The sequence below is a fragment of the Conger conger genome, chromosome 2 (genome assembly GCF_963514075.1).
Source record: "Conger conger chromosome 2, fConCon1.1, whole genome shotgun sequence".
Taxonomy (NCBI): Eukaryota; Metazoa; Chordata; class Actinopteri; order Anguilliformes; family Congridae; genus Conger; species Conger conger.
The window spans coordinates 13,686,435-13,747,382 of record NC_083761.1 but is presented as its reverse complement, the minus strand read 5'-3'; the positions used below and the strand labels follow the sequence as shown (position 1 = coordinate 13,747,382).

General features: G+C 41.6%; 4 protein-coding genes across 10 annotated transcripts; 2 read left to right on the top strand and 2 right to left on the bottom strand.

The window, feature by feature from the left end:
* Positions 1-202: 202 nt before the first annotated feature.
* On the bottom strand, positions 203-7,113 carry ankrd22 (ankyrin repeat domain 22). The gene is made up of 6 exons (XM_061227560.1): positions 6,734-7,113; positions 2,754-2,945; positions 1,826-1,933; positions 1,395-1,472; positions 917-1,015; positions 203-782 (listed from the first exon to the last, which is right to left on the bottom strand). The coding sequence occupies exons 1-6, from the start codon at positions 6,752-6,754 to the stop codon at positions 705-707; spliced, it is 576 nt and encodes a 191-aa protein (XP_061083544.1). The 5' UTR covers positions 6,755-7,113; the 3' UTR covers positions 203-704.
* Positions 7,011-23,762, top strand: stambpl1 (STAM binding protein-like 1). Of its 6 annotated transcripts, none has more exons than XM_061227462.1 (12): positions 7,011-7,101; positions 10,220-10,285; positions 12,977-13,080; positions 14,629-14,846; positions 15,231-15,306; positions 16,022-16,117; positions 16,690-16,990; positions 17,856-17,980; positions 18,447-18,584; positions 20,009-20,121; positions 20,830-20,929; positions 21,118-23,762. In XM_061227462.1, exons 3-12 carry the CDS (start codon positions 13,000-13,002, stop codon positions 21,172-21,174), a joined length of 1,305 nt encoding a protein of 434 aa, XP_061083446.1. In that variant the 5' UTR covers positions 7,011-7,101; positions 10,220-10,285; positions 12,977-12,999; the 3' UTR covers positions 21,175-23,762. The 6 variants fall into 6 exon arrangements, with proteins under 6 accessions (XP_061083446.1, XP_061083421.1, XP_061083415.1 ...); XM_061227437.1 differs by having other exon boundaries at positions 7,013-7,101; positions 12,974-13,080; XM_061227431.1 differs by lacking the exon at positions 7,011-7,101 and adding an exon at positions 9,033-9,222 and having other exon boundaries at positions 12,974-13,080.
* A 1,011-nt stretch (positions 23,763-24,773) lies between these two features.
* On the bottom strand, positions 24,774-30,407 carry acta2 (actin alpha 2, smooth muscle). The gene is made up of 9 exons (XM_061223132.1): positions 30,308-30,407; positions 28,622-28,793; positions 28,074-28,202; positions 27,195-27,305; positions 26,808-26,892; positions 26,554-26,715; positions 25,721-25,912; positions 25,363-25,544; positions 24,774-25,083 (listed from the first exon to the last, which is right to left on the bottom strand). Exons 2-9 carry the CDS (start codon positions 28,748-28,750, stop codon positions 24,940-24,942), a joined length of 1,134 nt encoding a protein of 377 aa, XP_061079116.1. The 5' UTR covers positions 28,751-28,793; positions 30,308-30,407; the 3' UTR covers positions 24,774-24,939.
* Positions 30,408-47,001: 16,594 nt separating this feature from the next.
* On the top strand, positions 47,002-53,045 carry LOC133117969 (tumor necrosis factor receptor superfamily member 6-like). 2 transcript variants are annotated; one of them, XM_061227537.1, is made up of 9 exons: positions 47,002-47,784; positions 48,175-48,292; positions 48,739-48,867; positions 49,009-49,120; positions 49,575-49,636; positions 49,886-49,984; positions 50,143-50,177; positions 51,413-51,443; positions 51,808-53,045. In XM_061227537.1, the coding sequence occupies exons 1-9, from the start codon at positions 47,749-47,751 to the stop codon at positions 52,086-52,088; spliced, it is 903 nt and encodes a 300-aa protein (XP_061083521.1). In that variant the 5' UTR covers positions 47,002-47,748; the 3' UTR covers positions 52,089-53,045. The 2 variants fall into 2 exon arrangements, with proteins under 2 accessions (XP_061083521.1, XP_061083531.1); XM_061227547.1 differs by having other exon boundaries at positions 47,003-47,784; positions 50,146-50,177.
* The last annotated feature ends 7,903 nt before the right edge of the window (positions 53,046-60,948 follow it).

The following is a 60,948-nucleotide window of genomic DNA, read 5'->3' as shown; positions in this document are numbered from 1 at the left end:
GGGAAGGGAATGGTAGGGAATAGTGTTTTTAAGATGTTTGTTTGGATCACTGTGATGCCATGCCTGCCTCATATTGGAATATCTTACAATTTCGCTATAGAAAAGGCACAAAGTAGATGGCATATCCTTCAGAATCCTACCTCCAGATAATAAGATCATAGGTTTCTTCTTCTATTTGTCACCAGTACAGCGGTGTACTTACTGGTGTGTCAATATAATTTATTAAAGCTGTATATTCACTACCATATAAAAATATGATGGCAGCACAAAATATAAAACCGCATGGCAAAATAAAAGAATATAGTCACACTTGAGTCATTTCTGTAGCTATTAATAGTACAATGAAATGTAAACAAATATAGAACTCAATGTTTTATGCAAACAATTTCATTAAAAACAAAATGGTGGTAACAATTGCTTAATGTGTGGTAGAACAATACTAATGTTTAAAAGTACCTTGGTGCAAATGCCAACTTAACCATTTCGCAAATGGCTTTGCCCAGATGTATTCTGGGAAACCAAAATTCAATTGAATAACAACTATTGCTACTGTTAGTGCAGGGACCTCGAAGGCAGGTTTTCTAGCAAGGCACTTTCTGTAACCAATAATCATGCAGTCAGTCTGTAGTTCAAAGGCGTCCTGATGGCAGGGTGTTGCCATGGTGAAAACATTCCCCCTCATCTCCAGTTTTCCATTTCTTCTTTCAGTCCGCTTTTCTCAGCATTGTCAGAATCTTGTTGAACTTTAGCCTCCGTGCAATATCCAGGGGAGTTTCATCATTCTAAATGGAATTAGACAGAATGAATAAAAAATTTTCCTGAACTCACGTTGCTAATTATTACCACTGAAAAAACAACGGGGAGTAAAAAGCCAGGAGTAAAACCAGGAGTAATGTATGAGAAATTAAAAACCTGCCTTGTTTTTTATGGAAATATCTGCATTTCTCTCCAGGAACAAAGGGACAAGCCTGTGACTCCTCCTCTGACAGACATAATGGAGTCCAGTGTTCCCTTTCTGTAAAGGACAAACCACACAATGGAGTCAATGGAGGAATACTGGATCAGTGCTCATTCTGGATGGTGTCCCACTTTGATGGCGACAGACTGGCCTAACCTCTTGACTTCCTTCTCTTATTCTTTTTTCTTTCTATTGATATGAACAGACTTGAATTGACCTGGGATGAGGAGAGAATATGATCTCTCCTGATAACTCAAACCCACCTTGTTATACCACACACCTAGATTTTACACCTGTTCATTTACTTTTATCAACAGGAAGCATCCTAAAAATAGCTTACTATGCATTTGCAAATCCATAATCCATTTCCTCCTTATATGCTGAAATGGGAGAAAAACAAATGTGTAATATAACTGACTTTATGTTGAGGACTTACGTAGTCTATAGCATCAATATCCACTTTACTGTTCAAAATTGTCTCCATTAAATTAAGGTTCTTCTTTTGCTTTTCCTCCTGTTGGAAGAACAGAAATGTATATATGACGCTGAGAATCACAAAATGCCAAATGGACATTTTCTTCAACTGTGCTTAATACTGAAACGCGGGCTTGTATCAACAAGTGCTCAACATGCTCTGGCTCGCTGCAAAGCTAGAAAACTACATTTACAATCTAGCATGTAAGTCTTGAATGTGTAAATCTGTCATGTTTAGTACAATAGAAACGTCCGGAGGCTTTAGTATGTATGTCCTTGCTCAAGCATGCTCAAAGGAGTAAGCAGAATCCCCTTAGCATTTTCTTGGAAACACTTGAGGCAAAAAACATTTTAAATACTGACACCAGTATCAACAATCAAAAGAAAGCCTACCATTATAAAGTAGCCAATTAGTAAAATTGGCATAAGAATAACGATCATCAGGTAGTCCAGGAAAGAGAAGGTTCTCCGTGCGGCGTAGTGCAAACATGTCCTCTGTTTCTGTGGAGAGAAAGCATGTGAATTTTAGGATAACATCTTTCATGAGTGACTCATCTTGGATCAGCCTTGCAGCTCTCTCGCTAGCATGTGCCAAGACGTTCTGTGCAACTGAGCTCATCTGTGTTGGAGAGAAAACATGTCCAATGTCAACTGATTCTATATCATAATTAATGCCAGTGCTTTTTTGCTTTAAAAATAAGGAGAAAAAATAAAATCAATAATCATCTAAAGAGCCATGCACAGCACAAGAAACACAAATGAGCAGGTCAGTTTTAGAGAACAGCCTGCCAGTTCATTGTCGCTGAACAAGATCAATCAAGACCAGGGGTGGCAAACTCCAGTCCCTGGTGTGTTTCAGGACGAGAGATACATTTCAAAGTCTTTCATTGGCTAAAGAGTCCACACACCTTGTTCTCAAGGCCTTAATTGGCTGCTGATTGAAAGGAAACCACAAACACCTGTAAACACTGCGGCCTTCCAGGACTGGAGTTTGACACCCCTGATCTAGACTAAAACACTGTAAAAACCCATTGCCATATGCAGACAATGAGTTGGTCTTCGGCCTCATTCAGGTGTCGTTTATATTACATGCGTCTGCTTATGAAATGACCATGATTTTTATGCTTCTGCATTAGTGTAATTGCTCATATCTTCCATGTAATTGCATACATCAGTTGAAACAGCTGCTATCAACATAAACATTCAAATGCATTTATTAAAATTACGATTTATTGCACTTCTTCAATGTATCGCATACTTCAATGTTAATACAGCCAACTCATTTCTCAAGATGTCTGAGGCTACGATATCGCTCAATCACCTTGTTTCGAATGGCCACATCTGCATTTTGGTCTAGAAGATACTTGGCTAGCCTGGTACTCCCCCTCCTGCAGGCAGCGATGATTGGAGTGTCTCCAGTCTTCTCATCTTGGGCGTTGATTTTCTTGGCATCTGAGACCAGGAGGCGATATACCTGGTGAATGTCGTCTTCATAAGCAGCCTGGCAAATGGGCTATGGATAAGAACAGCACAGTGCAATGGCGTGACTTTGAAGGAATACTAAGGTAGTACTTTATACAGTATGTTGTTGGATCCTGTTTGATGCAGGCTGATAAAGAGGAATCAAGACATGCAGGCAGCAAACCTATATTTAGTAATGTATATGGGAGATGTTTCCCATAGTAAATGGCACATTAACAAGGGTTATACAGAAAATAAAAAGTTCCCCCCATTCCGTAACTAAGACAATTCCTTCAAATTGTCCTTGATTAAACAAGTTTCCATTCAAAACACACAGTTAAAACACAGAACTCACTGAATGCATGTCCTTGAATATAACAGTCTGCAAGCCAACAGTTCCTGTACTCTTCTGCTTTTAGCATCTGCATACTTCCAGAATCTCAGAGTATTAAAAGTAATACACCTTTTGTGTATATTAATTTGTTTATGTAGGGCTCCAGAATTATTGGCACCCTTAATACATATGCGCACAAAATGATGTGAACGGTCTTAGATATAATCCATTGTCAGATTAATCAAATAGGCCCAAGTCCTTTGTTGTAGCCTTAGCACTTGAAATTGTACTTCCCTCTAGGGTCTTCCAGTGCACGTGTCCCTGGTTATGAGTATGCACTTAGCACTTTGTTGTATGTCGGGTGTTGTAAAGGTGACAGCCAAGTGTCTTTTACTATAATTTGCCATACGGTTAGAACACATTTGGATGGATTTCTTTTACCATTTTGCAATGCCAAACTTTTCAGAATCATTGATATCCTAGGGTTTTCTGCCAATATTTCCTGGTACTTTGTTGAATTCATTGTGCCATTGATCTTAAATAGTGCCCCTGGACCACTGGCAGCAAAACATCTCCAAAACATCAATGACCCACCACCATATTTGACAGTAGGTATGAGGTGCTTCTCCTTATGTATTCCTCCTTTGCCACCAAACATGTCGGCAAGGTGTATGGCTAAAACGTTCAATTTTGGTCTCATCTGACCACAGCACTCTCTTCACTCTCACTCATAATTCCAATGAGGCGGCCTGTAGCGTAGTGGTTAAGGTGAATGACTGGGACACGCAAGGTCGGTGGTTCTAATCCCAGTGTAGCCACAATAAGATCCGCACAGCCGTTGGGCCCTTGAGCAAGGCCCTTAACCCTGCACTGCTCCAGGGGAGGATTGTCTCCTGCTTAGTCTAATCAACTGTACGTCGCTCTGGATAAGAGCATCTGCCTAAATGCCAATGCCTAAATGCCAATAATGTAATGTAATGAAACTCAAGATGCTTGGTTGTGTTTATTGTGCTCAGTAAGGGCTGTCTTTGTGCCACCCTTCCAAAGAGTTCTAGAGGTGCCATTTATTTTTGAGACTTGGTGAGACTAAGATGCAACCAATCTCTGCGATTCTTCAACTGTGATCCTTGGGTTACTTAAGGCCTCCCTCCCTTATGGCCATTGTCCTTACCATCCGTGGAAGTCCTCTTCCTGAAACATATGCCTTTATGCCTTTTTATCATTGCCTGTAAGTGGTAGGTTTAACTGTTGGCCATAGATAGCCAAGTGTGACCTTTGCTCTGATCTTGAGTCCATTCTTAAATGTGACTTCAGTCAACATTACACACTGCAACCAATAAATATCCTCAACTAGAGCCTAATACAATAATTCTATAAAAGGTTATGTGAGTGTGTCAGACATGCTTGTGTCCTAACAGTCAGGCAGGTTACATGCATAAACAGTCCTTGTCTGACTGAAAATTGAAACATTTTTTTGAAAACATTGAAAAAAAAAAAAAATTATTTGTGAAAAACATGTCTGTCAGCCACATGTGGGCCTCAGGCAACAAAAATGTTTTGCACACCTAACTGGTCAGTAACTGTCCAATTCCAGTGAAATCTGGTAATAGGCCATTCCATGCCAACTCCAGTTGCATCATAGCACCTCTTGGATTTTTTCTTTTTACTTTTCTGCCTTGGTAGACAATAATGAGATATAAAATTCCTGAAAATTTGAGCTTCATATAATCCTGTTTTGGTGGCAGAGCCATTTAAAGTTTATCACAATGAAAAACGCATTACAGCACAAAATGAGTTTTTTTGTAAAGAAAAGCCCTAAATCTTTGTAAATTTGTATGTTGGGATACTTTTGTATTTAGAATCCACATGTGGCCTAATGCTGGTTCTTGTATGACTGTCTTATTCTGGAGATATTTGGTCCTAAAATCTATTTTTTTCCACCAATTATGTTAAATTCAATACAATTCAATTTATTTCACAGAAGACTGTCAAAAAAATGCTTTACAGGGTGAATTAAAGTTTGACTAAAAGTTGATTAAGGACTTAACTTCAACATATGCAAAGTAGAGGGTCGGGTGAAATTTTAGACACTGGTTTCCGGGTGGGTCTAAATGAGCCAAAAATGCCCAAATAGAATTTTCCAAGGGTCATATCTCAGCTATTGTTATTAGTAATGTGTTTATCTTTACACAATGTGAATGTGCTCTCAGATGAAACACTAAAAATATGTTTACATTTGGAGATATGACACCAGAAAATTGGTAAAAGGGCCAAATATCTCCAGAACGAATGTAGGTGCATGTTGTCTAAGGCCATATATGAATTACAAATACAAGTACAAATTCTCTTCTGCTTGAGATACAGACTTTCAGGATAATCATTGACAAAATGAAAGTTTCACAGAGTTCTCTCTCTGAAAATATAGTATAAAAGTGATCTTAAAAAAATTTCAGAGCCAGGCTGTCTGGACTTGGGGCCTGCCCAGCTCCCAAAAATTACACCTGGTGTCTGGCACACAGTACAGAACCATGTATGTATTTTGGCACACAAGTTGCCAAATGTGAATTTTTCACTGGCTTATGCAAGAAGCATGTGTGGAATAGGAGAGCACTCTCTGCCATCTCCAAAAATGCAATGGTCAAAGACTAAACAAAACAAGTTCTGTTGAATTAAGACAGCTCATTCATGTATTTCTAACTGCAGAAATGTGGTAATAAGGCAAATATTATACTAAATTGTAAATTAGCACTACCAACTATAACGCATACCAGAAACATGAATAGACACAGACAGTCAATGCTGTTATCAGATAACAGTAGTTCAGCGAATAAATTTTCTATAACCACATTCAATTAAATACAATACAAATTAAATACATGTTTATCATATGACAATTTCTGGTGTATTATATTAACTAACGTCATTATGCCTGTCCTATCCTTTTATTAACCATTATAGCAGCGTGTTATACCTTACATGTCATCATATTCACCTATGTCATAACGTGCCAGCCCTGTTTACTCATGCCTTAACTGCCAACCATGTACACCTTTACTACACAATATAGTCTGCTGCTGTTCTACCTTACAATGAACCACTCACATTGTCCAATCGAGTTCAATCTTTCTTTTCCCGTATACTAGCCCGTTCGGTCCCTGGAATCTCGTTATACCGGTGCGTCGAGTAAGTAACCTAACATACACAACGCAGTTAGAAATTAACTGCTTGAATATGTATCCTATAGATGGCTCCACGTATCTTACTAAAATCGAACAAGTATGTACATGACATCGACAAATTCGTTAATTCAGATGAAATACACTTCACCTTAATTTACTTTATTTTTAGCTAATGAAGCCCAACTAACCACTATTACCTATATTAATTTACTGTTCATCGTGTACAAGAACATTGTTGTGCACAAAATCATATCGTGTCACAGTAGTATTTTACAAATGACTTTTACACCCAAGTTGAGGACAAATGTAAAACCATAAATACAATACCTCTGAATATACTATCCCCATATCTTGCTTTGACTTCTTCGGCAAACCTCGTCTTCACCAGCGAGCAATCCGTCCAGTGTATGACTCTCGAGAACTCAGAAAGGTAAATTCTCAACTTTCCCACACCGGAGATATCTGGGAGACTCACCTTTAGCATCTGATATAACAGTTAGCCTACATTTACCGACCAGCCCTATGAGGGTGTGGCTTTAGAGGCATTTAATTGTCAGTGAAGTGAAATCGTTCATTTTCAGGCGGTTTTGTTCGTTGGATACAGGCTGCTCTAGTAGCCTACTGTATTACACGTTTTTGGTAATGTATTTGAGCATGTTACGACAAGCAAGAAACAGCTTGAAGTGATCGCTGAGGTAAAACAGGATGTGGCGCAACGCACCTATGCACAGGGGAGGGGTTTTTCCAAGTTGGAGGCTACCTTTGTGCTACGTTCTATGTAGGGCTAAATATGACATTACAACGTGACAATTTAGGATTGTTACATTTTCTTGCAAACTAGCATCTTAAGGAGGAGAGATTTCGATTTTGGGCAATGGTAGATTACGACATCGATATAGATTTACCTTGAATTACGAACAATTTGCACGCGTATCCTGACATCAAGATCTTTTCGACCCACGCCATGGTTGGCCTACCCTATTTGTTAAAACAGATCGTAGGCATATATGATATTTGCTAAGAGTTGGCAGTGATGTTATTAGCCAACAGACCTAAACAAAAATAAAATATATTTTCACTGTAAGTTTCGGCCTACACCTGCACCAACTGCACGTGATTTGTAATACATTTTTATACATTTTAGTTTCACCATGTAGAAATTACAGTTTCCTTTCATTTCAGGGCACCATAACGTTTGGGACACAGCAATGTTATGTAAATGAAAGTAGTCATATTTTGTATTGTATTGCATATCCTTCGCATGCAGTGACTGCTTGGAAGTCTGCAATTTATGAACATCACCAGTTCTCTGGTGATATCTGCCAGGCCTGTATTGCAGCCATCTTTAGCTCAGGCTAAAGGCATGCTCAGTTGGGTTCAGATCGGGTGATTGAATTGGCCACTCAAGAATGGACTATTTTTTAGCTTTGAAAAACTCCTTTGTTAGTTTAACAGTATGTTGGGATAATTTAGTTTCTGTAGAATGAACCGCTGGCCAATGAGTTTTGAGGCATTCGCTTGAAATTTTTAAATTGAGCAGATAGGATACGTCTATACACATCAGAATTAATTTTGCTACTACCTTCAGCAGTTATATAATCAATGACGATGGTACCTTTGGAAGCCATAAAACCCTGACCACAGATGAGGTGGTATGCTTGGATCTTGGGCAGTTCCTTCTCTCCTACATACTTTACGCTTGTCAACACTCTACTATAAGTTCATCTTAGTCTCATCTGTCCACAAGACCTTTTTACAGAACTGTGGTTGCTACTGTAACCTGGCCATCCTGTTTGCAGCTAACCAGTGGTTTGCATCTTCCACTGTAGCCTTTGTATTTCTGTTTCTGTAGACAGTGGTCATTGACAGATCCACTCCGGAAGAGTGTTTCTGATCTGTCGGACAGGTGTTTGGGGATTTTTCTTTATTATGGAGAGAATTTTTCTGTCATCAGCTGCGGAGGTCTTCCTTGGCCTATCAGTCCCTTTGCGATTAGTAAACTCACCAGTCCTCTCTTTCTACTTAATTATGTTCCAAACAGTTGATTTAGGTAAGCCTAGGGTTTGGCCGATGTCTGTAACCATTTTATTATTGTTTCTCAGTCTCATAATGGCTTCTTTGACTTTCATTAACACAAATTCAACCTTTCTGTTCATGAACAACAATAATAGGTGCTGAGAGCTCTCTTATACCTGCATTAAGGACAGAAATAAACACACCTGAGAAATTACAAACACTTGTGAAACCATATGTCCTAAACATTATGGTGCCCTGAAATGGGGGACGAAGTAATATAAACAGTGCTGTCATTTCTACATGGCGAAACCAAAATGTATAAAAATACCCTTTAATGAATGAGAAAGTGCAGTTGGCAGTTGTTAACTACATGTTAATTGTGTTTTTCCGAATCTAAATTTGTGGCAAATCAAGACACAATGGGTCTTTGTTCCAAACATTATGGAGGTCATTGTGTTCGTGTTATCGCGTTTTAATTCAGGAATATTCTTCATTTTGGCTACATCTTGTTCACGACTGCGCAGGTGGTAGGCTAGCTGTTTAAATATAACCTACCAAAGACAGGAGAAAATACGTTTCCGGTGGTCTTATTACCAGGAAGTGATTCGCAGAAGGGTTATCCAGCCTTATGAAAAACAGCCACAATATATCATAGGATAGGATATATGATAGGATACTGTACCGCGGGCTGCTCTGGAATTTGACCGAGACACGAAACCCAATTAATTTGTGAATGATGTACGCGTTTGGTCAGACGTGGAATCGTTATCTTACACCACTCGAAATAAGAGCCGATACAGGTATGCTTAATATTAATCCCTTTTGCGGTTATTTCGTTTACTTTTTCACTCTTGACAGCATAACCATTTATGTAACTATGATAAAAAAATTGTCACATTGTAGCTACGGTCGTGAGGCTATAAACCCTGGCCACAGATGCGAATAAACTGTCATTTTGCGTTGAAATAAGTGCGCCCTCTAGTGAAAGAATTACACAGTGACCAACCATATCGATACTATATTCTCTAGGCGAATATTTTAAAGGTCGGCTATTTGAAAATGCACAGCTTTGCTCGTTTCTAATAATAGGAAAATCACCGGAAAAAGTGCCGTAACTTACCTTATATTTTACAGTATGCACACCCTTCAAACGTCCACCACGATTATCAACTAAATATCACGCGTTTCCATTACAATTTTAGGCTAGTGATGATAATAAAAATATGCTATTTGAATAGCCTACACGGACTGTCTCGCTGAAGTTCTGCGTTATAGGCCTACGTTGTGTTCACTCTTGGTAAACGTGTTTCCACGTGTGGCGTAACTGAATGGGTGTTTATTCTAGTTCTGTTTGTGGTAACATCTGTATTGTCGCATTTCGGCTGTGGTTTTCATGGCTGGGTGGTTTACAGGAGTGAGTCGAGCGCTTATGCTGGCGCAGCAGTATGATTTTTTGGGGATTAAAATGTGGCCACAGCTGTACTATGCATGATGTTGTCGATTAGTACTGTGGATTTACAACCCCTCCCCCCTAATCTGGCACATCCCTATATCGAAAGCACTGTTGCTGTTGCGCTGATTTCATTGGGAGGCTTGGTAATGTCTACCTCCTTATAGGATATTCGGCTTGAAAAACAGCTTTCAGCCATTTTATCAGTAGTAAAGTTTCTCTCTCCGATTCCCTTTTCATTTCGAACAATGGTTTTATGAAGCACAAAAGCAAAAAACGCGAGGTTTGGATATAAGAGAACAGTGCCTATTATTGACACGAGCTTCCTTTTTTGCATTGAATTCTAGCATGTGCTACATGTGACGGTACGGATGCTAGGCATGGGACAAGCAGCAGACTCAGGTGAATAACTGGTAAGCATTTTCATTTATTTTAATTACTATTGGAATATAAACAAACTGGAGATGTGGTCTTTGTCACAGTATTTGTGTCGACATACGAAGCAGCGCCCTGTTTGCTTTTATATTGTCAGATGGTTGTTTGATAATGTTAATAATGCCTTCGAGAAGGAATGTATTTTTTATCTGTTAGAATATATACACTTGGATTTCAATAACCGACTCGAAAATGTGAACTACTTTACACATTCCGGTTGAGCACAAATTCCAGGAATATATAGGCTACAATAATTCTTTTTTGAATACTATTATTATTTTGCATTTCAAATGTATGTAGCTCTTCTGTCCTGAGCTGTCTTTCATAACCTCCCGGGAATGCTGTACAAAGATGTCCATTTTACACACAATTAGCCTAAGTCATTAATACATTAATTTATTTCATTAGGCCTACTTATTGATTTACTTAATTGTCGGTTGTAAAACATGGGTTATTTTTAACCCCGGCGTAGAGGAAGCATGCTTTTACATTAGGAAGTGAAAGTCACTTTTACTCAATAAGTTATGCCATTTTATTTGAACAAAATGGAGATAGTGTCGAGTGTTACTGTTACTGTACAGTTGCTTTGTGCTTATTTGATATAGCACATTAATGAGTTATACATTGGTGATAAAATGGACCTTTGAAATCACTGAGGGTGCTGTTTAAGGTAAATCTTTCAATGGCGCCAGAGTAATACAGATATGTGTACTCCTTAATGCAGTTGCCTCTTATCTGAGTACAGTGTGATATCAGTATTGTAAAGATTTAGTGCCTTAAATTCTTAGTCAACTTATACGTGTACACTGATATAGCTGTAACAAAACTGTATTCGCTTTGAAGACTTCAAAACTCAATAACTGTACGGACAACAAAAGCAAAATAATCTTGTTTTTATTTCATAATTTATTTATTTATATATAATTTATTAAAACTATGGTTTTAACTAAGGCACATCTCAGGAAATGTGTGATTGCGGCCCTTGTAGGTTTAGATTGGTTCCTTGCTAGCTTTCTCATACAGAGGTAAAGTGAAGAGACTGACATTTTTAAAAGGCATGGGTGGAGTTTCTGACCAGATGCATAAGGTATGTCGCCAAACTGCTCTTCCTAAAACTGGGACAGGAAATATGTGTTCCTCTGCAAGTATGTACCTCTCCAACAACATAAAAATGCCATTGAATAGTTCTGCATTACACATTATTTCTCTTGTGTCCTGCTTTACTTTGTTTTTGGATGGATGGTGTCAAATACAAAATATTCAAATAATAAATGTGACAATTTCAAAATGTTAATATGCCACCAAGCATGCATTAAGTGGGCTTGTTATACTTTTGTTTGGGAAGTGATCCCTTATTTGCCAGCATGTGCTTTTCAGTTGGTGTCCTTAAGAATTCAGTCCTGGTCAGGTGGTGTGCTTGGAGGTAGCTCTGGGAGGAAATGTGAAAAAGCTGTATTTTTATTCAAGAATGACTAGAATAAAGTGTCTGTTCAACATTTAATAAACTCAAAGTCAAGATTATCTGCGTAAGGCTTAAGTGTTGTTTTTAAATTAGCCTTCGAAAAAGATTGTTTACATGAATATGTTAAATTAGTGCATGAATAGAAATCAGCATGCAGTCCGACACAACTTGATCACTTTATTTTCTTATGTAAACCTTGAGATAATATCCACATGACCATATACACTAAACTCATTGTTTGAAAATACCAAGATGTTTTGAACTACAGGGAGAAAAAATATATTTTTAAAATGACAAAAATGTTGTATTAGCATTGCTATAATGCTCTCATAGTTTTTCTTCCATTGGTGCATCGGTGCATATAGCAACTCATTGATTGTGGCATTCTGTTTGTGCAGTGTGGTGCTCCTGGACTCAGTTCAAAATGTTATCTGAGAGGGTTTGGCTGAGAAGCTGCATATTTTGTATATGCTAAATCAGTTGAATACATGTTGCTGCATGCAAACTGTGTATACGATTATTCTATATGTCTGTATACTTTACAGTGCAATTGCAGTTTCTCAAGCTTACACCTGCTGAATTACACCTGCTGTGTTCTTTCTTCTGACATGCTTTCCTTACAGTGTAACTCTCATTGCTCATTTGATCCCAGTTGCTACAGTAACACCAACCAGAATGTAGGCCTGACTGTCCACCAGGAAAAGAAATGAGAATTTTTTTTCTCTGTGTGGTTCAGGAAATGATCGTGCAGGGGTTGGATTCATCGTTGTAAAAAGTAGAAAATGATTGAGGAATAGACCGTGCGATCTAGCTCAGCCCCCTTCCCTAGTCATAGTCAAGGCTCCCGCTGCCTTTTCATCCAGACAAAAAGATATCCATGAGTCATCGTATTTCACTCCCTGGATACAAGCTGTCATAGCAACTGCAACACAAGGCATCCCGTGACATCACATTTAGAGATTTTGAAATCTAGGCTACTACATTCTTGGGTTGCATGTACTTAGCAATCATGTGTTAGGTTAATGTGTGTATTATACTGACTGAAAAACAATGCAGCTGTTGATAAGAGAAGCAGGATAACAGATAACATGTGTAAAGTTAATGTTCAAGCTCCACGGTATCTTGCCCTGAAGCTTGCAGAGCTCGATGGGTGGGGGGCTCTATTGATCCCGTTTCTGATCATGTGATCGTGCATTCCCATTAGCAGTGGATCGCCGTGGGAGATGACAAATGGACGCTTGGGGAAGATCGGATCCCCCTGGCCTGCAGTCCGGGGGCGCCATGGAGCAGGGCCTCAGCTTCAGTGCGCTGGTGAGGAGCCCTGTCGTGTACAAGGACACTGGGGCGGGTGTGGGTGGGTGTGTTTAATTATATTTGATTTGAATCTTTATTTTGCACATGTAATTGAAATTGTACTTTCCTCCAGGGTGTTTCAGCACCCTTATCCCTGGTTATGGGTATGCACTTTGCACTTTGTTGTACGTCGCTCTGGATAAGCCTGCCAAATGCCATTAATGTAGTGTAATGTAATGTAAAATAGTTACAAAACAGAAACGGTAGTTAAAATGAACGACAAAATATGAAAAGACATCATAAATTCCCTCCACCAGCACTTAAACTTTTTTTTTTTAAACCTATTTACATGTGCAAAAAGGAGAAGGAAGAAGTAACACTTATGTACTCCTACCCCTTTAAGTGTTGGAGTGGAGGGGGGGTGTGGGTGTGTATGTTGATGGTGGTGGAGTGGATGGGGGTGTGGGTGAGTATGTTGGTGGTAGGGAGGAGGCAGGTGGGGGATGTGGGCGGGTATGTTGGCGGTGGAGGTGGGGGCGGGTTGAGTATATTGGTGAGTGGGGGGGTCTCTGACTCACTGCTATTAGTATTCCCAGTCCAGCTGGCTAGTCATTCACATTTCTCTGCGGTGGAGTGGGAAGGAGGGGCTGGCTGGGTGTGAAGACCTCCGTTTCCTTCTTCTCATGAATAGATAAGAGTTATCATCACCGCCTCAATGAAAGCCCCTCTTGTAGCTTGTCGATGACTGCTTCGCCGCGTCTCAGTATTGCTCAGTGCTGCCCTTTTTGTATTTTTCTGGTATTTGAATTGTACTCGCTGCTTGTGACCGCCTACTATGAGGGCCAATGCCTCAGCAGGTCCCCTTCCTGTTCCTCCAGAGCTGGAGAATGTTAATGAGGCCCCGGTGTTCCTTAGTAACCCGACACAGGGGCACTGTTCGCTCATTAGTATGTGTCAAACGAAGGCCGGAGCTTTTTCGGAAGTGTGGGTTGGTGTCCCCAGTCAGTCCGCTTTGCCTCAGAGGCCTGTGGGGCAGATGAACAGAGCTCTTGAGCTGCAGCTGTCATGTGATATCCGGGGGGCGGGGTTGGGGGATCGGAAGAGGGCAGGAGTGCATTCAATGGTTTTGATGAGGTTGAGGGGCTCCCCACTCACTCTCTTCTCCTCTCTTTCTCTCTTCCACTTTCTACTCTCTCCCTCTCCCTCCATCCCTTTCTCTCTCACTCTGCCTCCCTCCATCCCACTCTTTTTCACTCTCCCTCTCTCTTCCTCTTTCTTCTCTCTCTCCCTCTCCCTCTCCCTCCATCCCTTTCTCTCACTCTCTCTCTCCCTCCAACCCGCTCTTTTTCACTCTCTCCCTCTATCCCACACCTTTTCACTCTCTCTCCATCCCTCTCTCTCTCCCCATCCCACCCACTCTCTCTCTCTTTCTCTCTCCTGCCATCTCTCTCTTTCCATTTACATCTCCATCTCTCTCTCCCCCCCTCCCTCTCTCTCTCCACCTCTCTCTCTCTCCCTCCCTCTCTCTCTCTCCCTCTCTCTCTCCATCTCTCTCTCTCCCTGCAGAAGAAGTTGGCGGCGGAGCCGGACCACACCGATGTCAGCCTCTCAGCAGTGGAGCGCATCCGGGCCTTGAACAAGATGGGCTGCAGCATGGAGATCAACGAGGACATCACCCCGTGGCGCTACTTCCGCTCGGGCGTGGAGATGGAGCGCATGGCCGCTGTCTACCTGCAGGAGGGAAGTCTGGAGAACGCCTACGTGCTCTACAACAAGTTCATCACGTAAGGCCGAGATTTCACCCTGCGGCCTCCAGTAACGCTTCCCATTTTGTCCAGTGTAGACCTAGCTGCACATGTGAGTTGTCGAAATTCTCATGAAAGTGAAGACTACAGTTTGCAGGACTGCCTACCTATGATTTCTTTTATGTAATTGACAACAAAAAAAATTATGCTCAGTAGGTGGCTTGATTTCATATGAAACCTGCTCAAATTAGCATCAGGGAATACTGTTCTTGTACATTTTATGTAGTCAAACTCAATTTCATTTGTTATGTAATCTGAGAGTTGTGTCTTATTGGACAGACATGAATGACTTGGATGCCATGGCCAGTTGAAAGGGGACAGTCTGTATTACAATGTCAACACAGGATGCTGTTCTTTTTTCAGCCTATTTGTAGAGAAACTCCCTAGCCACAGGGACTACCAGCACTGCAGTATTCCTGAGAAGCAGGTTATAATGAAGGTAAGACACTGCTCTTCAATCCAATGGGAATCTTATTAGCATCTTGGTAAATTGGACCACCCAGTGACAGGTGTGGTTTGGGGGGATGTGTCAACTAAGTCTTGGGTTTTTGCAGTACCATTGCCCCCCTGGGCCAGCTTCTTATTTAGTCTGAAACTGTCTGTGCCAAATCAATTACGTATGTCACCGTTTACACCAAAGATTACACATTGATTAGCACAAGATGAAAATGAGCCTCCCTGGCTATAACTTTGGCACATTAACAGAAATGTTCTTAATGTGCATTGACCTTCTCAATAAACTAAACACTAATTCATTCAATTAAGATAAATCTAGTGTTCTGGCTGACTACGAAGGACAGGTCTGCATTCGCACCAGTGCTGTTTTTTAAATGACTTGTGTGCTTAACCAATAGGGAATTTATACCTTCATTTGTTTTGTTGTATATCAAGTAATGCCTGCTGCTATTATTACTAATATGACCATCTGTGCTACTGACTTACTGTAGTAATAATAATAATAATAATAATAATAATGCTTTTCATGTGTGTTTAGCTATTTATTTAGGTTTTTAACTTGTTGAACCTGTGCACTTGTAAATTGCTTTGGATTAAAGGTGTCTGCTAAATGACTAAAATGTAGTAATAATAATAGTAATAATAATAAAACTTTGTAGCTGGGAAGCCTGATTTCTTATCTTTATTTATTTTCCTAGACATTACAAGATGTCGCTTTTCCTCGCAAAGATCAATTGAAGAAGCTCCTTCAGGAGAAATACAACAAAGAACACACAGAGTATCTGAAGAATCAGGTGAGCAATTTCCATCCTGTCCAAATCCGATTACCTGCAAGGCTTGCTGCTATTTATGTCTGTAAACTGGGTTTTAGGCCGACACCTACTCACATTAATGAATTGCAAATTAATGAGATGCTTTTTTAGGTCTCAACTGAGGCCTATGTTTGAATATTTTTTCCAACTATTTTTGATCATTTTTTTTGTGGCAATGTACTGTATATGAAGCTCTTGAGCAGAAGTTAACAGTGTATGATGGAAGCAGAGAATCCGAATCTCTGGAGCAGCAGATTAAGTGCTAGTATGCCTGAAGCTGTGGAACCACAGGTTAACCGTGTTAGTATGAATGAAGCTGAGGGATTCTAAAGCGGTGGAGCTGCAGGTTAACAGTGTTAGTATGACTGAAACTGTGGAGCAGCAGGTTAACAGTGTTAGTATGACTGAAGTGGTGGAGCAGCAGGTTAACAGTGTTAGTATGACTGAAGCGGTGGAGCAGCAGGTTAACAGTGTTGGTATGGCTGAAGCTGAGGGATTCTGAAGCTGTGGAGCAGCAGTAGTATGAATGAGAACAGCAGTGTGTCTGTGTGCAGAGCCAGGCCGCGGAGGGCTGTGGCCAGCAGCTGCAGAGGCTGTCTCTGCTGGAGGAGGAGCGGCAGCGTGTGGCTCAGTTGCGCAGGATGCAGATCGAGTCGGAGCAGTTCCGCTTCTTCGAGGACCAGCTGCGCAGACAGGAACAGGCCAACAGGAAGGAAGAAGCCGTCCCCAAAGTGCCCGAACAAACCGATGGGTCCTGCTTGACTAAAAACCATGTTCGCCTCAATCCCACCCGCAACGATCGCTCCCAGCCTGTCCCCGTCAACAAGCCAGCAGCCACTCTGGGTGCTATACAGAGTGAGTACTGCTCTGGTAGTCAGGCAACCTACATTCTTCACTTTGTGTTTTCAAAAACATTAATAAAATATGAATGTGAGTAATATACAGTGCACCCCATAAGTATTTGGACAGCACTACAATTACTGTTCTTTTTGGTCTGTAGCAGCGTATTTGAAATGAAACAATGAATGTGAGGTTGAAATGTCACCTTTATTTTTGTATTTACTTCCGTATCTGGTGATAGGTGTAGGAATGAAATCCCTTTTTATTCATAGTCCTCCATATTTTAGGGGACCAATAGTAATTGGCCGGTGCGACTTCTCAGCTGTTGTGCCAATGACATTACATTACATTATTGGCATTTGGCAGACGCTCTTATCCAGAGCGACGTGCAGGAGACCATCCTCCCCTGGAGCAATGCAGGGTTAAGGGCCTTGCTCACGGGCCCATGGCTGTGCGGATCTTATTGTGGCTACACCGGGATTAGAACCACCGACCTTGCGTGTCCCAGTCATTTGCCTTAACCACTACACTACAGGCCACCCTAATAGCAGTCAATGAAGCTATTATGTGGCTGAAAAATAAGAAAAAGAGCCAGACAGGCCAAATGTCCAAATACTAATGGACTATACTGTATATCATATACTATCAGTCGCGCTCTTATAAACTGTTAAATACAACCATATCAGTACTCTCCTTTTGGGATTTTCAGATCCTGAAAAATTTCAATTTCAGTCTTCTTAGATGTTAAAGTTGTGATAAGTAATCATGTTGAATTGCTGAGAACTGCAGAGAAAAGCTCCAGACGCCCTTGAGGGGAGTTTTTCAGCTGTAAGACTAGGCCTGCATATTGAAGAAACAACATGGTTTTATGTCTCCATAGATCAGCGTGTGGAAGGACTCAGACGTGTAATTATTCCCAGGGATCTCACCTACAAGTTTCTACTGCTGGCTGACACTAATACAACCAGAGGGATTGAGACCTGTGGCGTTCTCTGTGGAAAACTGGTAAAAAGAGAGCAACTCTTTGAGGAATATTCCAGAAGCCTCATTCCTCTTCACGCTCCTGTTGTGTGTTTTTGTGCCTTGATTAATATGTGATATCATTTCCAAACAGTCATTGCTTAGTTCTGTGGGGGAAGGAGGTAGACAGGCTGTGTGCATCAGTTATTTATAGAGTGTTAGATCAGAGCAGAAAGGGGTTTGTTGTTTTGCATTGATTTGCATTTCTTTTACCACTATGACGACTGCTGCCTCTGCTCATAATGGTAACAATATAGCATGTGTGTGGGGGAGTGTTGTGCACTGTGTGAATGTATCATGTGTCCTGGGATGGCTGTCCATGGTGATATTCCTTGTAAACTTGGTAATGTATACTGGAGAATAGCATACAGGTCCCTGGGGCAAGGAGGGTTTTATAACAGAAAGCGAAAAAGTCTGCCACTGTCGTTTCCTTTTTGTTGCTGTTGCACAGACCCATAACGAGTTTGTGCTGACCCACGTCATCGTGCCCAAACAGTCGGCCGGGCCAGACTACTGCGACATGGAAAACGTGGAGGAGCTCTTCGGGTTCCAGGACCAACACGACCTCTTGACCTTGGGCTGGATCCATGTGAGTCCAGCCTCCTCTCCCTCCATCTCCTCACATGTCTGGCTCTCAATGTCTCTGTCAGTGACTTCTGATAGAATCTGGATCCAAGACTGTGCCTCCTCCATCTTGGGCAGGCAGCAAGCACCTCTCAACCAAACCCAATCTACATAGTCACACATAGCCTCTTTCGCACTGATGTGTGAAGGAAGCAGTTAGCCTGAAGCTTGCTGGCTCATTATGTTATGTTATGTTATATTATGCTATTTTATGTTATGCACCTTCAGTTTAGTGAGAATGCTATCACCTCCAACCCTGCTAGCAATTCACCACGGTAATGATCATCACCTCAGATGGGGCCGTTGTGTTGTGTAAATATGAGGTAGCAACTCAAGAGCATTTGCATAACACAATCATCCAGAAACATCAGTTTGTTTAGTGAAACACAGAGCTCAATGTAGCTCGCCTCTGTTCTTAACAACAAATACTTGGTAAACTTTTTATGACCATGGCAAACATGTGGCAAAACATGTTGTGTCATCAGAGCTATTAGCATTATCAAGCTGGTGTACAGGTCTACCAAATGAAGTGGTCCCTAAGTGTATATTCTCTTAATTCTCCATAATGATGTGATAATTCTCTTCTAATGAGCTGATAATGGTGTGCTCCTACGACCCTATCATATTGGCATCCTATCAAAAATGGCTAGCTATTTCTGGATTTCAACATCTCCTTTTAATCACTTCTGGGTCAAATGTTGTAGCTAACTTGCTTTAAAATATTTTCCTCAACCAAGCCATAGCTTCGGTGTGCTTCATTTCATTTTAGACTGTCTGCAGGACATGTAAGAGCTGCTTCAATGCAAAAAAAGAAAGTCAATTTCTCCAGTACAAAAATATAGACCTCTAAATACTACAGGTACTAGAGGTAAGCGCCTTGTACAGTATACTATAAATGGCCAGTATCTTTACTACAGTACGCAGCGTTCTTGGCAGCAAAGGTTAATAGCAAAAGTAAGCGCTTTACAGTGAGTCATTGACAGAGGGTCTGAATCGCTCTGACCTGAGCCCCTGTCTCCCGGCCCTTCACAGATGTGTCATCACATCACTGTCACCAAGGTCTTTATGACATTCCTTGTATATTAAAAAATCGCAATGGTTCTGTGAGTCATGCCTGTGTGTGCGTGGTTTTCGGCCTGGATGAAGGAGACTGTTGAATGTGGCGTAGGTGCCACGGTCTGCTATGAGAGTGGCGGTTCTTCCCGTGTTTGTATAAGCAAATCTTTTCAGGAGCTGTTATTTGTTAAACATTCACTATGGCAACAAACTTCAGTTGATACAGCTTTTTGGTCATGGCTGTTCTCTGGTGCCTGGAGGAACGCTGGGTTACTGAGAGGCACTGCCGCTGTTACCCTCTGCTGAAATGTGTCCCTTCCCTCTGCCGCTCAGACACATCCCACGCAGACGGCCTTCCTCTCCAGTGTGGATCTGCACACGCACTGCTCGTATCAGCTGATGCTGCCCGAGGCCTTAGCCATTGTGTGTTCTCCGAAGCACAACGAGTGAGTCTCCCCTCCGCCTCGGAGCGGGCCTGCTCAGCACAGCCCTGAGCGGTTCCTGATGACCTCACACACCACTTATTATTTTCCCATTCCAGACAACTACAGTGCACTGCAGTTTTAGGGACTTTAGGGACATGAATAGTCCAAATGTTATGCAATAAAATTTAGGGAAGTAAATCCATCAAGATAGGATTAATGTGGATTCATAGTGCACTTTGTCCAATCTGTGTGCAGTAACTTGAAGCCATCCCACAATATATTCTAATCAACGATCATTTTGAACCTTTTTAAAAAGAAATTAGCCGGCAGCCAACAAAAGGTGTGTGAGGGGACAGTAGAAACATCAGGTTGAATTTGATATTGAAAATGAGCATGCTGTTGTCAAGCAAAGTATTTCACTTGGGAATAATTATGAAAGGAAATGGCTTATAGACACATACTCAGTTCTATTTACATGTGATATTCCCTTTTGCTTATGTTCCTTTTTGCATTTGCATGTCTTCAATGTTTTACAGAAAAACACATCCAAAGCAAAAACATAGACAATATTCTGCAATGCACAGCTCTCCATATGAGAATTACAATGTCTTTGGACTTCCTGCCCCCTGCCCCGGGAAAAGGCGTGGCATTTCTGGACTGAATGGCCTGTTCCCATCATTATGTTATGTTCTGTTCATCTTGATGCGGTATGTTGTGTGTTTGTTTCAGCACCGGGGTCTTCAGATTGACCAGTTCAGGCATGGGAGAAGTGGCTGGCTGTCGAATGAAGGGCTTTCACCCTCACTCCAAGGACCCCCCGTTGTTCAGTGTAAGCACTCGACCGTGTGAACTGGAGCAGGAGCCTGCACTCCGTAAACGCTTATTTGATAAAAAAAAAAGAACTTTTATCAAAGTTTAGAACAAATTCTTGAGTCAGAGTCTGTGTATTGATATTTAATTCTGGTCAGGAGCACTGGTGCCCGGTGCGGGATGAACCGTGTCTCTTTCTCTCTGTAGGTCTGCCGGCATGTCGTTGTGACGGACACGAAGACTGTGGTGCTGGACCTCAGGTGACAGTCTGACGAGGAAGCACCCATCCACAGACCAGAGTTTTTATTTATATCTTTGTTTACTTGAAGGCTTTTTTTGTATTTATTTATTTTTTAAAGAAAAGGTACTGTGAATCGATATCGCTTTTCTGCACAGGATGATGTGAACGTTCGTTGTGAAGCTGCTGTATGGAGTTGCTAATAATGGTGGTGTTCTCTTGCTTTCTTTATTGATATTGGCTTTGGTTTCAGTGGCTTGTTCTCTCTATCACGGCAGAGGGGACCTTGAAGCTATTCTTTCCCGTGGTCATCTTTAGGGACCTGCACATTAGATTTGATGAAGGACGCAAAAAAAAAGATTTTGCACGAATAGCTTTATCAGGGATTTACAGGGAAACAAAAATGGCTTGCCTTACATAAATGAAGAGATCTTTTAAAATATTGTCAGATTTTAAATAAAACAATGCTACAGTATCAGGGTTTAGGTAATTCTATCATCGCGTTATCCAGGGCTGCCAAACCGTATTCCTGGAAATCTACTGTACTGTAAGTTTTCACTCCAACCCTAACGAATCATATCTCATTCAACAGCTAGAGATCTTGTTGCGCTGCTAAGTAGTAGAATCAGGTGTGCCAAATGAGGGTTGAATTAAACACCTGCAAGAGGAAGGTAGATCTACAGGAACTGGGTTGGGCAGCCCTGGGCTAATGCACAGAGTACAGTGTCTGCCCATGGGCTGTGTCCCCAGGAATGAGGACCTGTTGGACCAGGATAGTGTTCTCTGGAGCAGGAAACTGAATGACTGCATAGCACTTCGGGCTTAGCTCGCCTCTCCCATTCCTGTCCTGACTATCCTACACAAATATCCTTCAATATTGTCCAACTATTGTGTAATGCAATAAACCCGTTCTGAATTGATTATGGCTGTAGGATTAAGGAGTTGTAAAATGTCCCAGGATGCAGGAAGATAATCTGCAAACGGCGAGGGCAACCTGGCTACCCTACCTGAAACCACTGTGAAGGAGCAGTGTGTGTTTATTCACTGAGTCACAGTTTGCAAAGTTTGACGCCCACTTGGACATGGCTCAAGTTGAAGGTTGTACACACCTAAAGTACATTTAAAATAAAAAAATAAAAAACGTATATCTGATGAGCATCACGTTTAGGCTAGTTGAAGCTGAGGAATCCATCCAGTAAAGACATGACTGGCTGCAAGCTGCCATAGCACAGCGAGAGGACCTGAAGCTGCTAAACAAACCCTTGACATTCACCACAACCTTACGTGCGAAATGGCTCCTCCTCCTACACTGACCGAGAAGATGTTGGTGGTGAACGAGCTCACTGTATGAACTCCAATCGTTCATCAGGCAGCCCTCAAATTCTTATTTGCAAGACGCTTTGCTACACAGGCCGAGACCAAATCCTGAAGGCATTCAGAAGATGGTGTTCTCTCTTCTGCGTTCCTGAGGCCACAGCCCATGTCATTTTTGTAAGAAGCAAGACCAACTAGAATTTAATGATACTAATACTCTGTTTCCATGACTTTTGATGGATTTTGTCATTGGGTGTGTCCTATTGAGGGAAAAAAAAAACTAAATGTCATCAGCTAACATTATACAAAAATGTATAAACTAAATCATTTTATAACTTTATATTTTTTTGGTTTTGGATATTTTTATATTGTTGTTCATTATAGATAGATCCTTTTGGGTAGTTGTATGTTGTACCTTAGGAATTTAAATCTGCTATTTTGTGTGATTCATTTAATGCTCGACACGGAGATGTTGACCTTCTCATGATACGAGTAGGAGGTGAAAAAAGGAACAAAAATAGCCTTGCGAGTGGCTTGTTCAGGATGTGGAGACTAAACCAAAGTGCTTAGAATGTCACAAGCAAACCACCCGAATACGCCTTACAGTGGAGGAGTTTTTGCCATTGGCATAAGGCCCTCAGTAACCACACACAGCTCAGGTATGAATCTACCTTTTTATGTCCTGATATCATTGACTTGTCTCCGCTCACTGCAAAAACCCAAAAATAAGTCTGCGTCAAGAAGTATTTTAGTCTTATATTTAGATCCTATTTCTAGATTTTCTTTTGCTATATACAGTAAGACATAAGTATTGCCAATGTTTTGACTCATTTCAAAGATTTGCCAATGGGGTAGGAACATTTCACTTGTCAAGCTAACTGTACAGTAACTTAAAACAAGCAAATGTTTCTAGAGAAATCAGACAATAAGACCCATTAGGAGACTAAAACACTTTTTAAGACAGACATTTTTTGCAGTGCTCTCTTGGCCCTTGCTGAAAACAGGCTGCCATTTTCATGTGAGCTGGTTAAGAGATCCCCAATGCTGTGCCGAGCCTGCCTAGTGCTGACAGCCCCGCCCAGTTCTCCAGAACGTGACTCTTGCCTTTGTTTACCACCCCGAGGTGTGTAGTGTGCCATTTTACTGCTGCTGTAGTCAGCTCAGTGGAGCCACCGAAACCACACTCCACTATTGATGTTGCATTGTGTGAAAGAACCGAACATAGTCAAGATTAATGTAGATTTACAGCCACGATTCACTCGTTTCCTCTGCTGTTTTAATAAAGGATAATTACACTTTGCTTCCTTGTCTTGTTTAAATTGTGCTTGGAAGTGTCTGGAAGTCTTTGTTGCCTGGCAACTTCCTGCAAACACGGTGAACATTAGTTGTAAGGCAATGCCTGAAGTTTTACAGCCTCTTGCAGTGCAGGCATACTTAGCACAGAGTTTTGCAATAGGAGTTTGGTATAGATAAAGGCCTATGGTAAATCTGCCTGCTGTCAGCTGACACCATAGTGGTAAGTGCAGCACATATTGGTAATGGGTTACAATTGCAGAACTTGTCTGTCAGGAATCCAGAGCAGGACATACTTCATTCATAGTGTGACACAGTGCAGTATAATTGCAGTGGGGGACGAGTGTGAAATTTCAGTGTGCCCGAGTGCCTTGAATTCTGCCACTCAAATGGGAATAATACTAACAGCCTGTGAAGAGGCAGGCGGTAATACGGGAAAAAAAAGAAGAGCAGCTTGCTAATTAAATGATTGGCCTTGTGATGGCATAGAGAGGTTTGTGTTTCCAAATGTGTCATCACTTATGTTGCTGTTAGTGGTGGTATGTGTTCAGTGATATTTGGTTACCCCATAATAATTTCTGAAGTAGTGTACTGGTGTGCACAATGGTCTCCCTGGCAGGAATACTTTGCTTTTCCTTTGTTATTGGCACATTTTAAATTTCCACAAATATTTTCAACAAGATTAAATATTGTGGCTGTGATGTTTTAAAAGCTAGTCAAGTAGAAAGTACATTAAATATATTGGCCACAAACAACAACCTTTTTTTTAAGAGCTTTATTCCTTCCTGGAGTGTTCACAATGTAACCATCTTTAAAATCTGTTACTGAAAGCGTACAGCGGTGACTGAACACATGCGAGACTTGCGAAATCCAGGGGCGTCTTACTGTATCTGAACACAAGAGGGGGACTGTGAGCAATGTTCTTGCAACAGGTGAGGATGAAGTACGGCAAGTTTGAGAGCACGAAAAATCCCCTTAACTTTCAGTACAGAAACTTCCCCAGCTGTTAACAACAGCATAACATTCAAGCTTTATTCATTCTTTAAAAAAACGAACAAAAAAAACATTCGCTCAGTAGTTGGCAGTGCAAAGACGGAATGAAAGAAGGAAAAGGGTACATTCACAGTTTACAGGCGAAGGAGCGACACAGTGGGATTTTGGGGTGGGTTGGTGGGGGGGCGGCTTTAGAAACATTTGCGATGAACAATGGAAGGGCCGGCTTCATCATACTCCTGCTTGCTAATCCACATCTGCTGGAAGGTGGAGAGAGAGGCCAGGATGGAGCCTCCTATCCAGACGGAGTACTTGCGCTCTGGTGGTGCGATGATCTGGGAATGCACAGAGAGGTGAAAGGTCAACTCTATTTAGAATAACAGTTGTTTTTTTTCTGCCTTCACAAATACAAACACGATGCAAGAAACATTTAAAAAAAGGACTTTCTCTTTCCTCATCTAATACATTAGAAAGTGTTTTTAACTAATACCTCAGTAGACTTTGAAAGAGCATTGGTAAATATAAAAAATGTTCACATAACCCTTGACATTTTTGTGGCAAAAGCCAGGTCAGACTTTACAGACAGTCTTCCTTTAAGATGCTTGAGGACGCACCTTGATCTTCATGGTGCTGGGGGCCAAGGCAGTGATCTCTTTCTGCATTCTGTCAGCAATCCCAGGGTACATGGTGGTGCCTCCAGACAGGACGTTGTTTGCGTAGAGGTCCTTGCGGATGTCAATGTCACACTTCATGATGCTGTTGTAGGTGGTTTCATGAATGCCAGCAGATTCCATGCCTGGGGATTGCAAGAGCGTGTTAAGAAACCACCTTGTCATTGAATCAGGAGTAGCCCAGGACAAAGTGCATATATTGCATATTATCACAATGGCCATTGATATATTTCCATTGGACAGGGGTTATAACTGCTGTATGAGTGGCTATAAAGGCACATTGGTATTGGCAATAAGGTACCGATAAAGGATGGCTGGAAGAGGGTCTCGGGGCAGCGGAACCTCTCGTTGCCGATGGTGATGACCTGGCCATCAGGAAGCTCATAGCTCTTCTCCAGAGAGGAGGAGGAGGCAGCGGTGGCCATCTCATTCTCAAAGTCCAGGGCCACGTAGCACAGCTTCTCCTTGATGTCACGGACAATTTCTCTTTCAGCTGCAGATGGCAGAATTAAGTAATAAGGTGAACACAAGATATGATTGTATAAGGGGAAGTGCCTGAGATAGAGTGATTGACTAGAAAGTCCCTAGTATTCCTGTATTATACAAAGAGTCATAAGGGAAACCACACACAGTCTTAAGGGAAACCACACATGGGAGAGCTGATGTTTTGTACAAAAATAGTAAAAAACAGGTGATGGAAATTCCCATTTTGGTTTCACAATGATAAGGTTACTGTATATCAGTTGGCATTAACTAATGTAGTTGTTAATAGTTCATTACTGATGTACATTCATTTAACTTTTCATGAATGTATTTATTAACTATTAACTAATGTATTAGTTACATGAATATTTATACATATATGAAGTATATCCAATAGCAAACCATAAACTTATCATTAGCTAACCATTAACAAATACATTAACAGTTTTCTTTTCATTCCAATATGAATTGTTAACATGAATTTATGATGAACAAATATGCTGTACAGATCAACTTCTCCATAATTAGATAGTTAACATTCCATTAGGTAATGCCAAGTCACTGTAAAGTGCTACCCTCATTTTAAACTGTCCACAGTTAAACACTTATGTTCACAGCTAATGGAGAACCTAGGCACTACGCTCCACCCACCAGTCGTGACAAAGGAGTAGCCCCGCTCGGTCAGGATCTTCATGAGGTAGTCTGTGAGATCACGGCCGGCCAGATCCAAGCGCATGATGGCATGGGGCAGGGCGTAGCCCTCATAAATGGGCACGTTGTGGGTAACACCATCACCGGAGTCGAGGACAATGCCTGCCGAGGGGAGAAACCGGGGGGTGATAAGTGTGTTTCCAAACATCTGGTGTGACATGAGGAGACTTCAGTGAAGGCGTAGGGGAACTCACCTGTGGTACGGCCGGAAGCATAGAGGGACAGCACTGCCTGGATAGCCACGTACATGGCTGGAACATTGAAGGTCTCAAACATGATCTGAACCAGGAAAAAACAGCGTGTCTCATTCAATGTGCAGGAATGGGCAGTACCTATAGCCCAGCCATTTCTGCATTACTGAGAATGTAACTTCATGAGTGGTTCACCCTGCCATACATGTGATGTTTTACTCATTGATAATGGTTTAAATACATTATCTATCACATACACACTACATCTGTTCAATATGGAATTTCAGTACTTTTTGTCCAGGACATCTGATAACAATTCAGTCCACAGAGCCATTATGATTGAACTGAATTCCCAGAATTCTTTGCTGAGGACCTGTGTGTTGGCATCACCTGTGTCATCTTCTCCCTGTTGGCTTTGGGATTTAGGGGGGCTTCAGTCAGTAGAGTAGGGTGCTCCTCAGGGGCCACACGGAGCTCGTTGTAGAAGGAGTGATGCCAAATCTAAAGAGCAACATGAACAAATCCACCAATCAAACAAATCCACCAATCAAACAAATACAACAATCAAACAAATCCAACAATCAAACAAATCCACCAATCAAACAAATACAGCAATCAAACAAATAAAACAATCAAAACAAATCCACCAATCAAACAAATACAACAATCAAACAGGTACAACAATTGATCATGTTAGGCTACTGACCCAACCAAATTTCAATTATTATATGCCAGTCCAAAATAGATTAGTGTAGCACAGGGCTTTGCAGAACTCCACATCCAAATATTGTGCAATACTGCATAAATATTAAAGTGGTAAAATGATAACTAGGTTGTACCATCTGTAATGCCATCTGCTGTGGCATGACTATCTGTACTTGGATGGCTGTGCTGTGTGTTTTGCTCTTAGTCAGCAGTACTATTAATCACATAGTGCTCTTCCAGAGTATACTGGATTTTTAGACCCAGGAGCACTCATGACCTTTACTGAAGTTAAATGAGGTCAATGATGCGTTGTAATCCATTGGCAGGTTGAAGATCTACAGTCCAATTGTGCTCCCCATGGTCCATTGGAGAGGTTGGGCCATAACAATGTACTGTACATTTAAGTTGTGGGTTTACTCATATATTTCCCATCACGCTCTGCTGGACTTCCCCACTCATTTATTTTAAGCTGTCTATTCGACTGTGCTTTGGTATGACTACTCTGCTTCTTATACCCAGACTGAATGCCTGCAGTGCAGTGACCTGGAAATCCACCCTCCTCACCTTTTCCATGTCGTCCCAGTTGGTAATGATGCCGTGTTCAATGGGATACTTCAGGGTCAGGATACCCCTCTTACTCTGTGCCTCATCCCCTACATAACTGTCCTTCTGGCCCATTCCCACCATCACGCCCTTGTAGGAGATAAATATGAGATCTGGGTCAGACATGTCTTTGTCTGACACCCAGCATATTCTGTGCCTCACTACAGCCCTTCACAAATGCATTGGCATGTTTTTTTGGAATGATGGTAAGAGATTATTATAAAACCTCAATGTGATCAATATGAGTTCAGTTTGAAATATATCTCTTTAAAACACTGACTAAAGAAATACGATGAGGACAAATTAAAGGTGATTAATAAGTTGTATTTATGTATAACCCTTTAAAATGCTGAAGAAAGAAAAAAAAAGTAAGAACAAATTGCAGATGATTTATGTAATTGAAGGATGTTTCCTCTGTTGAAAAAAGTAAACATTTTTTCATCCTTGTTGCCTTATATGAGCTGAAAAGTTAACACACACCATGATTGCCCAGTTCTTGGCTTCCTCACCTGGTGCCTGGGACGCCCCACGATGGAGGGGAACACTGCCCTGGGAGCGTCATCCCCGGCGAAGCCTGCCTTACAGAGACCTGAGCCGTTATCACACACGAGGGCGGTGCTCTCTTCATCGTCACACATCGCTGCTTCTCTTTACCTTCCTCACTCAGACGGGAAACAATCACTGTGGACAGAGCGCCGAACGTTAGCCACCATAACCCCAGACTGTGCTAATGCATGCACCCCTGCTACTGTGCTACTGTGTGTGTCTGTCTGTCTGTGTGTGTGTCTGTGTGTGTGTGTGTGTGTGTGTGTGTGTGTGTGGGGAGCTTCTTGTACAGGGACCACACCCATCTTTTCTTGAATATAGAATTCAAAAGTGAGCATCACAAAAAAAATCTGCTCTTCAAGTTCAAAGTGATACTTTGTATGAGACATTCCTATGGAGGAATACCTAAAAGGATCGTTATTCCTAAGCCAATTGAAGGAATACATTATATAAATTTGATGTGCAACTATTTATTGAAAAACTTTATTTTTCAATATTTTAGTTTATAATTATACTCAAAGGATTTTCAATACTCCCCTTTTATTCAGATACTGACCAAAAACATGTAAGTGTGGTTATTGTAAAGCATATCCCTTTGAGGTTAAATATTAAAAACACTGTGTTAAAGGACGCATCAGAAAAACACTATTTCTGTAAGCTGCTGCCATCAAGTGGACCATACTACTCTCTCTGGTGAATGAATGCTGTATCCTGGGAGAACTTCCTAATTAGGAAATGATGTGGAATGATGTCTGTCTATGGTTGCACGGCACTCTTTCCTTGGCCCTGCCTGCCTTCGGCAGCCAAAAAAAAAAAAAGAAAAGAAAAAAGGGAGGATGGATGAGAGAGGGGAGAGGGCAGTCACTGCGTAGCCACAGCAGGAATCCTAGAGAACCATATTTAGTAATAAACCTTAAAACTCCAAGGAATCACGTTGCTCAAGCCAAAGCTCCAGCCTGAAGTGGCTGCTCTGTGCTTCTCTCTGCCAAGATTTGATTCACCTCGACACCTACAACTCTCTTTCACCCTCCACCATGAATCGGCTAAATAGCCGTGTACTCTTAATTAAACAGCTGTCAATCACAGGCCAATGCAAAGTGCACATCTCAGTTTCTCAGGCAGGGTTTCAACTGGAAAAAACAGTACAAGATAAGCAGAGGGCTTACTCGTAGTTTTCATGCCATGAAGCTTGCAGCTAAACAGATCGTATGATAATGGAATTACAATAAAATTATAAAAACAGAAGCTCAGCAGCAGCTAAACAGTCACACATCTTGAGCCAGAACCAGTGCATATCAAAACAAACCTCTGCATCAATGACAGCTCAAAGGATTCACCTCGGAAATGTTTAACTCATCTCCGGACAAACAAGCAGCTCAGATGTACAGTAGATTTACAGATTTACGTACAGACTTGCAGTATGACACAAAGCTGTATCTACATCACTATTACCTCAGCAACCTGCCTTGCATTTTGCATGCACATGACCAGACCATTTTAAGCACAAACAATCAGAGATTATTATGTGGTCTGGTTTCAAATCGACACAGTTATTATCACAAAGTGAGCATGATCTGGCCCGCTACGGGGTGGGTCAGATTAGCAGCAGCAGCACGGCTAGTGGAGTGACTGAAGTGCGTCCCACTTACCCTGACAGTGCCTGGCCGGGGGGGTTTGCCGCTCGGGGATGGTGTACTACACATCTTCCAGGGGAGTGCTTATGTAGCTGCAGGGTCCCCTCCTCCCCCTCCCACATCCCAAACAAGGAGCTGGGGCCTCAGGCAGCCCACTGTCTCACTGCAGCACTGCCTTATAGGGCTGGTCACAGAAAAAAGCCCAATCCTGGTGGCCCGCTGAGGCCTCCTGTCTGATGCAGGGGCATTCCTGGGGCCTTCCGCTGCCGGAGATTTCATCCCCCCCCCCCCAGGAACATAAACAAAATGCAGCGGTGCTCGTACACACGCCCAAACTCACTGACACCCCTCGCCCGCCCAGAGGAAGAACCCGTGGTAAAGGTGTGGCACCTGAGTGTGAAGAAGGGTTGTAGGACGTCTGGTGTGAAGGAGCTGCCCCTGAAATGCAGGGGCTGTGGGGTCAATTCCTGGGTGGGGAATTGCCTGGTACCCTGGAGTGGAGTACTAAGCAGCTCTGCCCTGGATAGCAATGTTTTTGTGAAGAAAATAAATGCAGTAATAATATATTGGATGTTTCGGGGCTTCTCGTATTTACAATGTGAAGAAGTAAAGATAATAACACAATGCTTTAAACATCGGCAAAATGCTTGCTGTACTGAACAGTAGTATTCAAAATGTGCTAATCTTCATGGCCACCATCCAACAAGACAAGGTTACACTTATAGATGAAGTTCACTTATTACTGAGCAAACATCAACAATATTACTTGTTACTTGCCCTTGATCTGCATGAACTTGGCTTTGGATTTTAAATTATTTTTCCCATCTACTATGCATACTACATGTGCATACTGTATGCATGCTCACTCAGAAAACAGCTATACATGTTCCTGTGAGGCACATACTGCATATGAAATTTCTAAACATCTGGTTCATGTGGTAGTAATCCTGATAGCATAATGAATGTAATCTGTTAACCCCTTTTGGGGGAAATTTATAACAAGTAATGCAACATAATGGCTAAAACATGACACGTTCATGTTCAATGGAAGACAATGTGAATGAAGCTACATGCTTCTTGGGGGCACAGGACTAGCACACCAGCATGCCTTTCTGAGTCTCTGACCTCAGTGCTGCTTTTTGAGTATGAATGAAGTGGAGGATGCCTCTCTCTTTCTCTCTCTCTTCCTCCCCCTCTCTTTTGTCCGTTGTTGCACAGGCAGAGCTAGACACACGGCTAATCAGATAAGAGTTCTAACAGCCTCAATTTGGTGCACTACAAATGAAACATATTGGCATAATTAACTACACTTAACAAATATAATAAAGCAAATCCATACTACTAGTGAATCAAATGCTTTCTTCTGACGCCTTTGCTAGACTGCAATGACTTACATCATAAAATCCTGAATCCTCATTTGGTGAGGACCTTCTTCCAATCTTCAGTTTCAGCCCAGCTATAATTTGAGACGCTATTGTAAAAATGTCCAAGTTTATGAGCACAACTGTACAAAAGACAGATTTATTTACACCATTCATCTGAATTGGTTAATAATTTTTCATTCTTACTAATGATAATTTCTCAACATAACTATAAATGATAATTGCCTTTTTTATTGTATGAGTACACATAGGCTAAGACATTTCAGCTTTGTGGCAATCTATATGCCCATAACAGCTCATAGAGGGAGTGGTTTACCGTAATAATGGACATGTTGCTATTCTCTGCAAGTTTTTTTAAACTAAGCATTAAGAAGGAATGAACATACAGGCTAACAAATCCAATAGCAAATTCAAGCTATGCAAGAACATAATAAATGCTGCTTGTGGGAAAATGTTATGAACAGGCAGTGCAGTCTGACCAGTTCTCATATACAGTATATTGCAGTGAGCCTAGCAGCAATGCCGAAACTACAGCCTAATTTAGACAGGGTGCCGCGGGCTGGATGCATACACAGATGTCAGCACTGACTGCAAATGATGTAATAACCTGTCCAGTGCCAGAAAAATGAAACCTGATGCTCAACATATCCTTTTTTATCCTTTTAAAATCAATGTCCTTTCTGTTTGGATATTTTGTCAGAGCAGAACATTGATTGGCTGAGAGGCCCCGTGATGACACTGGAACATTGTACATTTGTAATTTTAACAGTTGTCTAGAGGCACATGATACCCTGCATTGATATTTCTCAGTTTGAGTAAGTTCACCATCGGAGGGATTTTTTTTCTATTGGCATTGAATGTGGACTGTTGTAGAGCAGGCTCACAGTTTCTTCTTCATGTTGCGTATTTAAAGAAAGCTGAGCATGTGTTGGCATTGGGGTTTTTCCACATGCACGACTGGAAAATAGCTGCCTGAAAAAATCTTTGGAATGCTAGTTGTTTACTGCAATGTAAGATTGGGTTGTGTCCGGGGCCTTGCTGAAGAGGCTAATGTGCTGGCAATGGGATAGTGTGTCAGTGTAACACAATGGTTAGGCAGCTAAGCTTGTAAATCAAAGGGTGTGGGTGTTGTTCCCAGTGGAAGCAGTGTTCCTGTACTCTTGAACAAGATATTATTAATTCCTTTACTAAACATACAGCTGTATACATGGAATGTAGCCTATGTAAAATATAGCCTTTATTTTTTTTTACAAAAATCTTCAATGTCAAGCAAGGACACTAATCTTCTGTCTCAATCTAATTACAACCTCAAGCTCCAGTTAAGTGAATCATTTTCCATTCGAATATATATATATATTGTCCAAGTAAATGCGCCATTAAAATAAAAAATAAAAGGATGTCAGATTATCTTCATACCTTCTTCATTCACACTGGTTAAACAAAAAACAAAAAGCAAAAGCTAAACCTCCTCACATTTTTTTCAGTTTTTTAACAGTGTAGAGAAAACTACCCACTGGAGTTCAGCTTAGCACATTCACGGAAGCTGAAAACTTTTTTCCACCCATCGTACATCGTGTGCGCAGACTTTAATGCAGCACCAAAAAAGGAACTGTTCAGTAAATAAGGGGAGACTTGGCAGACTGCGTATCTTCACGGCATGTAAGGGAAGAGAGAGCCCCCCCAGAGGTGTGGTCTGGGAAAGCAGCCGGCGATTCGAGCGCCGCCTGCCAGTTCGTCTGCGATCCCTTCCCTCCGCAGATTTACGCTACAGCCACAATGCTCGGTCAAGGAAATTCTTCTGCAGAATATGTCGCTCTGCACTTTTTGACCATGTTTAGTTGAACTCCGATGCTGCGATTCTCCCCCGTATCTGACCGTTTTTCCCCCCCCATAGTTCTATCTCAGGAGTGTCCATGTGTCTGTTTCTATAATACGATGCATTCGGTAGGCTATAACATTTTTGCACCCTCCCTAAAATCAATTCAGGAAAATATATCGCTTCAGTTAAGTTCTCTTAAACTGTTGTGAACAGAACTACTGGTGCACAAACTAATACAATTGGACACGGTTTCCTTTTATTTAAAAAATACAATAAAACAAATAATAGGCTATTTTTTATGAAACTGACATGCAATTTAAGGGGTGAATACCTTTCCAGAATTTAAAAGGGGAACTACTAAATTATATAGTTAGTTTATCATTAACATAGCTCAATATTCCAAAGTAGACTTTGAACAAAACAACAATAACCCAGATAATACACCGTAATAACTGTGCCTAATATATATTTCTATAACTGAATTCATATAGGCCTAAATTCATTTTTGTGATTTCTAAAATAGGACCCGAAACAATATCCTTTATGCGCTTACAAAAACAGTATCAAACCTTCAAATACACCTTTCATCAGAGACATAAGGAGGGAATCAGAGAGGTTACAAGTTCCTTTCTGTGGAAAGGAATGGCTAACAAACTCCTGCTCAATTGGCATGTGCTTTGACCGAAAATGGCAAAGCAGCTGAGTTGTAGTAGGACTCCACCAGCCTCTGTCTCATTGGACGTCTAGCATCAACAGTCATCTGCAGGGGGAAAAAAAGACACAACTCTGGAATGTTTTGCCGACTCCTGGCTCCAGAGCATGTCCCTGGATGTTATCAATTCCTGCCTTCTATGTGGGAATTAGCATACCCCATGCTGCACCTCCCCGTTATGAGAGCGGGATAAAGAAAGGAATTCCCATACAGCTAGTTTGGCGAGCCATATGGATGTAAAGACAGTTTTAAAAATAGATTTTGTATTTCTTTTATATTTGGGAACTTTCCCCTTTTAGCGTCCATGCATGGGCAGCGTGACCAATGTGTGGGCATCTCTTTAGTCAGTCTGTGGCTGGTGAGATTGATGAGTCAACCAATCAGGGGAGAGAGGAAGAAGGGGCGGGGCGATAGAAAATGGAGGAACGTATGCCGCCATTCTGAAGAGAATGGCAATATGTTTCTGGGGTGATGGAAGAAGTGTAGACAGTCGTTGTAGTTATGTGACAGTGTCGGGTTATTTTCGATGAGTGAAGAAGATTGGAACACTCATATTGTTTGACCTATGAGCCTGCACATTTCTCTGAAGTATCACTGGTAAATAGTGTTGCGCTACTAGACAAGTGAGAACAACTACAACCCCTGGCAAATGGATGTTCATCCAGCTTTTTTACTTCATAGCAAATAAACAAATCACAGATTTGACACAAAACTAATTTTGTTTAACAGCTGAACATTCTGGCTTCATGAAACATACTTCAAACAAATTAAAATATTTTAATTAATGACATACTTTTTTCCAGATCGAGTAGAGGAAAAAATTATTTAATCACTGAGTAATTTGTATTTCTAAAACACATACCAACAAAACTCTGAATATCCAAATTAGTCTGCAGGTAAAAGGGAATGTTTGCAGACCTTAACAAGCTGTTGGACTTGACTAATTGAAGGGAAACATGGCTCCAAGAAGAGAGCTGTCAATTGAAACACTGGAAAGGATTATGAAACTCCTTCAAGAAGGAAATCCAACAGGGAGTGTGGCAAAAGATGTTGGCGATGATGCTGGAACTTGCTTCTCTGGTGCTGTTCCAATGAAACATATAAAGATAACTGCCTAAAGAAAACAAGCAGATTTCCCCAGTCATTTATGATATGGGGGCGGCACGGATGGTGCAGTGGGTAGCACTGCTGCCTCACAGCAAGGAGGTCCTGGGTTCGAATCCCCGTCGGCCGGGGCCTCTCTGTGTGGAGTTTGCATGTTCTTCCCGTGTATGCGTTGGTTTCCTCCGGGTACTCTGGTTTCCTCCCACAGTCCAAAGACATGCAGGTTAGGCTGATTGGAGAGTCTAAATTGCCCATAGGTATGAGTGTGTGAGTGAATGGTGTGTGTGCCCTGTGATGGACTGGCGACCTGTCCAGGGTGTATTCCTGCCATTCGCCCATTGTATGCTGGGATTGGCTCCAGCCCCCTGCGACCCTGTTCAGGATAAGCGGGTTCAGATAATGGATGGATGGATGGATGGATGGATGGATTTATGATATGGGGTTGCATGTCAGGTAAAGGGCCAGAGGAGATGATAATCATTTCCTCAACAGTCAATGCGCAGGTGTACATTGAAATTTTGGACACTTTTCTCATTCCATCAATAGAAAATAGGTTTGGTGATGAGGAAGTCATTTTTCAGGTTTGGTGATGAAGTCAATGCATCTTGCCACAGAGCGAAGAGTATTAATGCTTCAGGAAAGGCATATCAGGAAAGGCATATCAACTCAATGACATGGCCAGCAAACAGTATGGATCTTCATCCGATTGAAAATTTATGGTGTACATTTTTTTAAAAAGGTCCATGACAAGGCTTCAATCCTGCAAAGCTAATCTGCCAACCGCTAATTGAGAAAGTAGGTAGCTTGATGGAGAATATTGTTTTTCATTAGTGCAGTCCATGCCATGCAGATCTGTGATTTGTTTATTTGCTATGAAGTAAAAAAGCTGGATGAACATCCTTTAAGTGTGCTGATTCCATATTCTTTGCCAGGGGTTGTAGCTAGCTAAAAACAAAGTGAGACTTAATGGTACAATGGGTAAGATTTTTGTGTTAAAACATTGTTACAAGGCCATTGTAAATCCCTTCCTATCATTGAAAAAGGCTCACTGACATGTTGACTCACCCTCTGTCTGTGTTTATAGTCCTTAAATTCGGGGTTTCAAAGTGTCGGGCTTATTCTGATTGTTCGTGTCGCTGCCCAAATTGCACTCCAGACAAGCAATCACTGAATCTCTGTGTACTATTGCTTATTATCCCAGCGAAGACTACATATCTAGTTATAAAACAATACCAGTTTGTTATCCGTAGCAACAAGCAAATGTATCCACTTACAATAAAATATAGGCAATACAAACATAGTAGCGATTGCACAAGTGTTGCGCTTCAGGTGGATATTTGTATTCGAGAGGCCAACTAGTAGCTAATCGCTCATTTGCTTGTTATAGCGAACTGGTATTGTTTTCTTACTAGATAAGCAATATCATTTCAGTGATCGTTTGTCTGGAGTACAATTTGGGCAGATACACGTTTCTTTTGTCTCTTTGCGTGTTCAATCATCTGTGAACCTTTATTTCTTGCAGTTGCATCGTTTGTGGTAGACTACAGTAAATCCTCAAATTGTGTCCTGGATTCTATTTGTGGTTAAGCAGGTGGATTCTCCTACCCTATTTGCGATTTGAATCTTGGTGTTTTTGGGGAAAAATGACCAAAGGTAATTAAGTATTGCTGTAAGTGATAAGAGTAGCTATACAGCTGTAATCACTTTATTTCTACCCATTTATTTTCTTTATTGCTTGTATCTGGTTCCTGTCAATACATGTGTTCCTATTTTATCTCTTAATCATTTTGTTCTTGATTCACTTGATCTCAGTCTGCATCCTCTCCAGAGTAGGGGCGTCTTCTTTCTTGACTGCCAGGGGGAGGGAGTGCTGGAGGCCGCTAGGTGGGTTCATATGCACACGGACATACACACCCCCACTAGGGTTACACACTTACTTGAAGTAACACTTCAGGTTTGGGCCGTGACATTGCAAAATCCTGAAGCCCCATTCCTCTAAGCCAGCTTAGTGCAGCTTAAGTTAGAAACAAATTGTATTAGGGGGTCAGAACTCCGTCTGAAGAAGCCTGCATTCACTACCGCTACACTAGCAAAATGGCTACCCCACTCTCTAAGCTCAACTGAAGCTGGCCTTCTTTGTTTCATTCTGACAATCGCAGGCTTCTAAAATCTTCTTTGCAGCTGTTTTCTGACAGTTATATACAATGCAGGCATACTGAACATGTTTGTATCAACATTTGAATGCCACGCAGTCTCAATTACTCACCCTGTTAAACTTTATATTGTCGTCATTTATCGTCCTTCAACTGGAAGTCTCCCAGTCTGCTGCCTTCTTCACTCCTTTGACCTCTCTCTGCAGCACTCTCCCCCAACTCACAAGGCTGGAAACCTTCTCGACCTTTCTGAGGAACAGCTCCTCTTCTAACCCCACTGTTACCCCCTTACACAAGTCCGATCACCACTTCATTTCCTTCTCCATCCCCCTAGCCCCTCTGCCTCCCTCCCCTTCTCTCACCCCCACTGTTTCTGTCTGATGTAACCTCTATCACCCTCCTCCCTTGCCCCCAGAGTCACCGCTTCCCTCCCTCCTCTTGAATCCTTCTCCAAACTACCCACTGATTCTGCATCTTCCGTACTGCTTTCCTCTCTCTCCTCAGCCCTTGACTCTCTCTGTCCTCTTGTCTCCCTGCCTGCTCGACCCTCCCCTCCCAGCCCATGGGTTTCTGACCTTCTAAGTTCCGCCAGGCCCAGCCTACGTGCAGCTGAGAGGAAGTGGAGGAAATCAAAAGACCCATTGGACCAGTCTTCCTACCAGTCTCTCCTGGCGGAATTCTCCTCCGCTATCACCACTGCCAAAAGAAATTACTTCCAAACAAAAATCCAGAATTCCACTTCTAACCCCCGTCAACTGTTCTCCATTTTCTCCTCTCTCCTCAGCACACCTCCCCCACCATCTCAGTCCTCGCTCACTGCGGATGACTTTGCGGTATTTTTTGATGAGAAGGTTGCAGATATCCACAGCACCTTCGCGACCACCACCATTTCTATGCCTGCCTCCCTTTCTGTGTCTGCCCCCTGTTTCTCCTCTTTCTGTCCCCTTACAGGTGCTCCTGCTCTCCCACCGCCCTACTACTTGTGCCCTGGACTCCATCCCCTCAAACCTCTTTCAGGCAATCACGCCTGACATCCTCCCGTTTGTCACCTCCCTTGTTAACTCCTCTCTGTCCTCTGGCTGCTTTCCCTCATCATTCAAAAGGGCCTACATCACCCCGCTCCTAAAGAAACCCACTCTAGACCCCTCCTGCATTCAAAACTACCGTCCGGTATCTCTCCTTCCTTTTCTATTCAAATCCATTGAACGAGCCGCCTCCAACCAACTCTCTTCCTTCCTCTCACAGAATAACCTGCTGGACCCCCACCAGTCCGGCTTCAGACCTGGCCACTCAACGGAGACTGCACTCCTCTCCGTCAATGAGTCCCTTCAGGCCGCACAAGCAACCTCTCTCTCCTCTGTCCTGATCCTTCTTGACCTCTCTGCGGTGTTCGACACGGTCAACCACTCCATCCTCTTAGCCTCCCTGGCATCTACAGGGATCTGTGGCACAGCCTTAGAGTGGATCAAATCTTATCTCTCTGGCCGGTCCTCCCAGGTGTCCTGGGCTGGAGGAGTGTCAACCCCTCGCCCCCTTGTTACATGAGTCCCCCAGGGCTCAGTCCTCGGACCCCTCCTCTTCTCCATCTACACGAGATCCCTTGGCCCCGTTATCTCTGCTCATGGCATCTCCTATCATTGTTATGCCGATGACACCCAACTCTTTCTCTCCTTCCCCCCATCAGACACACAGGTCTCTACCCGTATCTCCGCCTGCCTGAGAGACATCCAGAGCTGGATGGGCAACCACCATCTAAAGCTCAACCCAGGTAAGACGGAGGTAATCTTCATCCCTGTTTTAACCCTTCTCTGATTTCTCCATCTCACTAGGGGATACCACAGTGACCTCATCCCCTAGTGCAAGAAACCTTGGAGTGGTGATGGACAACAGGCTATCCTTCTCCGAGAACATCGCTACGGTGACCCGGGGCGTGCAGGTTCTTCCTGTACAACATCCGGAGAATTTCTTACCACCTACTCCCCTCAGCTCCTTGTTCAAGCAATGGTCCTGTCCCGCCTGGACAATTGCAATTCTCTGCTGGCTGGCCTTCCAGCATCTGCCATCAGACCCCTACAACTGATCCAGAATGCTGCAGCCCGTCTGGTATTCAATGTTCCCAGACATTCACATGTCACCCCCCTGCTCAGCAACCTCCACTGGCTGCCTGTTATGGCTCGCATTAAATTTAAAACTTTGGTGCTCGCATACCAGGCAGTTAAAGGATCAGCCCTTGTATATATTCAATCCCTTATCAAGACCTGTACACCAACAAGACCCCTCTGTTCTGCCACTTTGTGCCGTCTGGCGCCTCCCCCTAGCCACACCTGCACTTCACGCTCACGACTGCTGTCTGTCCTGGTCCCAAGGTGGTAGAATGACCTCCCGGTGGGTGTCAGAACGGCAGTGTCTCTGACTTCCTTCAAGCGCAGTCTGAAGACCCATCTCTTCAGGCTACACCTTTCCCTCCCCAACTCACCACCATGATTAGCCTTAGACTGTAATGGCACTTATGTATATATTGTATAGATGTTGTTACTTGTATAGGTATTGTTGTTTTTTATTGGCTGTTGTATTGTTGTATTCTAGCTGCCAACTGTGGTATGCTAGTTTGAAAGTTGATTGCACTCTTCAAGGGTTCTGATTATCTGTATGTTTACACTAGGACTCGGAACTGTACTGTCCTCTCAGGTCCTCTTTGCACTTGTTCTTGTGTTTGATTTGCACTTTGTTGTACGTCGCTCTGGATAAGAGCGTCTGCTAAATGCCATGTAATGTAATGTAATGTAATGTAACATGTCAAACTGTGCATCCGTCTCTAACAAGTAAAAGGAGAGTATTGGACTATGATGTACTGTCTACAAATTTTAGGAGTTTGTTTAACCTCAACGGAAAACTTTAAAAAAAGACGATAATTCCCCAGGGAGACTGAGATTGGAAGTGACGAGCTCTGTGAAGCTAGCAACAATTCGACTTACAGAAGTTCTGGTCTTCCTTGCTGAATTAATTGCTGATACAACTTATAAAAGCCAGCAAGCAACTAGCTTGCTATTTGATTAGTTACTATAATGTAGGCCAAGCATAAATTGCTTGACACTGTCGGTTCAATAACAGCTCATTTGCATACCTGCTTACTTTTTGAAAAATATGTTGCCAAATATGAAGGGGCATACATTAAATCTATGTATAATATCTATAAAATTATACATTTATTATCTAAAATCATGTTTCCAGCAATTGTTGCTGTATTTACAGTGTGGTAAGGGCATGCAATGCCATTGACTGTCAATTCACGAGCAGCTCATTGCATAGCCCATAACTCAAAAATTATAAATTGTTACCAAATGAAAGGGGTTATACATTTACTCTATAGACTCATATCTTTAATATTCTACAGAAGTTTCTGTGAAATCATGTTCCCAGCAATTGTTGCTGTGTTTCCAGTGTGGGGTGGCCATACGTTGCTATTGACTGGCAGTTGCCACTCAACTCATTTGCATAGCTGATAACTCAAAAACTATAAATTGTTTCCAAATGAAAGGGGGTATACATTTGTTAGCTGGACCCATATCTTCAATATTCTACAGTCCTCTCTGTGAAATCATGTTCCCAGCAATTGTTTCTGTGTGTCAGGTGCAGGGTGGGCATTCATTGCTATAGACTGTCAATTCAGAAGCTGCTCATTATAGACCTATATACCCAAGGATAAACCCAAACCATGCAACTTTACAATGAAATTAAAGTCAAATGAACTTATTTTGCACATTTCACACTATATCTTTCAGTACATGCTTTAGAGCAGTGCTTCTCAACCAGGAACTGATTTATTTAATTAAGGGCATTTTTGGTGGTATTGTAGAACCTGCACAGCTAGACCAATGAGGGAATAGCTGGAGGTGAAGGGACGACGTGTTCTTTCCTGGCTGTTGAATGAAAGATTTTAATTATCAAACTCCGCACACGAACAGAGCACAATTATGTTTAGGAATATACTGGGTCTGTTGCCACGGGTCGGATATGGATTGACCTGCCCCATATCCCGCTTACAACTGGCCTGAAACAGATCAGTAATATTCCTAATATTCTCCGTTCGTAAACGGGGCCGTTTTGAAAGCTTAGTGGTTGCTCTCGTTCCACTCATTGATCTGACTCCATTTAAGATATATAATTTAGAAATTTGGGTTTGGAATTTACTCGAACCTCGGGAGTGATTACACTCGACTCGTACCTGCGCCACTATTACTCAATATATGTTCTCGCAATTTAACATTATTGCTGAATATCTCAGTTCGGTGTAGAACTCAGAGGCTGAGGGTCCAGTCAACACAATACATGCAACACTGTCATGATAGTTGCGAGCCCAGGTCGGCGCAGCATTAACTGGGCTCCTTAGAGCTAATTCGACAGGAACCGGCGCATTAACGCCCATGGGTTCCCTTCGCGTCCAATCACAAGAGCCATGCCTAACCGACCCTTTACGTTGGCAGAAACTTGCTGGCCTCACAGCTTAGAACTATCACATGGGTACCAAGCTCTCAGTTCGGTGTAGAACTCAGAGGCTGAGGGTCCAGTCAACACAATACATGCAACACAGTCATGATAGTTGTGAGCCCAGGTCGGCGTAGCATTAACTGGGCTCCTTAGAGATAATTTGACAGGAACCGGCGTAACGCCCAGGGGTTCCCTTCACGTCAAACCACAAGAGCCTTGCATAGCCGACCCTTTACGTTGGCAGACACTTGCTGGCCTCACAGCTTAGAACTATCACCTGTACCACGGGACTGCCGATCGGTCAGTCCTTGGTCCCCATTGTCCCGCTCAATATTCAGTTGTAATTTAGGCTGAAAAGGTACAAGATGAATTAGAGTCATGGAGATCACGCAAGTTACAAACAAAATAATTTATTTCCAGACGGGTAGGCAGTTAGCGTAGAATAAAACAGTCAATTACAGTCAATAGACAAATTAAAGATAAATAGAATAGAGTGAAATCTTACCCAGCCTGCTTTCGCTACACACATATACAAAGTATGCACAGTGTGGGAAATCGAGTGCGATCTTCCCGATACTTACATACACGCATACCTACATAAGACATGTTGTGTGGGAAGTCGAATACGATCTTCCCCTGCTACACATACAGACATACACACACAAGACATGTTGTGTGGGAAGTCGAATACGATCTTCCCCGATTGGTCTGTCTCCCTTGCTTTTATGCCAAATCATACGTTTGAAACCAGGCGGCAGTGCCATAAATCAACCTGGAGGGGTGGTCAAATCTGGAATTTAGACCCCCACCGTTGGGGGTTGCTGAGTAGGGAAAATGAGATGATTACCAGGAGAGGACGTGTAGGTTTTCCCTTGAGTTATTGAAACTATGGTTTATTAAAATCCATTTGGTATGAAATGTATCTCATCTGATTCCTTGACTTTACTGGATCACATCCATACCAAACAGATTATCCTAATGTTTTGTTATGGTGCAGTTATCATGAAACCTCCCTCCTGTGTATCCATTTTACATGTAATTCCTGTTATTACTACAATGGGCATATTGCAATACAACAAGGATCACATGGGCAATGTTTACAATATTGTACCGGGTCTATTGACCATCTAAACAACAGTTTTGAGGTTTTCATTCAAGAGAGTAGTCCCTGGGGTAATGACAGCAGTGCCCAAAGGAGGGCACTGTGGTACTGCCCGGAGTCTTTCCCCCTGGAAGTGACCAGGTGTGGGGTCATAAGATGTTAGGCACATTCTTTTCCCGGGAGTTTTAATGGCCCACATGGCCTAATTGCCCGGGAACCGCTCATCCACCCACCATATATCTCTCATTTATCATCTTGGCGTCACTGGTCTGGAACTCCTCAAAAGGTACTACAAACAGTATTGTCCTTTGTCCCTTTTGACACACACCAGAACCCCCACCTCACAAATGGCAGAGTCAACCCCCAGCTCACAGGCTCTTCACAGATGGCAGCCCTTCCTGACCTTAACCACTATGCTACAGGCCGCCCCATCATATCTATGAATGCTGTAGTTGGGAGTTTTCATGATAACTGCATTATGCTGTAAATATGTCTTTGTGCCTCTCATGGTAATATACCTTTTGGATAAACCTGATTTGGGTGAATGAAAGGAAAGGAGACATCCCAGACTGTTTGGTTTCTTCTCCTTATCTCCGAAATCCAGGCCTTAGTTCTAAAAAGTGAGTCACCCATCTATAATTTACAGCCAGGCCCACCCGGCAGGGGGCTAAAACACCTGGCTTCTACAGAGACAGCTTTTGCCCAGTTTCCCCTCGGCTCCTGAATGGTTGTGATATCAAAGGTAGACTGTTACAAAAACTAGACCATTACACCAGTCGCACTGAACCAAACATCACTATATTCTGACCTGGGATTATCATGAAACATCTTTATACCATCTCCAATATTCCTGTTCTGGAATGTGAGAAAATCCTTCTCTAGCTCTCCCCCACAGGCATGTGTGCCAATGGTGGGGGCTAACAATGTATGCTCCGGGAGGGGGAAGTCAGCAAGCTGACCAGCGCATGAGACCAAATGTTCCTTATGACTGGCTTACAGTATGATTGGATCAGTTATTAAATGAGTTGTTTCAGTTTCTTGTTACAACAAAAACCTTCTGGCAAGACTAGAGTTGAGAAACACAGCTTTAGAGCAAGCCCCAGCCTTTTCCCCCACAAAAGCATGCCTAGGGCAACAGTGGCAAGGAAAAACTTCCAAGGTGGAGAAGGAAGAAACCTTGGGAGGAACCAGACTTAAGTGGGGGGACCCATCCTCCTCTGGTCAGCTTAGGGGTGACAATGATGGTCAGATCAGACAATTAACAATTAATTCTGAATAATTTGGTTGTGTGATGGGTTTTGAATGTGTGGGATATTGGCAGGGTGCGCTGCAGCATGGTTGTGATGAAAACAAGGGAAAAAAACTACAATACAGCAGTGGGAAGTAAGTTGGGACACAGATGGTACTGTAAAGATAGAGTGAGTGATGGTCAAGAACTGCTAATAAACATGAGTTGTGGTGCTTCAGTGAATCCATTAATATTGCTTTTAAAAATATGTTTCCCTCTAATATCCTGCAATGTTCCATTGTAATATGAATCATGGTCCAATGTAACAAATCTAAATTCACTGGAACAAGGACAAATTTAAATCTCCACCAATTTCTTAAATTTAATTTTTTTCCAGATTTTTTCCCTTTTTTCTCCCAATTTGATAGCCAATTGCACCCCGTCTAATTCAATTAGAGCAAGTATTAGATGTGCCGCCCACACCCCGTCCCTTGGCGGCCCTACGAGAGAGGCACGCCTTCTTCAAGCCTTCTTCAAGCATTCTTCAAGCCGTCTCGTCACATGCTGGTAAGGCGCCCGGAGGTGCTTTTTTGTGCGGCGATCTACTAACCCTGCCAAGTCCCTCCCCCTGGAGCAGCAAGCCAATTATGCTGCTCCAAGTGAGCCAGCCAAACCTGGCTTTTGGCAGGACCGAGAAACGAACCTCGGTCCCCGGTGTGCAACTGCAGCGAACTGCAACCGCAAGTCTGCTGCATCTTAGCCTGTTGCACCACCGCGGCCCCCATCTCCACCAATTTCTTTTTAAATTTGGTAAATTTGGCAAGACCTCAATTGTCTCGCAGTACAAACTATACAGTTCCTGGCTAACACATGTAGAGGGGACTGCAAGAATTCTTTTTTCGGGTACTGTTGTAAAAATGACAGGTATGTGTCTATAATGGAATCATTTAGCCAATTGTTTCCTTTAAGAATCGCTAGGTCATGCGATTCTAACTTAATGGGTAAATTTATTTTTGAGCTTATGCATGTATTTTGGTTAGGAGATTTGGACAAAAGGGGAACGGAGAGGTTCTGAATGGCATTAGCAAAAACAGGCTTTATATAGTGAGAAACATAGCCCCTCCCTTCAATGAAAAAAAAAAGGGCATTCTAGGAAACGTATGGCCTCCCCACACTACAAACACAGTAACAATTGCTGGGAACATGATTTCACCGAAAGGACTGTAGAATATTAAAGAAATGGGTCTCTAGAGTAAATGTATACCCCCTTTCATTTGGTAACAATTTATAGTTTTTGAGTTATCAGCTATGCAAATGAGCTGGGTGGCAACTGCCAGTCAATAGCAACGTATGGCCACCCCACACTGGAAACACAGCAACAATTGCTGGGAACATGATTTCCCAGAAACTACTGTAGAATATTAAAGATATGGGTCCAGCTAACAAATGTATACCCCCTTTCATTTTGAAACAATTCATAGTTTTTGAGTTATCAGCTATGCAAATGAGTTGGGTGGCAATTGACAGTCTATGGCAATGTATGGCCTCCCCACACTAGAAACACAGCAACAATTGCTCGGAACAGGATTTTGCAGAAAGGACTGTTTCATATTAAAGATATGGGTCCAGCTAACAAATGTATACCCCCTTTCATTTTGAAACAATTTCTAGTTTTTGAGTTATGAGCTATGCAAATGAGCTGGGTGGCAATTGACAGTCAATAGCAACGTATGGCCACCCCACACTAGAAACACAGCAACAATTGCTCGGAACAGGATTTTGCAGAAAGGACTGTTTCATATTAAAGATATGGGTCCAGCTAACAAATGTATACCCCCTTTCATTTTGAAACAATTTCTAGTTTTTGAGTTATGAGCTATGCAAATGAGCTGGGTGGCAATTGACAGTCAATAGCAACGTATGGCCACCCCACACTAGAAACACAGCAACAATTGCTCGGAACAGGATTTTGCAGAAAGGACTGTTTCATATTAAAGATATGGGTCCAGCTAACAAATGTATACCCCCTTTCATTTTGAAACAATTTCTAGTTTTTGAGTTATGAGCTATGCAAATGAGCTGGGTGGCAATTGACAGTCAATAGCAACGTATGGCCACCCCACACTAGAAACACAGCAACAATTGCTCGGAACAGGATTTTGCAGAAAGGACTGTTTCATATTAAAGATATGGGTCCAACTAACAAATGTATACCCCCTTTCATTTTGAAACAATTTCTAGTTTTTGAGTTATGAGCTATGCAAATGAGCTGGGTGGCAACTGACAGTCAATAGCAACGTATGGCCACCCCACACTAGAAACACAGCAACAATTGCTCGGAACAGGATTTTGCAGAAAGGACTGTTTCATATTAAAGATATGGGTCCAACTAACAAATGTATACCCCCTTTCATTTTGAAACAATTTCTAGTTTTTGAGTTATGAGCTATGCAAATGAGTTGGGTGGCAACTGACAGTCTATGGCAATGCATGCCCATACCACACCTGACAGACAGCAACAACAGGTGGCAAACAGTTTTTATTGAAATTTGTGCACAATTGTATATTCTCTGCAAATACATCACAATCATATCCAATTGTATTAATTTAACAATTAAAATTGACAAAATTACAGTTCAAAAATAATTTTATTCACCGAACTTTTATTTTGATAAATGCGAACCGGAAGTCTCCAATTGTGGCCAGCAACATAAGTTTGGAAGCTCAATTCACAACAATAACAGAGGGTGGTCATCCCGTGAAAAGGCGGCAATCATTTAGCCAATTGTTTCCTTTAAGAATCGCTAGGTCATGCGATTCTAACTTAATGGGTAAATTTATTTTTGAGCTAATGCATGTATTTTGGTTAGGAGATTTGGACAAAAGGGCAATGGAGAGGTTCTGAATGGCATTAGCAAAACAGGCTTTATATAGTGAGAAACATAGCCCCTCCCTTCAATGAAAAAAAAAGCAAACACTTTGCATTCTAGGAAATGTATGGCCTCTCCACACTACAAACACAGCAACAATTGCTGGGAACATGATTTCACCGAAAGGACTGTAGAATATTGAAGATATGGGTCCAGCTAACAAATGTATACCCCCTTTCATTTGGTAACAATTTATAGTTTTTGAGTTATGAGCTATGCGAATGAGCTGGTTGGCAATTGACAGTCTATGGCAAAGCATGCCCGTACCACAACTGACAGACCATACCAACTGTATTAATTTAACAATGAAAATTTACAAAATTACAGTTCATAAATAATTGTATTCACCGAACGTTTATTTTGATAAATGCGAACCGGCAGTCTCCAATTGTGGCCAGCAACATCTGCCACCTTCATGGAGCTGAAGTGACGTGAAATGCAGGAAGTAAGGCGGTTACATCAGGGATTGACAGAGCACATATAGGCACGCGCTCGGTTTGCGTTGGAAGCTATACTAACTTCAGCTAACTGCTGCAAAATGATTTTTTCCCCCCGTGAGCTTATATTGATTCTGGTAAGTGAATAAATATCTTAATGGTACTGCGACTACTGTATGCTATATCCATTGTATGTGAGATATCAGAGGTACTTTGTGCTAGTTATATTTGTCTATTCAGTGAAACTTAAGAGATCAATGTTGTAATGTAAACACTTTATCTGGTCCTTCTTTGATCAGGGTATCTAGTTTGCGAACATTTTTTATTTAAAAAAAGCTGATAACTTGACGAATTGAATACTTTACAAACATATGAAAACAACTTGTTCTTGGATCATTTTACTTTACTACTTTCACTTTCAACATTACGATTGCGTTTTGAATTTAACATTAATTTGTCATACAGTAAATGCTGCAGGAATGGCACATTAATGCTAACATAGGTAATGCATAACATTTCTTTCACAGATAAGTTTGGAAGCTCAATTCACAACAATAACAGAGGGTGGTCATCCCGTGAAAAGGCAGCAGTGCGAATATGGAGATGGGAACTATCTAGGGAGTCAGTGTTGCAAATGTCCAGCTGGTACGAAAACCCACCAAAAACAGATGAATAATATCGTACTTAAGGAAGATCCCACGTGGAAATTTTGTATATACCAAAAATCCACAGTCACAACCTCTTTTGGAAAAGTGGGGGCGCAGTTTCGCTCTAGGGGAATTTCACCTGTTGAACGTTTTCACTTCTTCGGTGAAGTAATTTTTATGTTCATATTTTACAATGTTCGACGAGGGGTCTTTTAGTGGCATTGCACAGAGAATGTATGACTGTTGACGTTAGTGGAATTGTTATTACCATCTCTGCTGAATAATCTAACTAAGCTTGAATTCTAAACTGGTATTAGCTGGTCTGTGTATTATTTATTTGCAAGTATGCAATTTGAGGGTGTTTCACAATGTCTTTTAATACAGTGGTGATCTTACAAGGTGAGTAGTGACAGCACTAATAATGTTGAACCATGTTTCTGCAAGGTTTTCATGTACTCGCATGCAATCAGAGCGTTGAACCAAAATGTGACGAATGTGAACGTGGATCATCATACCTTGATCATCACAATTTATTGGATTCCTGTGAGCCTTGCAAAATCTGTGACCCTAAAGGTATGCATCTTTGAACTAATACAAAAAAATATATTAATAACACTTAAATTAAATCAGAAGATTTGGATTTTGATATCAGCATCATTGCATTGATTGACAGAACTTGTGTGAGATAATTCATTTCAATCTTCATTTCTGTAGTTAATCAGGAAACGGAAACACATTGCACTGTGATAAAGAACACGGTCTGCAGATGCACGAAAGGATTCTATTGTGACAAAGAAGAATGTAGAGCATGCCATTCCTGTAAAACGTATGTACATTCATATGAACTTGTTTTACGTACTGAAATATAATAATGGGTGTAATCATTAAAACAATAGTTGAGCCTTCAAAAGTCCATGATAGCAATTGAACAAAAAGTAGCTTACACTTCAATTATGCCTTTGTGGAACGTAGTACTAAGTGTACTAATAATAGCTACAAATCACTCAGAAATATTCTGATTTTATGCCATATTCCTCTCAGTACCTTTTTTTTTTTATATACATGTGTAATGGGCACTGTAGCAGCTCAATGATAACATGGTATGAAGGAGTATCTCCTTATCACTGCTTCACCACGATGTAAAATAAGCTAGCAAATTCAAAGCAAGCACAACTATTTGAAACTTGAGTCAGCTGTATCAGCATAATGTTTCAGACATAATTTCTGTTGAAATGATTTTTTGGACAAAAGGTTGATGTATAATTTTATTTTTGTCTAAGATGTGAAGATGGATTTGTTATTGAAAAGGAATGCACGCGCACCAACAATACTGTCTGCAAAGGTTTTTACTGGTTTTTATCTTGACATTGTTGTATTTTTCTCTGAATAATGGAGTCTGTTTGCCGTGACAATGTGGTGGTCACTATATGAACCATATGCAACTCATGTCACAGATGTACAGTATAGTAGGTTCAGGATGGTGAAGATCCAGAAGTAATGTTCAATGTAAAGTAATGTCCATGATAATATATTTTCTATATAAAATGAATTGTTTGCACAATGTTAACTTTTTTAATTTTTTCTTGTTCAGTTGTGGACAATGGTTGGCTATGGTGGATAATAGTAATCCCAATACTGCTGTTGATTGGGGTGCCTTTGTTCCTAAAAAAGCAGAAGTATTTGTGTTTCGGTATGTACTTACATTTCAGTGCACTTTTGGTCCACCCTGTTATGTATGTAAGCTCTATGACATATAGTACACAGCATCATTGAGGAAATTATTATTGCATCATTCTTGCTGTCTGGTTTTAATGGTTTCACGTTTTAAAAAATTTCAACTTCTGTTAGCAGGTCCGCCAAATGCCAGGCCAGTTTCGGATGAGGTGCGTCTCTTTTGATAAAAATTGCTAAATATCGTACAAACATTTTTTTAATGAACCAGTAGTATTTCCTTGTATTGGTTTTTGTACTGGAATGCACTGGAAGGCTAGGCATAGCTTAATGTCTTAATGTCTTTTGTGTGTACCTTTTTTGAATTGTTTCCATTTTCATTAGTTTAAGCTTTATCTATATACAGCCAATATTGATCATTGGCAGTGTTCTTAGAACTGGCTGGTTCTTTATCCCTGTCGCACCACTTATCTCCAGATACTGCTACATACTCTGAGCACTTTATTAGGTAGACCTTTACAACAGCTTGTTAATGCAAATATTTAATCAGCCTGTCATGTGGCAACAACTAAATGCATAAAAGCATGCAGACTTGGTCAAGAGGTTCAGCTGTTGTTCAGACCAAGTGTCAGAATGGGGAAGAAATTTGATCTTTGGCCGTGGAATGATTGTTGGTGCCAGACAGGGTGGTTTGAGTATCTCAGAAACTGCTGATCTACTGTGATTTTCACACACAACAGTCTCCAAAGTTTGCAGAGAATGGAGTGAATTCAGTGAGCAGCAGTTCTGCGGGCAAAAAACGTCTAGAAAATAAGTCTAATAAATACCTAATAAAGTGTCGTCGAAACTGAAAGAGGCTGCAGTAAAAGCCTGGAATTGCATCACAAAAGTAGAATGCAGAAGTTTGGTGATGTCAATGGGTCGCATGCTTGATGCAGTAATTGCAAGCGAGGGATATGCTACCAAATATTGCTTGGTACTTTGTAATTTACTTTCATTTACTTAAATACTCTTCGTTCCAATACTTTCGCTCGCCTAAAATGAGCGGTCTGATACCAAAGGTGCTATGTTCTAAGTAGTTTAACACATCTAGGTGTAAATAAGAGGAGATAAAAGCTGAAATTCTGTTTTGTCCTCACCCTATGGTTTGATCACCCTCTAGTGTTAAAATAATCTTACTGCTGATATTGGGAGACATCCTGAAACAAAATGAATGATAAAGCACTCATGTTTATAAAGTTTAAATAATCTAGGATTGTTGCTGTGTCAATATTTATTTCAGAATGGATCCCTTGTTCAATAGCATGAAATAATTAATTCAGTCAATTTGGATACAGAGACAAAATAGATTCACTACAGATAATACAATGCATGTGTTGTTTATATATGAAAGTATAATATTGATGTGTACATGATAAATTAATGCTACATTTTGTACCTACTCCAGGAAAGAGCAGTTGAACTCATTCCACTTAAAGGTATGTATATTTCCATTCCCGAGTATTAGAAATATTTATATTTAAAATTTGGCATAAAAAACATCACATTAATTTCCATCCATCCATTTTCACCCGCTTATCCGGAGTCGGGTCACGTTGGCAGTGAGCTAAGCTGGGTATTCCAGACGTCCCTCTCCCCAGCAACGCATTCCAGCTCATTCCAGATCACATTAATTTATTTTTCATAAAAACATTTTTACCCACATTGCTTTGAAGACAACACAAGGGATATTAACCTTGTCATTGCTTTTACTTATGGAAATTTAATATATATTTTTAAATATATTCTACTGGCACTTGCTGTGCTATAAAATATAAGCCTTTTGTCCTCTCTCATTTACAGGCATAGACCTTGGCCCCCACCGGTCTTCTATAATTGACATCTTGGGGCCAAAACGTATGAGAGAGCTGGTCAGAAGTGAATTAACTGATGCACAAATACAATTTTGTCAAGAGGAGGCTCCCAATGATGTTCGTGAACAATCCTACAAAATGCTGCACAAATGGTGTGAACTGCAAGGTCTTGAAAATGCTGCTCCAAATTTAATTAAAAAATTGAATGAAATCGGCCAGAAGACAACTGCTGACAAAATAAAGAAGAAAATTCTAGATGAAAAGAAGTAGGGCTGCCAGACGGCTCATCTGGCAGTACGCTGGGTGTGACGTGGCTCTTGGTTTGGTTATGGAATCCGTATTGTGTCATAACCTATTTTCTTTGATCATAACATTTATGTGCAGCTAGGTGGCGCATTTGGTTAATGCACCTTGTTGTAGTGCACGGATAAGTCGCGGATAGAATCTGACTATGGCTGGTAGTTCCATAAGGCAACGCACAGAGGTCCATCTACCTATGTTTTACCCATTTTAAATTAAATGGGCTTGCGACAGCTAGCAACCTCTGCTGGTTGATGGCTCGCTGTGGATGGCTGCAGTCTGAAGAGAAGCTGCAGTGGAGAACCACTGATGTCTCTACTCTCCAGAATTGGCAGTGGGGCTCACGCCCTAATGCAGCTGCAGTGATAAATAGCACTTTGGGGTTGGGCAATTATGAGCATTTTATTCATATCAATATAATATGAATGATAAGGCCATTCTTTCTCCCCACAGATAAATTATGCTTTGAGCCGGAAATCCATATATAGTCAACGTTTTATCTTAGGGTTATGTCAGACTTCCAAGGCCTATTTTCTGACACTGAAACTAGTGGCTGAAGCACCAAGTGGAGCCAACCGCACTGGTGCTCGTGAGCAACAAGATCTGGAAATTAGCTTCCAAAACAGACCCTGGGTAAATTCGCTAACATGTTAGGTTTCAGATTGTATTGTAACTAGATGTTATGTGGCTATACTGTATAACGTACATACAGTATATGTTGTACATTTGTGATGTGTTAGCGATTTAGCCTAGGCTGCTTAATGCTGTTGTATGCGTATCATGAGAAGTGCTTCTGTTGCTACCACATTGTTACCTTGTCTGTTTTTCACTAAGTAAGATGAATTACAACTTACAATTACAACAAAGCACAAGATTTTCCACAATGTTTGAAAAAAATGTAAGTAAAATGCTTTTGGAAATGAAAAATTCAAAGTTCCTTTGTGGTTGATTCCTTGTGGAAAATAACATTGGGTTGGGGGGGACTGCCACATGGTATTGAATGGGCACAGTGTGTTTGGGAGAGATATGTCTCACACCAATGGTGCTATCGCCTGTACTCAGTGCACATTCATTCTTTCATTATCCTAACCCGCTTATCTTGAACAGGGTCGCAGGGGGGCTGGAGCCTATCCCAGCATAGATTAGGCGAAAGGCAGGTCGCCAGTCCATCGCAGGGCACACACACCATTCATTCACTCACACACTCATACCTACGCAATTTAGACTAACCTGCATGTCTTTGGACTGTGGGAGGAAACCAGAGTACCCGGAGGAAACCCACGCAAACACGGGGAGAACATGCAAACTCCGCACAGAGAGGCCCCGGCAGACGGGGATTCGAACCCAGGACCTCCTTGCTGTGAGGCGGCAGCGCTACCCACTGCACCATCAGTGCCGCCTCAAGGCGCATGTATAGTACAAATATTCAGAATAGTATTATTGCAGTATGATGTACTGTTGTGACTATATGACCTGGAGTTCAAAATTAATATCCTTCAGAGATCATCGCAATATACACTCTACACTTTGTCATATACACCATAATGCAGGATCTGCCAATTAATGACACTGGTTTAAAAATATGATGTAGTACATACAGTTTGTGGACAAACTCTGTTGAAAGAGGGATAAAGTACAAAATCTGCAAGTACAACATTGCCTCTGGCTTTCATATCCAAAATTGCCAATAGACTGTACAGAGTTCACCAATATCTTTGATGGTTTTAAGGTTCAGGTTATACATCCATTTGTGGAACTGGAATTTTGTGACTGGGGAAATGGGATTTTCATGATGGGGCTTCAGAGGCTGCTGGCTAGATGAATGAATACATGAATACATTAAAAACACACTGAACTAAATTAGATTTGTTCATATGAGTGGTTGAGGAATAGTTGTTTTGCAAATCTTCTGAGACTTAATACAGTAGTTTAAGTCCCCCCAAAATGTTATTGATTCATGATGCAGTGACCCAAAAATTAATATTTAATATGTATCCACTTAACTCAAGTCGATTAAATGGTGTGGATTATTTACCCAAATGCTCATGTTGCCGTAGTTAAAAGTAGGCTATATTGCTTCATCCTTATGAAAGATTGGCAAGATAGCAAGTCGGATTTTTTACAGAGCTCAAACAGACTTTCCCATTTATAAAAAGACCCATGTTTATAGGGTTGAATTCAATTCAGGGCCTAGACGGGTTCCTTTTTTATGTGGATGAGGTCATATTCCGTATATAAAGACCAATAAGCAGGCCCTGAGCCGAATGGAACATGAATGACACCCCTCACAAACAGCAGTCACAGAGCGGATGTCACTTCCTGTTCACTTTGTCTTCTATTGTAAGTGGAGTGTTGGGAAAGTAAAGGGCTGACTAATGAATACAGTGAAATGCTGTGCCGTTTATCTTTAAGCTTCCTGTTTATCCACCTGCTGAACAGAAATTTACCAACAATAGATGAGAATTTTTCCATGGCAGTTGAAATCAAAGTGATGCAACAAAGAGTTACACATTCTTTCCTACAGAAAGTATAGGCTATTTTTAGACAGTTGCCTTGCAGATTAATTTCATTCATTCAAGTTCAGAGAACTGTGTGTTCTCTGACACACAGCACATACTGTATATATGACACCATTTCTTTTTCCTTTTTTAATTAAAACTTCATACACATTTACCGAACTTAACTGAAGTAGTTGATCTTGAGTGAGCAAATGTCTTTACAGCCTATTATGATACCATTTCTCTAAAATGCTACATGCATTAAAGTAAAATGCACACATTGCTTTCTCCTCTTTAGTTCAAACTTTGCCTGTGCTGACAGTCCTTGGGATAGTCTTGTCTCACTGTGCCATTGCATGTTTGATGCTTGCAGTGTACTTGCAGTGTACTTGTGTCAGCAATGCCTAAAATGCCCTCTTTTGACTAAATGAGTATGCAGCTCAGCTCGAGGATGGCAGAGTGGGATTCTACAGTAACAACTCCAAAAATTAGGATAATATATTTTTTTCCTAGGTTCCGGGGCATAGGGTCAGATAAAAAAAATAATATAAACAGTCCCCTCCGAAAGTGTTGGAACAGCAAGGTCAATTCCTTTGTTTTTACTATACACTGAAGACAACTGAGTTTGACGTCAAAAGATGGACATGAGATGCCAGATCCGAATTTCAGCTATTATTTCCTGCTATTTTTATCTAGATTTGTTAACCAACTTACATTACATTACATTAATGGCATATAGCAGACGCTAAATCCAGAGTGACGTACAATGAAGGGCAAAGTGCATGCCGATAACCTGGGATAAGTGTGCTGAAAGACCCGAGAGGGAAGTACAATTTCAACTACTACCTGCACAACAAAGATAAGGACCAAGGCCTATTTGATCATCAGATTCTTAAAAAAAAATTGTAATACCACAACATGCAAATGTATGAACAAGCGCTTACCTAGCCAAACACTGCTTACCTAGCCAAGAACTAAGAACCAAGTTGTCTTCTGGCTATAGTTTAACACAACAGGGTGACCCAGGTATGGTGTATGCTATAGCCTATCCACAGTGTATTTGAAACACATTTGTGCAAATACATACAGTATATTATATCAGTGTAAATTAAATTGATATTAGACTCAGGTCTTTAGTATTTGGCATTAGTAAGTGATTTTGCAGAGTTCCATAAACAGGTTGAAAGTTTTTCAGAAGTACTCCATCCCAACTTCAGGATCTTTTTTGTTTCTATGATTTGGAGGTCCTAGTGTCTAAGTACATAACATTACAAGGTAATGGCGAGAACTGGCCATTCAGCTCAGCAATGCTCAGCTTTTCCTTCCCCTAAGAGTACCTACTGCCTAGTTTGCCTAAAAGCTAAATACACTGCTTAAAAAATGAAGGGAATACTTAATCATCACAGTGTAACACCAAGTCAGGTAAAGCATATCAATCTGTCCATTTAGGAAGCACAAGTGATTGTGAATCAATTTCACCTGCTTTGGTCCAAGTGAAAGTGACAACAGGTACAATGGAGATGCAAAAGCAAGACAACCCCCAAAAAGGTAAGGGTTTTGCATGTGGTGACCACAAACAATTGCTCGCTCCTTATCCTTCCTGACTGATTCTTCTGTAGTTTTGTGTGCTGCTAGTGTCCTTGTCACTATATTACATTACATTACATTAAAGTGCATACTGCTTGAAGAGGTGCGTCTTCAGTTTGCGCTTGAAGGTGGGGAGAGATTCTACAGTTCTGACCTCAACAGGGAGTTTGTTCCACCACCGTGGAGCCAGAACAGACAGTAGTCGTGAGCGTGAGGTGGAGGTTCGGAGATGGGGGGGTGCCAAGCGGCCTGTGGAGGCTGAACGAAGAGGTCTGGCAGGGGTGTAGGGTCTGATGATTTTTTGTAGGTAAGCTGGGGAAGACCCCTTAACTGCTTGGAAGGCTAGCACCAATGTTTTGAATTTGATGCGAGCCATGACAGGCAGCCAGTGGAGGGAAGTAAGCAGGGGGGTGACGTGTGAGCATTCTGATGGACTTAAGTGAAATAGTGAATAAGGTCAATATTTTACACTTTGCTTGATATAGATGCTGATATTTTGATGCCATATTTGGGTTTAACTTTTGACATTCCAACATTACCTAAGTAGAGTTTTGATATCGTTCCACAAGTATTGTTTAATGTAAGGGTAATGTCTGGGATAGTCTATGCAATTTAATTGAGTTAAAATGTTGCAGCCAGATACATTAGAGTCTCACGAGTTAGACTTAGAAGAACAGATCCAAGGCCTCCTAACAGAAATCAAAGAACTTAATGACAACCTAGAAAATTAAACAGTAGAGGAAAAAAGACAAGAGTTAAAGGAAGAAATTCAAAACAAGGAACAGACTCTAAATAGCCATACAGAGCATGCAGATAAAGACAAACAAGGCCCAAGACGCTCTGTTCGTCCTCGTGCCTCGTGAAAAAATGCTCGCGCTTCAAAGAGAAGAAGCACAGAAAGGGCAAAGGAAATTTCTCACTGCATATCAAAATTGGAAAGTTGAGGTCAATAACGCGCGTCAACAACTGAAATCAGACCTCTCAACAACTCAGTTAGCCATCCTTATTGACACACTGGAGGATTTAAAAGATAAGGTGATTAAATTGTACAGCAAAATAAGACAACTTATCACACTTTCACCGGACATAAGACGACGTGTAGATTCATGTGAAGCCGTGATGGCAGATGTTCTAAAGATCATTCACGAGAGAATCGCAGGCATTGATGAATTTGATGCTGGAAGGGAGAAAAGGCGCTTACATAAACTTTTTGATTATGATTATGCACACTCTATCTTTGGTTCTGCAGTCTCTGAAGTAAGTGAAACACACAGTAGTGCGTCTCTCTTAGCAGCCAAACGGGCAGACGTGGCAGCTGAGGTCGCTGCTAAAGAGGCCGAATATGAAATGCTGTTGAAGGAACGTGAACAAAGGGCTAAAATACTACAGCTAGAAGAACAATACAAGAAAGCACTTGAATCTCAAAAAAAAGAACTTGAAAAATTACAAACAGAAAAGGATCTAAAAGTTGCTCAAGCCAAATTAAAAGTCTACACTCAAGAAATAGAAAGAGAGTTAAATGCCCTAGGCTTTAACTTTGACACGGAATTGAAACCAAGAATTGAACAAACTACAACTGAAAGAAAATTCAACATTGAAAATAGATTACCAAATGTGCCCTCTCTCACACAAGCACTTCAGGACACCATCGCCTTAAGCAGACTTCCTATCCCAGAGCCATCTATGTTCACTGGTGATCCCATTCAGTTTATAGAGTGGAAATCATCCTTCATGGCTCTCATTGATAAAAGGAACATCTCTGCCGCAGACAAACTGTTCTATCTAAAGAAATATGTGAGCGGTCCAGCCCGTAAAACTGGAACCGACTCGATAACCGATATTCATTATACAAAAGGCCTTTAGAGAAAAACTTGCTAACTGGCCCAGAATCAATCCAAAAGACGCAGTTAGCCTCAGAGAGTTTTCTGATTTTCTGAATGCTTGCCAGGATGCAATGCCATATGTAAAGGGCCTTCACATTTTAAATGACTGTCAAGAAAACCAAAAGTTAGTACAGAAACTACCTGACTGGACCATCTCTAAATGGAATCGGCAGGCCACACACACCCTAAGTTGGAATCAAGAATTCCCAACGTTCCAAGAATTTGCTGAATTTGTGGCTACGGAAGGAGAAATCGCATGTAACCCAGTAACCTCCTTCTATGCTCTTCGCTCGCCAGACACGGCAATAGAGAAACAGAACCTGAAAGAAAACAAAAGAATGGTTAGAGTGCTGAGCACACAAACAGACAGTGATGATCAAACCAAAACAGAAAGGCCACCCTCAAAATCTCCATGCATGTTCTGCCAAGGCACCAATCATCAACTCCACAATTGCACCAAATTCACAGAAAAGGTCATTGAGGAACGTAGAAGGTATGTGCAAGAAAATAAACTTTGCTATGGCTGCCTGCGTCCAGGACACAATGCGAAGGACTGCCGCAGAACGACAGACATGCAACAGCTGCAAAGGCAGACACCCCACTAGTCTACACGACAACAACTTCAAGAAACAGACAAAACTCACACCACCACAGAACATGTCAAGTGATGCAAGTGCCACAGCCTTAAATGTAGCTACAAGTCAGACCACTAATACCTCCATGATTGTGCCCGTATGGGTATCTACAAAAACTAACCCAAGCAATGAGAAATTAGTGTATGCGCTCCTTGACACTCAAAGTGACACAACATTTATTGATCAAGGAGTCAGAGAAGATCTTCAAGCTGACTCCTATCCTGTCAGATTAAGGCTAACCACCATGTCAGACAAAGACACAGTTTTACAAAGTAGAAGAGTGACAGGCCTTCAAGTGAGAAGCTATAGCTCAGCTAATCACATTGATCTCCCGCCTGCCTATACAAGAGACAGTATTCCAGTGAATCGTACCCATATACCTACCTGTGACACTGCCAGGTGTTGGAACCACCTCGTAGCTATCGCCAAAGATATCCCACCCCTTCAAGACTGTGAGATTGGCCTGTTGATAGGCTATAACTGTTCAAGGGCTCAAGCTCCCAGGGAAGTAATTGCTGGCAGGAATGATGAACCTTATGGCATACAGACAGATCTCGGATGGAGCATAGTGGGATTCTCACCTGCACGTCTCGATACACCCCAAACCAGCGGCCTATGCCACCGCATAACTGTCAAAGAGCTCCCCCCTATTACTCCAGCAGATGCCCTCCGCATCCTAGAGAGTGATTTTAAAGACACCAATGAAGACAGTAAGAAAGTGTCACAAGATGACATTCTGTTCTTAAACAAAATGAAAGAACATAAGGAAAAACAGTCATGGTCATTATGAGATGCCCTTGCCATTTAAGGAAAGGCCCATGCTTCCTGACAATATGCTGCTCGCCACAGTCAGACTCAATCACATGAAACGAAAGTTATCCAAGGATCAGACACTCCACAAAAACTACACAGACTTTATGAAAGAAATAATAGACCTTGGAGATGCTGAGGAAACTAAGGAAGATGGCGTGAAAGGAGAAACTTGGTACCTACCCCATCATGGAGTGTACCACTCAAAAAAGCCAGGAAAACTACGTGTGGTTTTTGACTGTTCAGCGAAATATGAAGATGTATGCCTAAATGACAATCTTTTACATGGACCAGACTTAATCACCAACTTGAATGGCATCCTGATTAGATTCCGCCAACACCCGATTGCACCGATGTGTGATGTGGAAAAAATGTTCCACCAGTTCCACGTTGATGAACCAGACATAAATTATTTAAGGTTCCTTTGGTGGAAGAACGGTGACCTAGAGAGAGAACCAGACGTGTTCCGCATGAAAGTCCATCTCTTTGGCGCCACGTCGTCTCCTGCATGTGCAAACTATGGCATAAAACACCTTGCTAAAGAGCACAGTAACGAATACCCTCTTGGCGCCCAATTCGCCATGAGGAACTTTTATGTTGATGGTGGTGTGGCTAGTGTAGCCAACACAGAAGATGCAATACAACTAGCTACAGAAGCAAGAATGCTTTGTGCAAAGGGCGGCCTTCGGTTGCATAAGTTCATGTCCAACAGCAAAGCTGTTATGGAAAGCATTCCTAAATCAGAACAAACTGAGCTTAAGGACGTGGAATTCACCTTTGATGAAGTCCCATTAGAAAGAACATTGGGTATACAATGGCACAGAGAGTCTGACTGTTTTAAGTTCAGAATTCAAATTCAAGATCAACCCGCCACAAGGCGCAACATACTGTCCACAGTAGCTTCAGTCTACGACCCCCTTGGGTTCATTGCACCCGTGCTACTCGGAGGAACCAGACTTAAGTGGGGGGACCCATCCTCCTCTGGTCAGCTTAGGGGTGACAATGATGGTCAGATCAGACAATTAATTCTGAATAATTTGGTTGTGTGATGGGTTTTGAATGTGTGGGAGATTGGCAGGGTGCAGATGAAGGAGAGAGGTGGTGGTCCTGGGGCAGTATTTGGGGGGGGGGGGGGGGTCTCAACACAGCGCTGCAGCATGGTTGTGATGAAAACAAGGGAAAAAAACTACAATACAGCAGTGGGAAGTAAGTAGGGACACAGATGGTACTGTAAAGATAGAGTGAGTGATGGTCAAGAACTGCTAATAAACATGTGGTGCTTCAGTGAATCCATTAATATTGCTTTTAAAAATATGTTTCCCTCTAATATCCTGCAATGTTCCATTGTAATATGAATCATGGTCCAATGTAACAAATCTAAATTCACTGGAACAAGGACAAATTGAGATCCGGAAAT

Bases quoted from the DNA above. Each gene is read 5' to 3' on its own strand.
- stambpl1 (XM_061227462.1), top strand. From the start codon at position 13,000: ATGGACGCTTGGGGAAGATCGGATCCCCCTGGCCTGCAGTCCGGGGGC. The intron at 16,118-16,689 runs GTGAGCAATTTC...GTCTGTGTGCAG, and splicing joins CAGAGTATCTGAAGAATCAG to AGCCAGGCCGCGGAGGGCTG. The intron at 20,122-20,829 runs GTGAGTCTCCCC...TGTTTGTTTCAG, and splicing joins TGTTCTCCGAAGCACAACGA to CACCGGGGTCTTCAGATTGA.
- acta2 (XM_061223132.1), bottom strand. From the start codon at position 28,750: ATGTGTGACGATGAAGAGAGCACCGCCCTCGTGTGTGATAACGGCTCA. The intron at 27,306-28,073 runs GTGAGGAGGGTG...GTTGCTCTTTAG, and splicing joins ACTGGGACGACATGGAAAAG to ATTTGGCATCACTCCTTCTA. The intron at 25,084-25,362 runs GTGCGTCCTCAA...GTGCATTCCCAG, and splicing joins CCAGCACCATGAAGATCAAG to ATCATCGCACCACCAGAGCG.
- LOC133117969 (XM_061227537.1), top strand. From the start codon at position 47,749: ATGATTTTTTCCCCCCGTGAGCTTATATTGATTCTG. The intron at 48,293-48,738 runs GTACGAAAACCC...TGTTTCTGCAAG, and splicing joins GTGTTGCAAATGTCCAGCTG to GTTTTCATGTACTCGCATGC. The intron at 48,868-49,008 runs GTATGCATCTTT...TCATTTCTGTAG, and splicing joins CAAAATCTGTGACCCTAAAG to TTAATCAGGAAACGGAAACA.
- ankrd22 (XM_061227560.1), bottom strand. From the start codon at position 6,754: ATGGGGATAGTATATTCAGAG. The intron at 2,946-6,733 runs GTATTGTATTTA...TCTTATCCATAG, and splicing joins TGGGGATAGTATATTCAGAG to CCCATTTGCCAGGCTGCTTA. The intron at 783-916 runs GCAGGTTTTTAA...AATTCCATTTAG, and splicing joins ATATTTCCATAAAAAACAAG to AATGATGAAACTCCCCTGGA.